The 64,111-nt window shown below is 38.1% G+C and overlaps 1 protein-coding gene across 4 annotated transcripts; it reads left to right on the top strand.

Annotated features, from left to right (window-relative positions):
- The first annotated feature begins 4,550 nt into the window (after positions 1-4,550).
- On the top strand, positions 4,551-48,413 carry LOC109428644 (protein spaetzle 5). 4 transcript variants are annotated; one of them, XM_062852247.1, is made up of 6 exons: positions 4,551-4,857; positions 23,872-24,104; positions 24,187-24,383; positions 34,665-35,380; positions 35,434-35,528; positions 47,867-48,413. In XM_062852247.1, exons 2-6 carry the CDS (start codon positions 24,066-24,068, stop codon positions 47,921-47,923), a joined length of 1,104 nt encoding a protein of 367 aa, XP_062708231.1. In that variant the 5' UTR covers positions 4,551-4,857; positions 23,872-24,065; the 3' UTR covers positions 47,924-48,413. The 4 variants fall into 4 exon arrangements, with proteins under 4 accessions (XP_062708231.1, XP_062708230.1, XP_062708228.1 ...); XM_062852246.1 differs by having other exon boundaries at positions 4,553-4,777; positions 23,965-24,104; positions 35,465-35,528; XM_062852244.1 differs by having other exon boundaries at positions 4,553-4,857; positions 35,465-35,528.
- Positions 48,414-64,111: the final 15,698 nt, after the last annotated feature.

The raw sequence follows: 64,111 nt of genomic DNA, 5'->3' as shown, positions 1-64,111 counted from the left end.
CTGGGTGCAGTTTTGAAAAATTGTGACAACTGCACAGTATAACCTGCTATGATCAGATTTTCTTAAACATAACTATGATCATCAATTCATCAGTGTGCAGTTTGATGCAAAAGTTTTGTTAAAAACTATCCTCAAGCGGTAATTTATGAACTTGCAAAAAATGTAGTACGCAACTCGGTGCAGAACTCGATTTTTACAGCACTCATCGTAATTATCCAACTCGGCAAGCCTCGTTGGATAAATATACGACTCGTGCTGTAAAAATCGTCATTCTGCACCTTGTTGCGTAAACTACTATTACAGTACAGTAGACGTTCGATAATTGCAACATGTTTGCGTTTCACTGAACGAATGAAATTCGATAACTGCAAAAACTGGCAGATGTCATAGAACTGTAAGTTGCTGCAGAATGCAGTCAATATGCATTTGAAAAACATTACATTGCAACAAAAGTGCATGAGAAAAACATCGCATCGCTGTTGACATTTCATTATGACGGATAGCGGTGCGATAACTGCAAAATTGTTGCACTTAGCGGACTTGCAGTTAAAGCTTTTGCACAGAGCGAACGTCTACTGTAGTCGTTCTTCTTTAGCAAGATCAAAATTATATTTTGCCTTGATATAGTCGATTACTTTTGTTGCATTGACTATTTGAGATTTTTTTAGATTTAAAGTAACACCACAGATAAACAGACGTCTTACTCTACGCAGTTCCCATCGTTTCCTTTTTAAACGCAATTAGCATTGGACGATTATAATATTATTATTATAATATTTATTTTCGTGATGATGATTTTTATCGCATTTTGTCCCAAGTGATACACCGACAAACTGACGTGGTGGCTAGTGCAATGCGTCGTGGAATGCGTCTCCAAAAGTTTAAATTAAAAACCGTTGAAACACTATCGCCATCTGTTGATTTTCGTTCAGAAGTATTTTGACCGAACAATATCGAGCACTCTTAAATAATACCGTACATACATGTGTTGAAATGGGCAGATTGTCCTACGTCGAACGATGCTTTTTAAAATGACTTTCATAACAAATACTCCTAATGTTTGTCGAAGACAAGCAAAATCAATTAATTCTATTCTAAATTTAGCTTTTTTGGAAGTGCTGAACACTAAATAATCACATATAAATTCATTCTTTTTTTGGATTTGTTTAAGAGTGCATGTTTACATTCCGGGCGTCGTCGGCGTCGCCCTCGTGAGCGCTGCCTTCGCCGTTTTGTTGCTATTCGGCTAATTTTATGTCAATACCAACATTATCATTACATCATAATATCCTCGATAATTCATCATAATATCCAAAGTAATTGTTCCTGATGCAATATTTTCTATTTGTTGAACAAATAAGGGCTCAATTTTGTGCGATTTTTTTTGTACAAAACATGAAATAGTGGACAGCCGAACATTCGATATCGAAGCGGCAACAAGAGCAGCAGCAACATTCGCAACGTACGTTGTCGTCGCGACGTCTGTTAAATCCGGTGGGTGAGAAGAGTAGAGCATGCAGATGGTAACAGCTACTAATAATGGTATCATTTAAACTACGACTGAACATAACTTTCTCTATTTTTATACTCAAATGCATTAGTAAACCTTAAAATGTTACCTTCTGAGTGCCGACCAAGCCGCAGACTCATATGACCAGCTACCACGTGTTCTTGTTTACAAATCATTGGAACCTATTCAAACGAGACGACGCGACGCCTGCATAAGCGTCGTCATTTTGTCAAATGTCACTTTCAGTTTGACATTTGCGATCACTGGCTTTTGAATTGATCGTTTCATTTTTTCGGTCATGTGCTGAGCTCGAGAGTCACGTCAGTTCGTCGGTGAGTGATATGTCTGTTTGTCTGTGGTAACACGATGCTCCTATGTTCCATATTACCACAAACAATTATTTTCAGATTTGTTTGCGTTGAATTAACTACTGTGCTATATTCACGTGCTAGCGTTGAGGTTGAAAACCAAATTATAAATTGAAAATATTATCCTAATCTTTTAAGTACAAGTTGGTTGTTTTTAGTAAAATTAATATATAAGATGTGGCGTTTCTTTCCCTGTTGCTAAATATGTATTGAAAATATAAACAAAATTTTCGTGAACAAAAGACGTATTTCAGTCCAGATGGGTCGATACAGTTTATGTATGGAACGATAATTTTCGATCAGTTTTTACCCATTTTTAACATAAAAGTAATTAAGTGTGTAACATTTTTAATACTTAATTTTACAATTAACTGTACCACCTTTGAAGCACTGTTTAATTTGAACGATTTTTTTTTTGTATGTGCTCGCATAATCAATAATCATAGTTAACAAAAAAATAATTAAAAAAATCAATTTTTCGGGCTTGGGCCAAAATGACGCTCATCCGCAGCTATCCGCAGCTGGATTCACGTTCCGGAGATACTATAGACCTCAAACTAAACTGTGGAGGCGGTCTCTTGAGACTGCTCGACCCTGCTTGTTAGATATAGACCAACTTAGGCAAAAAATGTTGTTTTTGTCAATAATTACTCATTTTTAACCTATTTCAATTAACCGTGTAACCCCAACAACACACCCATTTTAAAGTTCAGACAATAACATTTCCATCGGTGGATTCAAATCCAAAATTGAACCGTTTTTTCACTGAGAAAACTGCATTTGTTTAAAATGCATTTTTTCTACAATTTTCACTATTTTTCTAACTCTGATATCTGTGGCGCAATGAGTTTCCATCACAGAGGGCTGAAATTTTGGGAATCTAGGTTTGAACTATCTGGCTCTCAAATGGTATATAAGACACGTCATTCAAAGCAAGTCAATTTTTCGATTTTTGGCCACCACTTTCCCCATAGTGCATTTTGTCTATCCCCTGTACATGCTCCTCGGCATTGCGGACGATATTGATCTCATCGGCATCGATCGTAGGGCAGTAGAGGAAGCTTATGCTCCTCTGAAGAGAGAGATAGTGAGGATAGGCCTTACGATTAACTCTACCATCGTTTTGGTACATGATAGCAGGTAGAGACAGAGACAAACCTAGTGGTGTTAATGCTGAGGTAGTGATGGATGGAAATGTGCTTGAAGTTGTTGAAGAATTAGTTTGCATTGGAACACTTGTGACATGTGACAATGACGTTTCCCATGAAATGGAAAGGCGTATTGCGAAACTTGCAAATGCAAACGAAATTCGCTTTATTTAAAACGTTGATTCTTTCGATTGTCTTCTACGGTCACGAAACGTAGACGTTAAAGGAGGTAAACCGAAAGGCTTTCAGGGTTTTCGAGCGCAAATTCTTGCGGACAATTCTCAGCGGAAAACAAGAAAATAAAGAGTGGCGCAGATGCATATATTTAGATTTTGTAAGATCTAACCAATAGCAACGAGCTTTTCGTTTGACTTTGAAATATCAAATTTTGATGTTGTTCAGATGTTCCAGGAACATTTTTTTGATATCATTTTCAGATCTTTTATCTCTTATATCAATCAAATCAATATCACGTTTTGATCGTCAGTATTTTACCTCTACCCGGGTTAAGTATCAAGTATTATAGGAGATAGGGTTAAAATTCCAGTCTTTTCACTTTTCCCATTGAATCTTATGACACCACTTTACCTACAAATCAACTCTAAGCACCTGAAAGATTGACGTCAGTTCGGCTCTTTCCCAATGTGTCGCCTGAAGACAATTATTGTATCTTTAACCTCTTAAAAAATAGAGCATCGAAATCTATAACATCAGACACATGTCAATGACACTTCTTGAGTTGCGTTGAAGTGTTCTCACGCAAATGACATCAGTAGCTGAGTTAATCGATCAGCAGCCCGCACCAAACCGATCCGGTTCACCATGTGTATATGGAAGCAAATTGTTGAATACCTTTCAGCTGCTTGTCTTCTAACTTACTAGAGTAACCTCAAATTGTTCGACTGGAGTTCACCAAGGTATAGTTTGTAGCTTACATTCAAAATTAGTCAAGAGCAAACAAAATCTTGAGCAAATCGAATTGTGTCCGGAACCAGAGAGCCGCCTCGTCGACTCTCGTCGTCAAATTTCATTCATAAACGCCATCGCCATGGTAATGGGGATGAGTCATAGTGCAAAAACACTTGCTACAAATACCTACTTAATCCCATTTGGGGATATTGTCTCGTTCGAGCTAAAGAGAGTCTGCCGGATGTTTGCTCGGCGCAGGCAGCTTCGCAGCTCCTAGAAGTCTCGTGTTGGCGCGAGTGGTGTTCTGAACGCCCAAAACGGGAGAGATCGATCACCCGGCCGGCACGTTGTATCTGGCTTGTTTTCTATTTGGTCGATGATTGGCTAACTCAGGTGGGCTGGTGAGAAGGCTCGGTGAATGAGCTTTAGTTCGCGCCTCTTCGAGAAAAAGAGCTTCGGATGGTCGTCGTCCTGGGTCAGAAAACAGAGACTTGAGAGGCTACACTGACTGGCTCTGTGTGTAGCTCTAAGCTGGGTTGTAAATCTCTGAGAAAAAAAAATTACTGCAACTCAGCGGAGAAAAGTTGTTCGCGCGGCCCACAGAGGTAAAGTCGTTGAAGCTTGCGCCCATCGCGTGCAGTTGACGGTTGGCGGGATTCACGTGAAGACGTACCACGCAGTTTATTCGTTTGGCTTGATGGCAATCGTGTGTGATATTGTAACACTGTTCAGGAGAATTGTGTTAAAGTTGATGTGACATTCTAACCAGTTTATCGAACCAGAAATCTAGTATCTTAAAATGATGTGTTGTTTGTTTGACGAGAACGAAGAATCAGGTGCAGGTGATAAGAATAACAATCAACTATTTGCATTTATATCCAAGTGATATCGTTAAAAGTGCTCCATACAAGAAACACAGTTTGTAAGTATTAAAAGAATCCAAATAATCAGTATCAGTAGTAGCTCATGGTGCAATTTATCATAGCAAAGTTTTAACATTGTTTCGAATGAGTGATCTACACGAATATTTGAAACATCCGTCAAATAAAAATGTGAGCAATGGAAAGCAAGTGCAGTGTAAAGTTTGTCTCTCTGTTCAAGTTTTACAATTTTTTTTAAATGATTTCGTCAATTTCGATGGTAAGTTTCTCGACTTGAAACTCGCCTTTTGTAATGTTGTTGAAAGTTCCATTTGCCGACCTGGTTGCCGTCATCTTTTTGCTCATGTTACATCCGTTAAATGACCTGGAACCATCGAAGATTTTGAAGGTTAAGTTTCGATGTGTAATAAAAAATATCGTAATCAAGATTGCGATATTATCTTATTTATATATTTGAACGTCACATATCAACCTGAATGAAGTCCAGGTTTACACCTTCTCTGCACCAGGTCGGGCCACGGACATCAATTTAGTTCCTAAGGTTTCATGACGTGTGATCGCTGTCCGTTGGCAACATGGTGATGGTGTTTTGATAGCAGTCGTTTGTCTCCCAGGTACAGCTTAGATCATGTTGGTCCTTTCAACCTACCTTGCTTTTGCGTTAGTTAACCCGTAAACACCCGGGACGATCTACTTTTGGTAGAAATGCAATATCTTCTTTGTTTTAAAACATTTTACCCCGGAATTTTTTTTTATAGTCAAGGGGAATAGTTGTGCTAAGAAATGCATGGTACCTCCCCTCTTTGCACCCTCCCCCCTTTTGCGGGGAGCCGAAAATACGTGGCTTTTTTTGTATTTTTTATAAATTCTGCATGTTTTTGCTCAAATTTCATCGTTTTGCTAATCATCAATAGTTTTCACTGATCCTAGACATGTAATGTATTACTACCCATCATAGTCTGTTGAAGTTTTGATCCTAGAGCTATTCTAAGGCCTCCAAAATACTCCGAAGTTTGTGACACAAATGTAACATTCTCAACCAAATTTTATGCACGATGATTGATCACAGAACATAGTCTACGGTACTCAAAAAGCCTCAAAGCACCCCTAGAAAATTCACGGTACATGACTTGGGTGATCTAGGTCATCCAAACTACTCTGGAATTCATTTTATTAAGATCTGAAACATCTACCATCGTTTGTGTTCACTCTGTTCAAGAAATTTAGTCACGTTGATGTCCATTAGACCTCACTATGCTATGAGCAACTTGATATTGTGGTAGTTGGACATTCCGTGAAATACAAATGGCCTCCAATACACTTTGAAGTTTGGGTTACGATATCTACATACTTTATCATGCTTTAGTTGTGAAAAATATTCGTGGAATGTAGTCTATACTGATGATGGAACCTCAGTGCACATGTATAATGCTTTTGGTACACTCATGGGATGTTCCAGGCTTTCCAAACTATTCTGGAGTTAGGAACTTCAAGGCCTACAGGCTCTACTCTTGTTTTTCTTCACTCTAACGGCATAATTTTTTCACAATTATGTCTGTTTCACCTTATTATATTACGAGTATCTCTATTTGTTGTTATTTGGGTGTCTGCTGGCATACAAATGGACCCAATGTATTTTGAAGTATGGGTCGCAATATCTGTAAAACTTAGGACATTTTTTATTGTAGCGAATGCTCACGGAATATAATCTACGCTACTCTTAGAACCACAGAGTACAATTCTGATAACTTAGCAACATTCACTTGGTGATCTAGGTCATCCAAACTGTTCTGGAGTTAAGACCTTCTAGCTCTACAAGCTCTACTCTTGTATCTCTTTACTTTATAGATGTAATTCTTCCACGATTACCTCTGTTGTATCTCAAAATATGTTTAGTACTTCTTCGTGTTTTTTGTGCATCCAAATGATCTTTACGGTATTTGGAAGTGTCGGAAATTACCCAAGAACTCCTCTAGACGTTCCTCGGAAATTCCTCAGAAGTTCATCGTGATGTTCTCCAAGAATACTTCTACGAGTTTTTAGGGAATGTCTCAGGACTTCCCGTGAAATTCTTCAGGAGTTTCCCAGCAGTTTCTCGAAAATTTCATCAGGAGGTATTCTGGAATTCTTCTGAAAGTTCCTCAGAAATTCCTCCCAAAATCCCCCGAGGATTCCACGGAAGTACCCTAGAATTCTTCCAAGAATCCCTCCAAGAATTTCAAAAACTCTTACTGGACCTTCCCTAAGAATTTCACCAGAGAACCCTCTAAGATGTCTGCCAATAATCCCTTCAGGAATTTCGCCAGAAATTCCTCCAGGGATTTTTCAAGAAATTTCTTCAAAAAAAAATCATTTAAAAAATCTTCCAGAAATTCCTTTATGAATACCTCCTGGATTCTTCAGGAAACCTCCAGAAATTCCTCAAGAAAATACTCCCGGGGCAACTCCAGGGATTCCACCGAGAATAACTGCAAGGATTTCTCCGAGACTTCTTCCAAGAATTTCTCCAATATTTCTCAAGGGAATACTTCAAGAATTCCTCCAAAACATTCTCCAAAAAATCCTCCAGGAATTTCTCCAGATATTTCTTCAAGAATCCGTCCAGGATTTTTTTCCAGGAATTCTTTTAAGAAGTTCAACAGGAACTCTAATAAAAATTTCTCCAAGACCTTTCTCCAATATTTATGTCAAAATTCCTCCAAGAATCTGTCCCAAAACTTTGCCAGGGATTCCTTTACAAATATCTCTGGAAATTCCTCCAGGGATTTTCAATAAATACCTTCAGAAATTCCTGATGAAATGCCTACAGGAATTCCTCCAGGAATTCCTCCAAGAATTCCTTCGGGAAATCCTCCAAAAATTCGTCCAGGAATTTCTCCAAGACATCCACCAAGAATTCCTCCAACAATCCCTTCTAGAATTCCATGAATTTCTTCAGCAATACCTCTAAGAAATCTTTCAAGAATTCCTCCAAGAACCTCACCAGGAATTTCTCCAGGAATTCCTTGAGATTTTTTTCAGAAATTCCTCCAAGAATTCCAACAAGAATACTTCCAGGAATTCCTTCAAGAATTTCTTGAAGAAATGTCGGGAGAATACCCTGAAGGAATTCCTGGAGTACTTTCTGCAAGAATTCATGCAGTAATTTGTGAAGGAATTTTTAAAGAATTTCCCATGGAAATTCTTGGAGGAATTCCTAACAATTTCCTTGAACTGCGAGAAAATTTTGAAGTTATGTTTTTCAACCTTTTTTATCGATGAATTCCTGGAGTATTTCATGACGTATTTCCTGTAAGACTTCATGGAGTAATTCCGAATTCACGTTAGGTTTTTCCCGCAAGAACTGGTTTTGAAGGAATTTCTGTAGGAATTCCTGCAGTTATTCCTGGAGGAATTCCTAGAATATTTTATGAACAAATTCCTGAAGTGTTTCCCGGAACAATTCCTAGATGATTTCTTGTTGTAATTCGTGGAGTAATTCTTGAAGGAACTCCTGGAGTATTTGCTGGAGGAATTTCGGAAATATATCCTGGAGTATATCCAGGAAGAATTCCTGGTGGAATGACTGATAGAATTCTTGAAAGACTTTGAGGAGGAATTCCGGGAAGAACCCCTGTTGGAATTGCTGGAGGTATACTGGGATAATTTTGTGGGAGAATTCCTGGAAGTATTCCTGGAGGAACTCCTGGAAATATTTCTGGAGGACACCGTGGAGGAATTTCTAAAGGAATTCCTTTGATGAATTCATAGATAAATCAGCAGTTATTCCAAAAGAAATTCCTGGAGGCATTCCTGGAGGAATTTCTGGAGAAATTAACCGGGAAACCCGGAAAAATTCCCTGGAGAAATTCCTGAAGTATTCCCTGGAAAAGCTTCTGGAGGAAACTCTGGAGAAATCCCTGGAAGAATTTCCGGAAGAACCCCTTGAATACTGAAGAAATCCCTGGATTAGTTGTTGGTGGAAAACTTGAATGAATTACTGAAGGAGCGGATAGGGATTCCTGGAGGAATATTTGAATGAATTCCTTGATGAATCCATGGAGGAATTGACGAAGGAATCTCTGGAGATATTCCTGATGGAATCCATGAAGGAATCCCTAGAAGAATTTCTAGAGAAATCGCTGGAGCAATCCCTGGAGAAATTCCTAGGAAAATTCCTGGAGGAATCCCTGGAAAACTTCCTGGAGGAATCCCAGGAGAAATTTCTGGAGGAACTCTTGAGAAAATTTCCTTGAGAAGTTTTAAAGGAATGCCTGGCGACATCTTTGGGAGACTCCCGTGGATTCCTCGGGGAATTTCTGGAGGAATCCCCGAGGAACTCCTGCAGGATTTTTCGAAAAGTTTTTGAAGTAATTCCTGAGGAACTCCTGAAGGAATTCAGCATAGCTCCTGATGAAATTTTCGAGAAACTGCTGGGAAACTCCTGAAGAATTTCACGGGAAGTCCTGAGGCATTCCCTAGGAACTCGTAGATGTTCTCGGAGAACATCACGATGAACTTCTGAGGGACTTCTGGAGGAATTTCAGAGGAACGCCTAGAGGAATTCTTGGGTAATTTCCGACACTTCCAAATACCATAAAGATCATTTGTATGTCAGTGAATGCACAAGGAACACAAAGAAATACTCAACATATTATGAGATAAAGTAAAGAGATACAAGAGTAGAGCTTGTAGAGCTAGAAGGTCTTAACTCCAGAACAGTTTGGATGACCTAGATCACCAAGTGAATGTTGTTTAGTTATCAGCATTGTACTCTGTGGTTCTAAGAGTAGCGTAGATTATATTCCGCGAGCATTCGCTACAATAAAAATGTCCTAAGTTTTACAGATATACGCCCCATACTTCAAAATACATTGGGTCCATTTATATGCCAGGAAACACCCAAATATCAACAAATAGAGATACTCGTAACATAATAAGGTGCAACAGACACAATCGTGAAAGAACTATGCCGTTAGAGTGAAGAAAAACAAGAGTAGAGCCTGTAGGCCTTGAAGTTCCTAACTCCAGAATAGTTTGGAAAGCCTGGAACATCCCATGAGTGTATCAAAAGCATTATACATGTGCACTGAGGTTCCATCATCAGTATAGACTACATTCCACGAATATTTTTCACAACTAAAGCATGATACAGTATGTAGATATCGTAACCCAAACTTCAAAGTGTATTGGAGGCCATTTGTATTTCACGGAATGTCCAACTACCACAATATCAAGTTGCTCATAGCATAGTGAGGTCTAATGGACATCAACGTGACTAAATTTCTTGAACAGAGTGAACACAAACGATGGTAGATGTTTCAGATCTTAATAAAATGAATTCCAGAGTAGTTTGGATGACCTAGATCACCCAAGTCATGTACCGTGAATTTTCTAGGGGTGCTTTGAGGCTTTTTGAGTACCGTAGACTATGTTCTGTGATCAATCATCGTGCATAAAATTTGGTTGAGAATGTTACATTTGTGTCACAAACTTCGGAGTATTTTGGAGGCCTTAGAATAGCTCTAGGATCAAAACTTCAACAGACTATGATGGGTAGTAATACATTACATGTCTAGGATCAGTGAAAACTATTGATGATTAGCAAAACGATGAAATTTGAGCAAAAACATGCAGAATTTATAAAAAATACAAAAAAAGCCACGTATTTTCGGCTCCCCGCAAAAGGGGGGAGGGTGCAAAGGGGAGAGGTACCATGCATTTCTTAGCACAACTATTCCCCTTGACTATAAAAAAAATTCCGGGGTAAAATGTTTTAAAACAAAGAAGATTTTGCATTTCTACCAAAAGTAGATCGTCCCGGGTGTTTACGGGTTAAACAATAACAGAATAGTTAATAAACTTGAAAATAAAATAATGATGAGCAGGTCTTGTTTGACATTCGAGGTCAACCTTGACGTAACGAAAGTGAAACGGCGGGTTGCAAAAGACACCACATTGGCTCACTTTTGACAATAAATGTTCCTGTTTGACATACACGGTAAACAAAATTTACCCAAAATTTAGTGCTAAACAAGGAGTGTTGCAAAAATTATTAAAATTTTTGAAAATATATTTTATGGGCTTTACCTAATAGGAATACTCAAAAAATGAGTAAACATGTCGTTTTAATCAATGCCTGATCGAATTATGCAGAAATTGAGATAGGCCTTTAGGAGCCTATTGGCAAAAAAGATATTTAACAAACTCTCACTCGGATGCGCATCTTCATATACGATGTCTTGCAAGATGTGCAAGAAGGTAACACGCATACTATGATTGCGTGTCAAGCGTGTCGGCCGAGCTGTGGTCTTCTATTCAAGCATGTATGGATCAATATTGATTAATAACTTCTTTTTCGTGAGTCGAAATGAGTTGCGGTCTTCGGCAACATTCATCATTGAGATCTGAAGAATTCAATTTGACTTTGACCCTATGACATTATCAATGTGTGAATGCTCTACAGCGTGGAGAACCTTTTTCAAAAATTCTCCATAGTAATTCCCATATAAACCTATTTTGCTTTTGGGCCACCATTAAATCACCACCGAAATGGCTGAAAATTTGACAGGAATCTAGTTTTGCACCAAGGATTGCAATGAACATATGGGAGCTTTGAATTTTTAACATATTTGAAGTCTGAACTGCCCTAATGTATATGTATAGAAGAGAGCAAGTAGATAGAAAGATACAAAGTAGGATGAAAGGGACGAGCCATGGGTTGAACCCAAAATCTTCTGCATATGAATCAGAAGCGGTAGCCACTAGACCACCAAGCTCATCATCGCGTAAAGTTGTACAAAAACACCAATGGATATGGTCAATCCTTAGCTAATTTATGCCCTTATTGTAGAAAACATGAACATGATATGATTTACTGGCGACGATCTATGAGCAATTTTGGACATGTTTGCGGGATAATCTTCGGCGAAATACGCATTAGGGTCTGGAACCATTTGGGCAGGGGAACCTATTTTGTGTACTTGCTGCTATAAAGGGCGAACACAATGAAATTGCCACACAGAAAATATTGTATAACTTTTGATTGCGTTCGTCAAAATAGCTAATTTTTTTACCATGAATAGTATATTATGTGTAGCTTATACCATAAAATTTTCATTAAAATCGGTTGAGTATTGGCGCCTATATTGTCGATATCATAAAATGAGATTTTAGAAAACTTCTACACTCATTTCAAAAAATTATTTAGGCTATAACTTTTTTGTTACCTCATCAAAACGTTTGAAAATTTCACTCGATATTCTTAACATAGTATCAATTAAATGGTAAAAATTTGATCGAAATCGGTTCAGTACTTTTTCTAGTAAATATCCAAAGCTCAAATCGCTTCAAGGTAAATTTTAGGTACTTTTTGACCATTTTTAGTTCCGCGTGCACTATTTTGACTGTAGAACTGGTAACACTGTCCCGATTTTTATAAAACTTTGACAGTGTAAAATTGTTGTGTTAAACTGTTTACAGTGAAAATTTCAGCCATTTTTGTTGAGTACTTTCAAAGTAAGAGCAGTTTGAATTTCACTATACCAAAAACCACATCTGCTTATTGTGACATAGTGCGACATATATGGATATAACTTTTTAACGGTATGATCAAATTGAATGAAAATTTGACAAACTACTTCTACATACATACTTTACGAACAAAAAAAATTTCATTGAAATCGGTTCAGTATTTTTGGCGCAAGCGCTGAAACGGCAAAAAAGTGATATTTTCCAAAATGTTTGTTTGTAAAAGATGCTCAAGTAGCAATTTTCTTGTTTCAACGATATCTCCGCCATTACTCAACCGATTTTAATGAAAATTTTATGGTATCAGCTACACATAATATACTATTCATGGTAAAAAAATTAGCTATTTAGGCGAACGCAATCAAAAGTTATACAATATTTTCTGTGTGGCAATTTTATCGTGTTCGCCCTTTAACTCAGTCAACTTTGTCATCAAAAATAAAGAGTTATAGTTATATCAGATCTGGATCAAGTAGATGGTTTCACAACAGTGTGAAACAAATATACGATCACATGTATATTGGAAAAAGCTGGTTTGATTTTATTTTTTACATTTCTGTGATCAAAATGTGTAATACATAATATAAAATATAAATTATGATGTAGATGCCGTATATCAATGCTAACCAGCGCGTAAAATTTTCGAGCAGGCGAGCTGAAGTTCACCGTGCGGCAATTTTCATTCACTTGCCTGCATATTCATATTCAGCTGCTCGATACTCGTTTGTCAACTGAATGAAAGTCAATGAATATTTGTAAACATCTTACAAAATGTTAAATTGCTGATAAAATATCAACGTTTCGATTACATTTAACGGTGCTTTACACAGATCATTTCCCATTTGAATGTTGTGGAGTGTTTTTGGAAGGAATCGTAGCCATAAACGTAGGTAATTATGAAGATGTTTCTCGAGCGGCTTCATATTCAATGACTACGAAGTGACTGAATGTGTGAAGAGGAAGAGCGAAAATGAATTGGTTTGTTTTGAATATTCAGTGCAAAATCATTCAAATTCGTGCTGTTTTCAGTCAATGACTATGAACATTTTGCGCCCTTTTGTTAACTCAAAAATAACAAGAATTCATATGGGACTGTTATGCAACTACAGGCAGTATAATAGCAATGACATGTTTCTACTGCTTAATACTATTATGCAACTTATGCAACTCTCATTTTACTCTCTTCAGCATATACACCAATACTGAATAAAAACTTGTCACACAAACTAAAATCAGTAGGCCATCCAAAATAAGCATACTTAAGTCAGTGTCTAGGTCAGTTTAGTCAGTTAACTGAGCTAATTTAGTAGTAAATATTTATAATTTTAGTAACGTTAATAAATACAAACCGGTTGAACCACTTTCTGGACATTTTTGTAGGTATTTTGGAAATATTGTTTTATCCTAAAATGGATTATTATGAAATTTCTCAGCAAAAAACATCAAGTCTATATTTCTCGAGATTCCTCTTAGGGATTATTTTAAAAAATTGACCAGAGGTGCAGTATGGACCCAGGATTCGAGCCCTGAACTTAGTTTTGATGGACATTTTTATTTAATAATGATCGTCTGTGAGGGCACCGTGTAATTGTCACATACGGTTCTACATTCTGTTGCAACACAAAGGAGCTGACGGCCTCCGAAACATCACCGATTATGTTTCAAAAATCACTGTTTTCATATTTCTTAGTCTGTTTTCAGTTCTTATTCCAGCTGGGACTGAGCTCGCTTCTCAGTTCCAATGAGTGTTCTATGAGCACTTCACAGTTATTAACTGAAAGGTTCCTCTGTTAATGACCATTTTGCATCTGCATATCATGTGGCATTCGTGGGACTTAGATATTGATTAGGCTGTGATTGAAACATTTTTCTGAGCGGTTTAGTTGACCCAGTGACATTTTTCAAAAAGTGAAATTACTTGATAATTTTCAGACAAGTCCGTGATTACATTCAATACGAATAGATTATATTTCAGCGTTGAAAACAGAACTGGTTCGAAAGAAGAGTGCTCAATCATATCGCAAGAAACAAACTTCAGTCCTACGCAAATTATCGCCTTGAATTAAAACAACTAAAGTATGTACAACTTTGTCAAGTGTCACATCTTAGCAGGTGTCGTACGAGTCAGTTGAGCAACTAAATGCAGTTGATCTCAGAGACCACAACGTTCCAATGTTTGCTCAACAATTAGCACGCAGCATTGCTGCATGCAAAAGTCGCCACAACCGACAGTTCTCAAGGTTTGCAGCTTCCCCGGTGATGCTCGCGGTCATTGATTCGTCCACCATTGGGGTCTCTTTAGGCTGGGCATACACAAAAAATGAGCACCGAAGTAGATTACTCTTAATCGATTCAATTTGTTTGCCCACCACACCATAGTACAACGCGCCTTACAATCTAATCCAGTAGTTTAATCGATCTCTATCGTCGGAACGTGACGTCAATCAGCGTTTTCCATTCATCGTAGATATTGGCTGGCAACGGAACGTCTAGACATAAGGCACCTGAATGTACAAAATCGCAACCAGTGACGTCATCGATTTGTGCTGGTTAGTGCTGAATGGACCTTGGACTTGGACGTTTTTGTTTTGCTTTATTTTGGGCGGCCAAGAAGCGACCCCAATTATTCGGTAATTATTCCCTCCTTCTCCGTGTGCGCCCACACTCCGTAACGAAGATCTTGATAACAAGAATGAATGCAAGCTGTACAGGTAGACTTTGATGGGTGATGAGTTACCGTTCACTGATCTCGACGTTCGGAATCTATTAGCCTGGTCATGGCAATTTTTGATCGACTACGGTCTGGCTCGTTGTGACTACGAGCGGAAAGGATCGCACATGCCGTTCTATTCGGCGGGGTCTTGTTGCAAATACCTACGCAATGACGCAAATCCGGTGCTTTGATTTTCCAGAGTGATTACCCACAGGAGCCGAAGCATAAACAGATAAATTTGTTCAAAGTCTCGTTGCTAGTCAGTTCAATATTATAACAGAGTATGACGAGGGTGGAATTTTATTCGTAGTGTGTAGTAAGACAACTGATTCGAAATTTGCTCGGAATATATTTATGTGCGTAGTGTGTACAGTGCATAATTAAAAATGATTATTGGTTCAAAATTCGAAAAACTGGGATTTTTTGACAAATCATTCATAAATAAGAATTCGGCGAAAAAGTTTGTATGGAAATTTGAATTGAGGTACCCCGGGGCAAGTGGGAGCTAAAAAAATGCAAATTTGGTTTTGTCATGCCAAAAGTTTCAGAACACAAATTCTTTAATAATTCCAATGGACCCAAAAGACGTTGTTGGTATATTTGTACTTATTAACGTGCATTAAAACTGTTTCAAAAATTTTTACATTCCATTTATTTTGCATATAATGAAAAGTGTAGCAGATCTCCATTTACTGCGTTTCACGGGGCAAGTGGGACCTATGCAGAGTTTTTGTTAAAAGGGCTTAATAAAAGTTGCAACAAATAAGGTAACATAAATCATAAAAGCGCCGTAAAATGAAGAGACAAAAGATTTCGAAACTTGGTCTCTATATTATATAGTTAATGATTCTCACCTATAGTAAATCTGAGGTTTCGAGATTTTCAGTAATATCTTCCCCCTTACATAATCTTACGATCATTAAATAATAGGGGGATTCACGTAACAGCGTAAACTGATTAAACTGATTGAACTGATTAAACGTCGCGATCACCAAAGCAATCTTTGATTATTTCATTCGCAAAATCATGAAACATTTCAAATAGGCAGAAAATCATGGCTTACGCAGCAATTTAATCTGTTTAGTGAGTACCCCTAATGTTTTTTTAATCATGAATTTTGAAAAGGCCATTTCCCTATTTTAATTTTTATGGACGGTTCTCGAATGCATTATGGAGCGTTAAGTGAAAAAATGGAAGATATTTTAAAAAAACATAAAAAATACATGCTTTTGATTTTTGTATGTTTTACCAAAGGTTTTACAATTTTTAACAAGAATTTCATCATCTAAATAGAAGTAATAAAGTATAATTCAACAGTAGATTACTTAACGCGTCATTTTTTATTGACTTTCGTGCTAATTTCATCTTAGGTTGGACAAGGCGAGATGAACCCATAAAATTGTCTTTGTTTATTCTCATAGGTCCCACTTTCCCCAGATAGCGAAATGCACTGGGGCAAGTGAGAGCAGTAAACTCAAGGTAATAAATAAAAATAAAATACAGTTTTTTCGCTTGAAATCATTTGCATGAACTCCAAATACTATCCTGAAACCGAAAAAGTATTTGTAGAATGACAAATCTATTTTTAAACGACGAATGAAGTAGAGCACGTCAATCTTACCTAGTGAATTAAAAATTACATATAAACAACAATAACGTATATGGTCTCTTTATGGTTGAAACAATAACATTTTTTGTATTCAAAGTATCCGTAGGTGTGATACCTATGTTTTCCATGAAGAATGTTAGTCTTAAACATAAATAATAAAAAAATACTAGCTATAGATCTCACTTGCCCCCGATTCTCACTTGCCCCGGGGTACCTTACGTGAAAATTTAATGCTTTGGATTTCAGTGCAGAAATTATGCGCAATAGGCTGTCTCTGCATAGAATAGCTGCACCTGCGGCCCCATACCGAGTACCCGCGGAACGACATCCTGATGACGTCATCCACCTACCGTAGCCTCCCGATTTTCGCGGTGTGGACGGTGGTTGGTTCTCTCAGCAGCAGATGCAGCTCGTGATTCATTCACCTTCTCCAAGTCCCATCGTCCATCTGCACTTCGCCGTAGATGTTACGCAACACCTTCCGTTCGAAAACTCCAAGGGCGCGTTGGTCCTCTGCACGTAGGGTCCATGCCTGGTGTCCATAGAGGTCTACCGGTCAAATCAGCGTTTTGGAGACGCTTAACTTAGTGTTACGGCGAACATTATTCGTTCGTAGAGTTCTGCGGAGTTCAAAGTAAGCTCGATTTCCTGCCACAATGCGTCTATGGATTTTTCTGCTGGTGCCATTGTCGGTGGTCACCAGTGAGCACAAGTATGTGAATTCTTCAACCGCCTCGATTTCATCACCGTCGATAGAAATTCGGGGTGGAACCCTTTTCCATCATGTTCATTGTCTTCGACACATTAATGACTATTCCGATTCGCCTAGCTTCACTCTTTAGTCGAACTTACGTTTCCGCCATCGTCTCAAATTTGCGAGCTACAATATCAATATCATCAGCGAAACCAAACAGCTGAACGGACTTCGTGAAAATAGTTCCACTCGTGATTATCACCGCTCTCCTAATTACGCCTTCTAACGCAATGTTGAACAGCAAGCACGAAGGACCATCACCTTGTCGTAACCCTCTGCGAGATTCGAAGGGACTCGAGAGTGTCCCTGATACTCGAACTACGCACATCACTCGATCCATCATCGCCTTGATCAATCGTATCCCGGGTAGAGTTCAAGTACTGACGATCAAAATATGATATTGGTTTGTTTGAGATAAGAGGTAAAAGTACTGAAAATAATAGCAAAAATTTGTTCTCGAACCATCTAACCAATAGCAAAATATGATATTTGAAGATCAATCAAATAGCTCACTGCTATTGGTTAGATCAGTGTTTCCCAAACTTTTAGGAGGTTTCGCTCCCTTGGAGCTTGCGAAAAACATTTTCGCCCCCCTAAGTGAGATTTATTTTTCCATTATAAAAGGCTGAAAATTTGCTAAGCGCAAGCCTTTGAAAGCCCACTTTTTGACGCTACTGTGGAAAATTGCTAATTAATGTATCTCAATTAGTATCGCTCTCATTTTCATTAAGTTATTTTCTGTATTTGAGAAAAAAAAACTATGATTGCATGTAAAAACGAACGCTCGTTTAGCCTTAACCAGATGTTTTACCAGTGTTCTAAAAGGCGTTTCAACACCCGAGATGTTTGGTCACAAGTACTCAAATTAGACTGGTGGGAAATTGAAAAAAAAACAATTGAGGGGTTTAGAAGCAAAGGGGTGTAAGTGTCAAAAACACACTTTCGTGTAAATTAGTTTTTGACCAATTTTTCATCATTTGTATGGAGTTTCAAAATCAACCCAGTTTTCGCTGATTTATTGTAATTTTTCCAAACATCATAGAAACAATCTCAAAAAAGTTCCCGAAAGCATGAAATCTGATGAGTTTTATGATATGATCAGCTTAAAATCAATAAAATGGTCACTTACACCCCTTTGATTTTGGGCCTCTCAATTACTAGAATATCTTTTATGCAAAAAGTGCAGCTCAAGAACGTATTGGTGTATTTTTGAATGTAGTGAGCTTTGCTCAGTAATATAAAATGAAATGAATTGACAAGCTTCCTATAAATTGGAGAACTTTTTAATGGCAATTAAGCAGACATGCATTACATGGCTTTGTAGGAATTCAACACTGAATTTGAGAAAAAGAAATGAAAATAGCTTCTAGCAATAAGTTACGTTAGGAATTCCTTCGGGCAGCTTCTCTGAAATATTTCTAAACAATGTGTGACGACTTTCATCCGAAAAGTGTTCTAAGATTTATCTTAAACTTCATGTTTTTGGTTGAAATTTCATGAAAACAAACCGCATATAAATTTGAAAAAAATCTTTTTTATCAAGTAAAAATAAACCCTGTTCCTTTCATATTTTTTACATATTTTTGCCATAAAAGTTTCTTATTGATTGGTTCTCCAGAATCACTAGAAATTCTTTCGGAAATTCGTGTGGCAATCGTCTATTTTTCTTAGAATTTTGCCAAAAAGTCCACATAAACATCGAAAATTCTGTTCATTCAATCGATTTCGAAACAGACATTTTTCAAGAATCCTAGCAACAAAAAATCTTGAAATGTTAGGGAGTTTTAATGATTCAGTTGACATTCAATCCAATACATTTCAAAACTTTTGATATTCCTCAATTAATAAAAAAAATCTCCCCCCTTTTTAGTATTTTCGCCCCCCAATTTAAGTTTTTCAAATTTTCGCCCCCTTCGACCTGATTTTCGCCCCCTAGGGGGCGATTTCGCCCACTTTGGGAATCACCGGGTTAGATCTTACCAAGAGCTTAATGTGCTGTGATGATGATGTTCCAGGAGTAAATTTGAGATATTATTTCCAGTACTTTTACCTCTTATCTCAAACAAACAAATATCACTTTTTGTTCTCCATATCAAAATATGCTATTATTAAGCTTTTTTCCTCTGCTCGGGATCAGTTTATCCGGGAATCCGTACTCGTGCATAACCTGCCAGAGCTGGTCTCGATCGCTTGTATCATACGCCAATTTAAAATCCATGTGTGGGCACGTTGTGTTCGCGGCATTACTGCAACACCTGGCGGATGGCGAACAACTGGTCCGTTGTAGCGCGTTCATCCATGAATCCAGCCTGATAGGGTAGCGAACCACTTGGGCAGCGGCCGGTATTTTGGGCACTCTTCGCTATGACTGTGTTCCAAACCAATTGACTTGAAATTAGGTATTCGGCTAGATACTATACGTATCTCATCGCGTTCCAAAAATTGTGTCAATTGGTTCAGAATTGGCTGAGTTATAGCATAATAGTGCCCAAACTAGGACCCCTGCCGAGATGGTTCCACTTCCCTATTGCCCCCACGAACTCTCTTGCAATCGGTGATAGACGGCGGCATAAAATTTGAGAGAGTATCTTGTAGGCAGCGCTCAGTAGTGTGATCGCGCGGTAGTTCCCGCACTCCAACTTGTCGCCCTTTTTGTAGATGGGACATATGATTCCTTCCATCCATTCCTCCGGTAATACTTCCTCCTTCCAAATCTTGGTAATCACCAGTGCTTATCCATCGTATTTTAGAAGTTCGCTTGGTAGTTGAAGTGTTCCAGCAGCTTTGTTGTTCTTCAGCCGGCCAACCTTCTTGGGCTGGAAATGTTTCGTCCTACGCACGTACTCCTAGATCTGTAACCTCGCCACCTTCGGTGCTTGCAACGTCGCCATTGAAGTGCTCATCGTAATGCTGCCGCCACCTCTCGACTACCTCACGCTCGCTCGTGAGAATATTCCCGTGATTATCTCGGCACATGTCGGCTTTTGGCACAAGGCCTCTGCGCGAGCGGTTCAGCTTCTCGTAGAACTTTCGTGTGTCCTTAGCGCGGTACAGCTCTTCCATCGCTTCGCGATCTCATTCTTCCTGCTGGCGCTTTTTCATCCGGAAGACTGAGTTCTGCCTGTTTCGCGCCTGTTTGTAACGTGCCTCATTCGCTCTCGTACGGTGTTGCAGCATTCTCGTCCATGCTGCATTCGTCTCGTTTTTAAACTGTTCACATTCGCCGTTGTACCATTCGTTTCTGTGATTCGGAGTCGCGAAACCTAGTTCTGTAGCCGAAGTACTACCTATGGCGGATCGGATGTCCCTCCAGCCATCTTCAAGTGTAGCTGCGCCAAGCTGCTCTTCCGTTGGTATTGCCATTGCTAGCTGCTGCGCATAGTCTTGAACCACTTCTACGTTACGCAGCCGCTCGATGTTGAGCCGCGGCGTTTGACTTCGACGCGTGGTAATAACCGTCGAAAGTTTTGAGCGCATGCATACAGCGACTAAGTAGTGATCCGAATCTATATTCGCACTTCGGTACGTGTGAACATTGGTTATATCAGAGAAGATTTTACCGTCGATTGTAACGTGGTCGATTTGGTTTCTGTTTGATGGTCGGGTGATCTCCAGGTGGCTTTGTGGATGTCTTTGCGGGGGAAGTAGGTGCTTCGGACTACCATACCACGGGAGGCTGCAAAGTTTACGCATTGCTGGATGTTGTCATTCGATACAGCGTGCAGGCTGTTTCGCCTAAACACCGGTCTGTACATTTCCTCCCTTCCTGCCAGGTAGGAAAAGACGATTTTCACGTCACGCGGTGAGCAACCAACGTATGTTTTCTGTAACTGAGCGTAGAACGCTTCTTTCTCGTCATCAGGTCTCCCTTCGTGTGACCAGTGCACGTTCATGATGTTATAGTTGAAGAAACGGCCCTTAACTCTCAACATGTACATCCTTGCGTTGATCGGCTGCCACCCGATCACACGTTGTCGCATCTTGCCCAACACTATAAATCCTGTTCCCAGTTCATTGGTGGTACCACAGTTTTGGTAGAAGGCAGCCGCTCGATGCCCGCTTTTCCACACTTTCTGCCCAGTCCAACAAAGTTCCTGCAACGCCACGATGTCGAAGTGGCGGGGATGTAGTTCGTCGTAAATTATCCTGTCACATCCTGCGAAACCAAGTGACTTGCAATTCCATGTTGCCTGTTTCCAATCGTAGTCCTTATTTCGTCGCGTGGGTCTTTTCCGATTGTATCGAGCTGCATTTTGATTACGGGTGGCTTATTGGGCCTACGCCAACACTCCTGTCTCGCCGGAGGGCCATCATGCCAGTTCTGTCCCGTCCCGACCAACACTGGGACGACTACGCTGATGGGACTACCACCTTGGATCTAGCTGGGTGTGGTGCAGCGTTTCTTACTCAGCCGTTGGATGCCAGAACAGACGCTGTTTGAGCCGCACCTATTTGGTGAACAGACGCTCGGATCGTACCTCCTTCTAGCTCGAATCAGAAGGACAACAGTGCCCAGGCTGCACTACTAGCTAAGCACGCAACTGTTAGCTGGCGATCTTTGTCATCGCTTGACCCGTGGAAGCATGAGATAGGAACTTGTGAGGACCAGAGCTATGTTGGACGCTCTCCTTATCGACGCACCGTTTTGCAGCCCCCTCCCCAGATCTCCCCCTCATTACTCAGATAAGAAATAAGGATATACTGAGGTTTGTTAAGCTCCACTGCGAACCTGTGAACCCGTCATCCTGATGGTGGTCAAAGCTGATTGAATGCGCTGGGCTGGGCAGGGCATGTAATAAGCCAAAAAATATCATTTTCCATAGCTAATGGAATCAGGAAAATCTTTCAAATTTAGAACAAAACAAATCGGTTGGCCAAAATGATCACGAAATCATTTTTGCTACTTGAACGAAGACTATGGATTTGCATAGCGTGTAAGATCTCTGACATTGCTTCGTATGGCGTGAGAGCTCATTCATAATTTGAACGCGTTACACTCACGCTCGCGGGATTGATGACTCTGGTAGCCGTTGTCTAATAGATGTCCGCAAAGTACAAGTCCAGAATGGTTAATGAAGTGCGTCGGCTTGCTACAATAAGGCTGCCGTGCCATCATGCTTACGTATGCCATAAATATCCAGCAATAAGACAGCTGTACAAGATTGGATAACACTGAGCACTGGAACATTTTCTTTGCTCGCCAATTTATTGACACCCCTCGTAATCCATAACTCAAGGTCGGTTTACATACTTTGAAAGGTATCCGAATGTAGGCGACGCTGAAATCGGCTTCAATTTTAATTGGCTATTGGGATGAAGTGTCGGTGCAAGCAACGAGTCATTAAGTGTGTGAGATAAGGTTTGATGCAAAAAACTTACACACTGTATTGTTGTGCGTTGTCTAGCCACTAGTCTTGCCGCAATTGCAGTAAGGTAGTAGCGACGATCGAGCGTTGCGAGGTTTGAATTCCGCGAGTAGCATGTGAGTAAAAAGTGAAACCTACTGATTAAAGCTCGATTATTGTGGCACCTGGCGCAAGAGATAAAAATCCGGAAACCGCTTCTTCTGTGTCCAATAAATCGTGAGAGGTTAATTCTGATTCACCTTTCTTTGCGCGTGGTGTTTCGTTGTCGTCGTCGTTGGAGTCGTTCATACATATAAGGTTAAACGGGAAAGGTTTTGTTTTCATCTATAATTGCGGGAGTTTACAAGAAGCGAATATTCGAATGAACATGAAAGGCATGGTTTGCGGGATCGTTGCACTCTCACTCTCTGGCATGAATCGATCGTTTGTTTTTATATTTTTTGTGTGTTGAAGGCGGTTGATCGTGACCGTGATCATCGATTTGTTTACCTTACGTGGAGCTGATACATGTGGTCTTGAAAGTTAGACCGAGCAATGGCTTTAGGGATATTTGAAACAGTAGCTTAGCAGGAACTGTTATTTTACTGGAAATATCACCAAGTCTGAAGCTATATTGAGAAAACTGTAGCCGGTGGCGTCGGACAGAGTTGAAGCGGCAAACACGTGAATATTAGAACTATAGATTTACCGTACAAAGTATGGTAAAGACACAATTGAAAACTGTAAAAAGTAACGTTTTTACAATAACGTTTATAGTTTGCAGTGAATGGTGAATGAGGTTTTTATAATTAACCTTCCGCAACTCGCGCGGTTGAGCTCCTCCGTCAGCACCGCGCTAATGCTGAATACAAAAAGCGCGATTTTTTCAGCGTGTTGTACAAAATACAACAACGCGATCGCTCGAGGGTTAAGTGTAGTTTGACATATATTCAATTTCCTAACCATTCAAGTATGATATGTTCTGTAGTAGCTGATAAACTCTATGGCAAATATTATTGGTTTTCACCGAATATCGTATTATTTGTTTAGTTCTCATGGAACTTAGAAACATGATCTGTTTCTGTCTATTTTATTCTTAAAATCGCAACTACTTCTCCTTTACAGATACACAAACAACATTTGTTTCAAGCCAAACGAATATCATCGATTGCAAATTATATGCATTCCACCTCAACCTATCATCAATCATTGCTTTAGATTGCATACACTGATATCAATCCAACCGATCAAGAACTCATCCACATCAACATCCTCCCGGGTCTCGCTATATCTCGTGACTAGCACGCGAGTACATCGAAATGATCACCGACAGCAGCAGTATAACAGCGGCCGCAGTTGTAAGTTGGTGGATCCTCTTTGCTGATTGACAGCTGAATGCAAACAGCACATTTTATTAATATGAATATTCACCAAAAACAGCTATGTGTGCTCCAGCTGATATCAGCATCACCTCCCCAACAACAACAACAACAACAGCCGCCACAACCCCAGTTCCAGAAAAACTGCGGACTCTACGGCCAGATGCCGTGCACTTTTGTTCCGGCTCCACCCGGAATTACGCCGAAGTGTGCTTCACCGGGAAAGACGTTTTGCGAGCAGAATCCCGAATATCCCACGTAAGTAATTGATTTTTTCTTCTTCAGATATTCTGCCCCGTCATGGTCCCCATTCAGCGATGTTGACGAAATTTCGATGATTCATTGACTAAAAAAAGCGCCATAACTACTCTCCACGCCGCGGTGGTGTCGTAAATGACCCAGTCCGGCAGCTTCAAGAGGAGATAGATAGTTGTGGTTGCCCGAAATATTGCTGACTGTGATTTTCATTCATCGTTATAGGCAGTAGGGTCGTGGATGCATTTTAGGCTCTCAAGCAAATTTTCAAGATCTATTAGGATTTGTTTTTTTTTTTTTTCTGTTGTGGTTTTATTACACTAGCAATCCTTCTTCAAGTGGATGACACTGATGAAGACGCAAAGGATAGTAGAAATACTTGTAAAGGAACTGAGGACATAACGCCCCGGGCGAAAAAAAGCCTTCACTCGATTTCATTATACACTTAAACCTTTTATGTGATTCTAATGTTGTGTTGTGTGCTTAGCTGGTTGTGCAGCCTGGGCACTGTTGTCCTTCTGCCTTCAGCTAGATTGAGAAGGTACTCCCTGAGCGTATGTTCACAAAGGAGGTGCGGCTCAAACCAAGTCTGTTGTGATATCCAGCGGCTGAAATGCTCTTCCACCGGAAGTTATACCTAAGGTGGCAGCCCCACCACGGTGGATAAGGTACCTTAGGCCAACAACCTACTGTTTCCGGAACCAACAAAAAAAAAACTTAAGTGAAACCGAAAATGAAAGATTACGAACTGATGAAAACCTTGATTGCGTTCGACCATCATCTCATATTCGATGAGATCCGGCTACGCATTTCCAGGATCCATCGACAGGAAGAAAAAATCGGGCGTTGGTTCAACACCCGCTGACTGGAAGATGCTGCAGTTAAAAGATCCTTAGAAGATTTCTTAGAATGAAACTTAAAACCTGGGAAATGTCTATGGTAGAATCTAATTGGAATGCCACGGATACTTGTAGACAAGCTAAAAGATTTATAAGACCCAGTGCAGCAAAAGCCAAGGCCATATTAAATCTGAACAAAAAATATCTTAGGGTAATAACCGGTCTGATGACTGGGCACTGCCCAAGCAGATATCACTTAAATAAGATTGGTAAAAGTCAATCTTCTGAATGTCGTTTTTGTCAAACGGAAAACGAAACTGCTGAACACATTCTATGCAAATGTGGAGTACTATATAATTTAAGGTCGTCAATATTAGGGAAAGGGTTATTAGAGCCCTTGGAAATTTGGCAATTTAATCCGAACAGGGTAATCGACTTCATAAAACGAGTTGAGCCTAGTTGGGATCAAGTGCTACATCAACCAATGTCCATCGCATCTCAATTGTGACAGGATATTTGATAGCACTAAAGCAAACATGGGTCATGCCACAATATTCCTACATAATGGAAGCAGTGGCTCAAAGGCTCTACAGATAAGGGATAAGGGATAAAAGATCCTTCGTCGAAAAGTTGGAGAATCGTGCTGCGAATATTCCGGAAGATGGAAGCGTAGAAGATCAATGAGGCGCCATCAAGAACGCCTTCATCGCCACCAGCCAGAATAATTGGGTGAGCTACGCACCCAGCGAAAGCAAGCAGTGCACAGTGGAAAAAATGGACCCAAAAAACGGATGTTTTAACGCCGCTGGTTTCGGTACGTGAAGATGACCATTTCTGACGTAAAAAAATACGAGAAATCGATTGGTGCTAAATTCATTCACCGCACGGCACGGGAAGTGGTTCATTTTGCCCCATTTTGCCTTTTTTCATACATGAAGAGAATCAAAATGTATTTTCAAACAACATGCACGACTGTGAAGCTTGTCCAGTTTACAGTAATACGCATGCCGCGGCTCTGAATGTTTACGATCCACCTTGTTCTACTGAGACAGCTTCACCCACGCACAGCAGTCTCCAGATGGAATCTTCCGTCCTGCTACTCTCCAATCAACGCTCGCCGGGATGCACCTGCGAAAGCCTCATGGAGGACCCTGAACCGCCCGAAACAGACGCGCCGCTCAACGTTTACTGTCAAACATCTGCCATTCAACACTCTACGAGCTCCGGCCATCAGAGTCATCCCGGCCCTGTTTTCGTGGCAAGGGAAAGGGTCTTCCAAACTCCACACGCAGGCACCCTAAATGCCCCAAAACCTGCTGAATAATAACATATTTTGTATGGTTTTGTAATGTCACTGATTGCAAAACATGAATGAGATAATTTTGTGTATATACAAATGCGGTTTATCGTTCAATACTAGAATCATTCCGTGAATGGTACAAACAGCTGTCCATTTTACCCCAATTTGCTCTGATTTTTTTGTTATGTAATGAATTTATTATTAATTAAATTATTATCCCTTATTTTCATTGGTGCTGAAACCAGTGTAATCAAAAATACAGTCATATATACATATATGACTTTTTCTATAACTTCAGCTTTTCATGGGGAATTAAGGGTAATATAGGCATTTGATAAAATGTGTCAAATATGAACAAAACCGATTGAATAGGCCGTTTTAAAGTACCAATATGTAAATATTAAAGATGCTACATTTAATCAGTTTGGTGCATGTTTGACACATATTAAGATTAAGATTAATGCTTATTATGCCCTCAATTCCCCACCAAAAGCAAGAATTAGAAAAAAGTAAAATAGTTTACCTGTCCTTTTGATTACATTGGTTTCAGTATCAGTAGTCGATTAATTCGGACATAAGCAAACACGAGAAATCAATTTATTCATGAGACAAAAAATCAGGACAAATTGGGGTAAAATGGACATCTGTTTGTACCTTCCCGTGAATGATTCTATAGCTAATCGATAAACTGTATTTGTATGTATAAAAAATGATCAATGACTTCATGTTGCAACCATGATGTAGGGTGATGTTACAAAACAATACAAAAAATGTGATCATCCAGCAGTAGGGTAAAATAGGGAAAATATCTTTCATATATGCGCGTGATAGCTGTTAGCTTCCAATTAGACCTAAAACTAATTTCAACGTTCTTTAGCAGTATCTGTTTCTTATAGGTGCATTTTAAATCGCCTTTTTCTATGAAAATAGGGCAAAATGGGGCAAATTGGACAACTCCTGAAGATGATTCTAGTAATAATAGATTTAGTGCATTTTGTTTATGCCAAAAAAATAAACTTCAAATTAGTAACATTAAATATCCATTCATAATTAGGTAAAAGTGTGAATTTTCAGCAGTTGTTGGGGCATATGGGGCAAACCTAGGGGCGGGACAGCTCCTAATACCTGTGCTAATACTCGCTAATAAATATTAGATTCCTAATCCTCAACCAAAATTAGAACGAAATTTTTGTAGTATGTCATGACTTTTGCAAAAACCAAATTGACAGCCATGAATGTTGGTACTTGAGGCTCCAGTGATACCAGTACCTGAGACCAGTAGTAGTTGCCTTTTATTCAAATGCGATTTTTTATTCAGCATTTCTATGATATAGAAATCCTATAAAGGATGACTACGGGCTCAGAGAAGTGTTCTACAGTGAGTGTATGCATTTCAAGAGCCCTTACCCGAGCAAAGTCTAATAACAAAATGATAGCAAATCGAAAACACGATTTGTAATCAGCAACAAATTGATATCATATTTTGATATCAGATTGTCTTGATTAATTTCGATTTCAAATTTAGATATCGTTTTGCTGTCATTTAAAATAATTACAAATTTTTAAGTTTTTAAGTCATTTCAAAACTTCTAGGCGACCTTGTATAAAGCATCTAATGATATACCATCAGTGCAATTAACGTATTGCATTTAGGTTTCCATATTGTTTGAAAAAAGCTCTAAATTTAACGATTTTTCCATTTTTTCGCACTGATAGCAAAAACAGTATTCAATTTGCCATCACTGATAGCAGGAATTGTTTTCAACTTGCTCTCACAGGAACGTTTTTCTGCTCTCATTTTTGATGTTTTAACCGTTAAAACGACCAAAACGACATCAAACTGAGTTATCAAAATTTGCAATATCACAACATCAAAATTTGTTTTCAATTTGCTGTCAGACTTTGCTCGGGTATCTTGCTACGATAGGCTACAGGCAAGCCTTCTACAGTAGGTACATCACCAAGTGCTTTACACAACCTCCACCCGATTCAGAAGTTCGAAGAATGACTTTTCCGTTCTAGTGCCAGATTTCTGGAGCACAATAAGAATGCAAAATCCCTCATCTGGCTACAATGATTCCTTAAAAACTACCGAGTGGGTTGGAAACAAAATCTCGATCCACATGTGAAATTGCGGTGCAACCACAGCGAATCTCAGACCCTTGTAGGCATCCCCATTTACTCATGCAAGCTTGTCTAGTAATAAAGAGTCAGCTCTATCTGTTGATTGAAAAAGACTTGATGAATAACTGTAAACACGCCTAGATGGGACGATAAAGCCGAATCTCACAACCGCCGCACCGCACCCTTGACTTGGTGGTCTAGTAATGCCCCATCCAGTCTTGTCATGCACGTATTTACTTGAACATTTTTAATTTACAATTTATTCTATCAAATCATAATTTCTGCCATTTGTTTGTGATTCGGACACTTATCACAACATTTGTCAGAATTTTATTCTCATGGCTTGCTTGTTAAAAATTTTCTGCAAGGCAATATATTTCGGGATTAATGTTTCCTAATACCGCTAATACTACTAATTTTTATCGAAGCTGTCCCGCCCCTAGGGGCAAACTAAGTAATTTAAAGGATCTTCCATGTATTTTAATGATTGCTATGAACCTCTAATTACACCTGCAGCTTTTTTCAACGATCTACAGTCGTGCTTGCTGTTTAAAAGTACATTTTGATTCTCTTATTGTATGAAAAAAGGGAAAAATGGGGCAAAATGGACCACATCCCGTGCCGTGCGGTGAATGAATTTAGCACCAATCGATTTCTCGTATTTTTTTACGTCAGAAATGGTTATCTTCATGTACCGAAACCAGCGGCGTTAAAAGATCCGTTTTTTGGGTCAATTTTTCCCACTGTGCAGTGCATCAAAGATGCCACCTGGAGGAAGATAGAGGAGCGAAGGAACGCCAAATCCGCGATAGAGCGAGCGAAAACATGAGGAGCCAAAGTTGTAGCCCATCAGCGGTATTCGACTCTCGAGAAGTAAGTGAAACGCTCCTGTAGACAGGACAAAAGAGCGTGAGTGGACTTCTTAGCCGACGAACTACTATTATTGAAAAAAAGATTTTTAAACTATTGAAAAATTGTTCCTCGAAAATAAAAAAAATCTATTGGAAATGGAGTTATGGGCCGCCATGTTTTTTTTTCGCCCCTTCAATATTTTGAGATTTTTGAAAGGGGGTGGAACAAAACAAATTAAATATTTCCATCGGCCTTCAACTTTAAGCAGAGATTTTGACGTTATCCTTGTTTCGACGTTGTGCCAAAAAGAAAAAAGGACATACAGTACACTGTACTGTATACATGCTTCTAGCACGTAAGTACCTATACGTTTAAAGTAAGCCACAGTAACTGTAAAAGAACAGTAACAAGATATATTCCTGAAAGAACCGCAGGTCTAATTTCTGGATAAACCCCTTTGCAGGATGAACTCCTTACATATTTCCCGGAGATAATTGTGAAGAACTTCCTGGATGACTTCTTGGAGAATTTCCTGATTCCTGTAACCCTCTTAAATTATCTTAAAGAATTCGAATTAAAATCGCTGGAGGAATTCCTCCAGATTTCCTTCAAGTATTTAACAAAAACTTCAGGTCATTTTGGAAAAAATCTTGGTTGAATTTCAATCCCTGGAAAAGATGATTAACGGATTTCCTGAAATTTCTGACCGAGCCTCTGAATATTTTTTTTTAAAAGATCCCAAGAGGAATTTCTGAAGAAACCACAACAGGATTTCCTAGAGCAATCCCCAAAGGAGTTCCTGGAAAAATTCCTAGAGGAATTCTTGGAGAAATCCCTGACGCAATTCCTAGAGGAATCTTTAAAGGAAATCTTGCAGGAACTTGTGGACAAATTTCTGGCGGAATCCCTGGAGGAATTCCTGGAGAAATCGCTAGAGGAATTCTTGGAGGAATCCTGCAGGTATGCCTGGAGTTATTCCTGTAGGAATCAATGGACGAATTTCTGAAACTATAATTGGAGGAATCCCTGGATGAATTCCTGAAGGAATCTTTAGAGCAATTATGGGAGGAATCCTTGAAGAAATTTCTGAAAAAAAAATCGCTTGAAGAATCCCGAGAGGAATTCTTAAAAAAAATCTAAGGAAATCCTTGGAAGAGTTTTTGGACGAATTCCTAGAGCAATCCCCAGAGGAATTCTTGGAGAAATCTCTGAAGCAATTTCTAGAGGAATCTCTGGAGGAAATTCTGGGAGAACTTCTGGACAAATTCCTGGTAAAATTCCTGAACAGGCTTGTCATTTGCTCCCACAATGTTGAGGCACACGTTTTTGTTCTCTTTATCTTGTACGCTCCACCGATATCGTTACCGATATCCACAGCGAGGCGCACAGAGAAAGCATGCGAAAAACAAAGAGAAACGTCAAGCCACAAGAATCAGCACAAAGAGAAACATTTTTGTGCATCATTTTTGAGGCTCCCGAAATGTTGTTCGACAATCACACTGGCACTTTTCGCAGTATAATCGCACCGTTCGCATGGCATGACAGAAATGCATACATAAACACTTTTACGCTTCTTAATAATTGATTTATAAACATTAGCATGTTTATGTAACTCCTGGTGTGCACAAAGTGCCTCAATTTTGAGCAAACGCACTTTTTTGTGCAATCAAATCCGCACATGTTTCGGAGTCACCAACTGCACGCAGGAAGGTGCAAGAAAGCGAGAAAAGGTGCTCTAGCTTTGGATACGGGAGCGTGGTGCAGATTTTTTGTTCTCTTGTTTTGCTCTGAGGAGGATTCCATCTCTGTTCCTGAAGAAATTCCTTGCGGAATCCCTGGAGAAATCAATAGAGCAATTCTTGGAGGAATTACTGGAGTAATTTTTATATGAATAATAGGAGGACTTCCTGGAGAAATTCTTGGTCGAATTCTTGGAGCAATCCCCGGATAAATTCCTAAATGAAGTCCTGTTAGAATCTCTACAGGAATTCTGGGAGGGACCTCTGTAAGAATTCCGGAGCAATCCCTAGATGAATTCCTTCAGGATTCCAGGGATGGGTCCCAGAATGCCTGGAGGTCTTCTCCTCTTCTTGGCGTAACGTCCTCACTGGGACAAAGCCTGCATCTCAGCTTAGTGTTCTATGAGCACTTCTACAGTTTTTAATTGAGAGCTTCCTCTGCCAATGACCATTTTGCATGTGTATATCGTGTGGCAGGCACGAAGATACTATGCCCAAGGAAGTCAAGGAAATTTCCTTTACGAAAAGATCCTGGACCGACCGGGAATCGAACCCGTCACCCTCAGCATGGTCATGCTGAATACCCGTGCATTTACCGCCTCGGCTATATGCCTGGAGGTATACATGGAATAATACATGGATAAATTCCTGGAGGAATTCCTTGGAAAATTTCTGAAGGAATCCTTGGAGGATTTTCTGAAGTATTCCTGAAGAAATCCTTGAAGGAATTCCTAGAGGAATTTAAGGAGGAATTCACGCAAAAATTCTTGGAATAATACTTGGAAAAACTCCGGGAGGAATTCCAGGTGGAATTTCTGAAAAAAAAATCCCTGGAGGATTTCCTTTAGAAATAGCCGTAGTAATTCTTCCTGGATCTGACGAACCAGCCAAGGGCTGAAAGCCTCTTAAATAAAGACAATCAATCATTCTTCCTGGATCTATTCCTGGTGGGATTCCTTAAGGAACTCCAGGGATGAATCCTGGTGCAATTCTTGAAGGTTTACCTGGAGGAATCCCTGAATGAACTGTTAGAGGAATTCCTGGATGAATCCCTGGAGGAATCGCTACTGAAATCCCTGGAAGAACCCCCTGAAGAATGCCTAAAGGTATTCCTACAAGAATTTCTGCAGGAATTCTTAGAGCAATCCCTAGAGGATTCCCTGGGGGAATTTCTGAATGAATTTCTCGACGAACCCCTGGAGAAATTCCTGGAGACATGCTTGTAAGAAATCCTGAAGGAATCTCTAGAGAAATTCCCTGAGAAATTTCGGAAGCAATCGCAACAGGAATTCCCAAGGGAATCAGTTCCTGGAGGAAGACTTGGTTTAATTTCTGGAGATGTTTCTGAAAGAATACCAAAAAGAATTCCTAAAGGAGCCCCAAGAAGAGTTCTTGGAGGCATTTTTATAAAAATCTCGGAAATTGTTCCTGAAAGAATCACAGAAAGAATTCCTGGGTGAATCCCTGGAGGAATTCTTGGAAGAATTTCAGAAGAAATCCTGAGGCAATCCCATGAGGTATTCCTTAGGGAATCTCAAAAGGTTTTTCTTAGCGAATTCCTGGAATTTCTGTATGAATCCCTGGATAAAAAAATTCAGTAATTTACAGACGAATTTTTGAAGGAACCATTGTATGAAATCCTAATGGATTGTTGACAAAATTTTAAAACAGTTCCTGGATTATTTTTTGAATAATCTCCAGTATTTTTTGCATTTATGGAAGACATTCCTGCAGGAATACTTCAAATAATTTCAGATGGCAGCAATGTCTAGCGGAATTCTGGAAGAAATATATAGAGAAATCCCTGATGAATTTTCTAAGGGATTACCTGACGAAATACCTTAAAGGATCTCTGGAGATATTGCTGAAGGAAACCGCGAAAACAGCACTGGAGTAATCACTGGAGGAACCTCTAAAGATATCCCAGGATAAATCTCCGAAGAAATGTCTGGTGGAATCCCTATATGAATTCTAGAAGGAATCTCTGGAGTAATCCACTGCTACAAACTATCGAAAAAAATCCTGGAGGAATTGCTTTAACTAATATAGTTTACGGAACTCGGGACAAATCTAAAATAGGCGCTGTCCATAAACTACGTAGACTTTTTTTTGGCCATCTCAGACCCCCCCCCCCTCCTCCCTCGTAGACTTTTGTTCATACTAAATTTTCGAAATTTGTATGGAGCGTAGACTTTGGCCAGACTCCCCCGTCCCCCCCTAATAGTCTACGTAGTTTATGGACAGACCCATAGTCATTTTGACTCATCAAAACTGCAATGCCGATTTTCATATTCATATATCAGGTGACCATGCCGCTTAAGAGTCATCTCAATTCAGGCCAACCCCCTAGAACAACATTTTTGTGATAGTGGCAGATGTTTGAGCATCCATATTTATAGTACCCCAATAAAAATAAGAAATGGTAACCATTGGACAACTATGCTAACCAGTTTTCCATGTGAAGGACTTGCGGGAGTCATATCTCATTGCAATGTATGGAATTCAAACATTTCTATTCACTGGGTATTATTCTAAAAAACCGTGATGGCCCTTCTTACCCCTCTGATGGGCCGTCTTACCCCTCGTTAAAAATTTAAGTGCTTTTTAATCACATTTTCAAATGGTTCAAAATCATACAAGTTTCAACAGCAGAAATCGGAAGATAATTTTCTTGCATGCCTTACACTTTGGAAAAAGATATGCTGTGATAAAATTTAAAATAATTCATTGTTAGTTTTAAGTTATGATTTTTTTTGGATTAGGGTGGCGGTCTTACCCCGCCTTCTCCTATAGATATCTGCGGTATATAATTCATGCATGGTGGCCTCACAATTGAATCTCTGACATGTAGCTCCATCGTCGATGTTATCTAAAGCCGATAGCAACAGAAATTCGGTAGCGAAAATGGAGATGGGTCAGATGCTCTACACAGCTGGAGATTGAAGCAATGGCAGGCCGAGAGGCTCATGGTTGCGCTGCTACCACAAAGAAATAAAGGAAGTCGACAGAATCTTGACCTGGCCACAGGTAAAGTCGATGGTGGGCAATCATCCAGGATGGAAATCTTTCAATTTGGCCCTCTGCCCTACCATGGGTGCTCAGTATTGAAAATAAATGATAGTTTTATGTCGAGCTATACGCCATCAATGACAAAGCTTGAAACCTACGACCTGATGCCTTTTGAGGCACTTCAGGATGTCTATGTCGGAACCCTCTAAGGGCTCCTAAACACCCGGGAACACTCCTGAAACCCATAGGCTACCCCTTTCTTTTTGGATCTCTGGGATCTGCAGGAACAAGAGTAAGACCTGTTTAACACCAACTGGGCATTCATATATTACTTCACTTTTTACTCACGTCTGGCTCTAACAATTGAAAATCGCTGAGCTTAAACATACATTTTTGCTATTTTTTTCATTAAACCTAATAGCCACTTAATCCAGCGCCTGGTTGAGCAATTGGGCTATCAACGCATCCTCGCCAACGAAGATCGTGTGGACTTTAACATGAATCGCGAATGGGAGGAAGAGCACCATCACCATCATTATCACCATTTTTATGGTCCCTCAATGGCAATCAGCGCCAGCTACGGTCCCCAACCTCATAAAGTCCCGTATCAAGGCTACAACTATGACCTACCCAAACAGCAGCAGCAGCACTACCAGCAGAACGACAACACCGTGGCCTATGACCAGAAACCACCGCCGATGCCCGTACCTCAGCCCATCTACATCCCAAAGCCCCAGCACTCGTTCAATTATCACACATACGTGAGACCTCCAGCGAACCAAAGCACCCAAAAGTCCAGTTCACCCGGGGCCGGTGGCTACTTCTATCCTCAACCCTCAACCCCATTCAGTCCAGCCGAATGGCTGAGACGATTCGCACGTGACCTTACTGAAAAGCAGACCCCTGCGAGGGGTTTTAGCTACCATCGTGTGGCTGGACCAAGTCCTTCGCCATCCCCCTTCAAGCTACCGCCAGAGCTTGAAGTAAGACCATCTCCCTTTCGGTTGGTGAACGAATCGGTGTATCATGACACGGTCGCACGATCACGTCAGAAGCGCCAGGTCACCGACGGCCGGACAGAGCTTTGCCAGACGCGCGAGATGTACGTTACGCCGCAGGCTGCCCTAAACACCAAGGGTAAGTAAAGATGGCTTATCTTTCGCGTTGTTTGATTCATGTGACTGAAATAGTTTCGTATCTTCGTTTACTGTGTGCTACTAGGCAACTGGATGTACATCGTAAATCACGAGGAATCGCGGCAGCTGGTGAAAGCGGAGATATGCACGTAAGTAAAGGGCATATGGGCAATGTTAGGTATCGACTTTTTTTTTTAAGTTTATCTGTTCTTCAAGAAGACAAATATTGAATGCTCGATAGAAGCTCAACTGAATGTGCTTAAGGTCCACATATCACGCGCAGAATACCGAATCATAGTATAATTTTAAACATGACCTATGAAAACCAGGAACAATAAAGTTCTCTCTGATTTTCAAGTCCAACTCCATACTTGAAGTCACTGGTCAAAGTTTCAGTTAAATTCATGGAAATTAACTTAACTAGACGCAAACGTATCGGGGAATATTTGTTTAAGCTCAAATCATAATATATATTCGCAAAGGCTACATTTTTGATACATTTTTTTTCTGCATAACACCCGAATAAGTATTTGATTCTTTTTAAATAAATAGAAACAACTTGTTTTTTTTTCTAGGTTTGATCACCGTATGACTTTATGATAATTAACTTAATAACTTAATACTACTCAAAGAATAAGGGAGATTCCTTCATTACTTGCGCTTCTCCCTCCTACGTTGAGTAGAATTAAGTTCACCGAGAAAATCCAATAAATATTTAGTTGTTTATGCTACAAGTTGAAAAAAATGATGATTTTTTCAGCACGAGTCGTACAATAACCGGCACAAAAAAGATCAATCATATAGTGATTGCAGTTTCTCATACAAACTACATGCAAAAATGACAAAGTATACCTTTCAATGAATGCACTTCACCCATTTTACATTGTTTTAGCAATCTGTGTTGAAAAATGTTTGGTTTTTGAAAAATATAGTGATTTCTGATGATATTGGGAGTGAGAAGCGCAAAAAAAAACATCCTTTATGGCTAGATTCAAGTTAGCATGTACCATTTTGACGCAATCAAAATACGCTAAAACCGCGTAACAAAAAATTGCGTCGATTTAATCTGATTTAACTCTTTTTGTAAATATTTAGCGATTCAGTAATTTGGATAATATGTAATTTTCCATGGTTTTCGAATCTACATTGGAATCATCACATGTATGGTTGCATCTCATTTTTTTTTCAAGATATTTTGAAGAGAATCCAGTCACGAAGATCAACTACAGTGCCAGGCATTTGAAAGCCTTGACATCTGCAATCATAAGCGCCAACTTGTGACGTGGTTGAGGGGCAAAGCTCTCCAAAATTGAATCAAATTTTTTTTTCAGCCAAATGCACTAATTTTCACGTGAATATGCCCAACTGCGTCGATAATTTCAGTAGAATAACTAGCCACAGAAGTCCAATGTCGCGACTGTTCGTGTGACTAACATCTAGTTTGCCACGCCCTTACAGCGTCAGTAGCGGTACTAAAAGTGTCAAATAAATTTTGTTTACCAAAACAAAAGATTCTCTTCAAGCTGGACACTTAAAAACAATCAATAATTACAATAAAAGTTATAAATTTAATTAAATAGGAAAAGTGACTACAGCGCCATTGGAGTTCTAGTGTATTTCTATTATAATTTCCGATTTTTTTTATGAGGCCTTTGTCACATATCACTCTACTGAAACTTCCATTTAAGTCGATGCATGACTGATCGAAAATAATTTTTACCGTGCCGGCAATGACTACACTATACAGTTTTATATTTTTTGACAAATCTCCTTTGTCATGCGAAGTGTTAAAAAATATAAAAGTCTATAGTTTTGTCATTACTTGCACGGTAAAAAATATTTTCCATCAACCATGCATCGACTTAAAAATGGAGGTTTCAGTATAGTTGATAAAACTCTTGTTTAGGGCTCCCATCTACACAAAATAAAAAATCAGGATATTTCATTGCTACAGCACGTCGCATTTTTGCGCTACGGTATTTTAACCAATAGTGGACCCCTTAGTAGCTGAAATTTGAAATGATCGTAAATGCATTATGATTCTTCTTCTTCTTTTTTAGTAGTTATTAATTGAAGGTCTTTCTTTGCCTGCCATTGCATGAATTTGTATATTGTGAGGCAAGCACAATGATACACTAAGTATGCCCAGGGAGTCGAGAAATTTTCCCGATCGGAACAGGAATCGAACCCGCCGCCTCACTATGGGGGATTCCCATACAAGCAGGCAGACAAAAATATTTTCGTCATATTTTCGAGGATTTATTAGTATTTTGTAGTTGGTTCGACTAAAATATATTGTTTATGAACATTTTTAAACATCACAACCAAGTTTTGAAAAGGGCGTATTTTCAATATGCTAAAATAACTGATAAAATATAAAAAGTTTGAATTTGTTTTATTTTTTAAATTTTATTTTTTTTTTGTGCTTAGATTGATCAACACTATTGCGTAGTTACTTTCAAATTCAGGCTTGGCATTGGTCATGAACTTCACAAGCATGCTACGGTTTGACTCGAATCATGCGTCGCTATTGAACGCGAAGTAAGCAAACAAAGATCACATAGGCAAAGCACATTTTCGCGATTTAGAAACCATGGGCAACCGTCATGATTTGCTTTATTACTCGACCTTCAATCAATTTGACCATCGGCTGTTTGACCATCGATGAAGGAGACTGCAATGGCAGTACCTTTTTGATTTATTGAATTAAAATGGGCTTATTCAAAGGTTTGTTCCTCAATATTATTAGCTAGCCAGTCTGCATATTTATACAAGTTATCTTGCTCTTTCAGATGAAGGACGAATTTGGATGGCACTAGTGCTTGAAGACTTTTTTTTCCTGAGTTATGCATTTCATCAGCAGGAGAGGATAATCCAACTTACGAAGAGTCTTTTAGTACACAGATCCAGCTGGTACCGCATTCCTTGGATAGTATAAGAGGAAAGAGCGATGCGTTCCGCCGATAACATACGCTCTCTGGAGTTTGAACGATGGTTGAGTAGCTTTGCATACTCACCACCTGCATTGAAGCCGCGTTTTTCAAACGATTCGTTTTTGCCATGTAAATAAAAGAGGATTTTTACCACATTCTAATTCAATAAATTTCGCTCGACTTTTGAACCGACTTCATCGTACATCAATTAAGCAACATTTAACCTATTTCTTCCACTGATGTCAATTTTTGGGATTGACTTTATAACAAACAGGCGTCCTCCAATTTCAACCATACTCCTGCTTGTCCCATAAAGGGCTAAGTTTTTACCACCTACTGGGCGACCATTTAAAAAAATTGCACTCCCGGAACTGGTGCTTGACTGTGCTTGATTAGCTTCTGCCCAGCTAATTAGTTACTGTATCTAAATACTTATTCTGAGGATACGCCGATGCAGAAGGTGTCTCGTATCAAAAAATGACCTTTGGCGGGCGTCGACTTAGTTTTGCTAGAGCCCAGGCTAGAGTCCGCGAGTACCCAAGAAAACGTAGTCCACTCAAATAAAACCATACGAACGAAATTCATCTATACTGGATGGTAAGCATATACCATCCACAGTATAATGTGGCAACCTCTCACGACCGTCGTTTCACTGTCAGTGAAGGTCGTTTTTCCTAAAACGTTCAGTCGTTTTCTCTATGGTAACTGAACGTCGTCGTCCAATGCATGCTCGCTACATAACAAGCTGTCGAGCAACGTACTTGATGATTTCATGAGCCTATTGCGATTGCACGATACTGAAGACGCTAAACTGGTATTCGTTATTTGAACATGACCACTAAAGGTCCCATTAGACATGACAAATATTTGGCCAAACAAGCCCAACAAATGACCAACACAACGTGAATCATAGCAACCTTGGATGAATGTTGGGTTTCAATGGCAAATATTTGTCATATCGACAAACAGTCTAATGGCCCCTTAACGGTGATCAATCCCAAGCCTGCTTTCAATAATGAATTGGAATTTGCTTAGAATATTTGAGAATCGTCGTTTAATCTCAAGGGGTGCGCCCGGGTGGTCTTGTGCGTAAAAAACGCTGAATCTCCCAAGACCGCAACTTACCGCAGCATTTCGCATACAAAATCATTGGAGTAGACCTAAAGCTTGACCATAAACTGATGTTGAGCCTGGGAATGTTTGGGAAAAAAAGATGCCGATTATGGAAATTTAAATCTCATGCCTTTTTCAACTTCTTCTTCTTCTTGTACCTTTTTCATACAATGGTTCAATTATTTCACAAAACCACGTGTTTGTTGGAAAGCTTGCTTCATTATCTTACCAATGATGTATTGAAACCAATAGATAATGATGATAATAATTAGAAAATATCGATTTGAAATTATGTGTTGTTTTTTGAGAAAATTACATTTTTTTGCTTTACTCAACTTTGATACTTAATATCTTTGTAACTACATCAGCTAGAAACTTGAAATTCTAGATTTATATGTTTAATATCGATAGAAAATTTCAGAACAAGCATTAGTGGAAGTCACTTTTCTGATTTTTGTCCGCCTGATATCCTATAGTGCGTCTCCGGATTGGCGATCCATAGCCTTAACCACTAGACTAACTGGAGCATTATGATATCCTAATTGAATTGTCTTTACCAATGATTGCATAACAAGTTCTATATCCCTTTCGTGACGAACCAGTACAATTGCGTTATTGAGCAATTCTTCATTACACCAACAAAGCTAGCCATGATAATGTTTGACAATTCTCAGGTTATTTTGACAGACTACGGTCCACTGCACGAATTTATTCTAGCCTGCTTACTCTCATGCGAAATTTGACGTTTGAGCGGTGTCGGCACCGCTCAAACGTCAAATTTCGCGTGAGAGTAAGCAGGCCAGCATAAATTCGTGCAGTGGACCACACACATGCACGAAAAAAACGGATCATATATTCTACTTTATCGACCTTGTTGCCGTCCTTCTCATGCTTATGTTACATCTGTCAAAATGACATGATAATTGTAAGTCATTTTGAGGTTAGGTTCGTTGGTGTAATGGAAGAATAACAGTTTTGGATATTTTTTCATCTGTTTAGTCTTTGTTATATGTAATGTAACCTGTTTTAATAATTGACCCATTAAGTATACTTGCATGTGTGCAAACAAACTTTTCTGTACCTACGGTGCACGTGAGGTTTACCACAAACAAGTTAAGAAAAAAATGGATAAAGTTCGTAAAATATGAATAAGTATCTGCTGCATTTTTTTTATTTCTGTTTTATTATGGTAGTCAAAGTTAAAAATCGAAAGTTGAAGAGTAGTTCTTGCAAATGAGGAACAACACTTGTTGTTTTGTTGGGAAATATAAAAGTTCTGGAGTACCAAAGTTGATCCATTTATATGGAAATTTCACTTTTTTGCGCTCCGTCCCGGAAGGGATATCTTTCCTACACATTGCACATAAAAACCGAACGAAAACACCTTATATTTTTCATAAAATAATCAATTGAAATCTTGATCAAACTATCCTATAGTGGACCCCGCGGGGTTAAGGTTAAGGTGAAACTTCAAAAAATGCCATTGCAGTTTTGCATACAAACTTTAGAGGCACAAATCTGTCGGACGAAGCATCGATCCAAGCCGGACTTGTTTATCTTGACTTTGCTCACTTGCAAAAAAAAGCAGCTTTTCCTAATCGAGAGCATTTGTTTACAAATTTTATAGATTGGTGCTCTTGAAAACGTGGGTATACTCTATAGGGGACTATTGTGTCAGCCATTTTCGTATTCTCAGATGTTTCTCCTTAAAGATCCACTATTTGCCAAAATACCCTATACCTGAAATTGAATCGTTACACAGCTTTCGAGAAATGTTTTGTCTTACTTAGATGTTTGTTCTCTGTGTTTTCAACTATCAAATTTGATTTGGTAAACGGACATATTTTGCATGAGTCGTTAGTTAAGACGTTATTCGACCAATTTATCCTTTATTTGCTTAAAAACTAGTTACCGTTCTTAATAGCTTGCAGTCAAAAAAGCCTGAAATCGCATATTTCGCTTTATAAATTGAGGAATAGCGAAAAATGTGACGTGCTGGAGCAATTCAGAATTCAGCTGACCAAATATGTTGAAGACCCATAAGTTTACCTTTGAGACAGTCAAGTTAATTTTTATGTGTATTTCTATGTAATCTTATTTTTGTGATGATTTTTTAGCTTTTTTCCTTTCCTTTTGGGAAAATTAAGCCTGTGCGTCGAATAAGTTAAACTTTTGTGCCATGTGTTTTTGCTTAAAACCCATGACTTATAATTTAATCGGTGACCCGGAAATTCAAAATGGTGGCTCAAAATTTTATATAGCGATATAAAATTCAAAGTAGCGGCTATCTTATGGAGGTAAATAAATAGACAGACTTGTTGCTACACCATGATGTAAGAAGAAACATTTTCGCACACTATTTAATCAGTTTCCGCCCAGGTAATAAGTTAAAATAAACATAAGGTTAAAAATTAAAAAAAAAATATTTGTGTTTGTATTTGTATTTATTAGATTTTACGTAAGCCTGGTAGTTATACATAATTTTTCATGTCAAGATCGAATAAAAAAAATTAAAACAAACACTGATATTATTTTTAGTAATTTTGTGTTCATTTTTTTCCACATGCTTAGGAAATTTTCAAATTGTGTTATAACGGAATTCACCATATTTGTAGTTCGTTGTTATATTTTCAGCTCAATTGATCATAGGAGCACAGAGAACAGACATTTAAGCTCGAACAAAAATACGTCTAAATCGTGTGTAAAGGATTTAAGTTTTCCTTCAACGCCATCACCGGAGACTGCCCCACTTATAAACTCGATTTGACCACACGATGGCAGTGTTCATCGTTAAAACACACTAGCCCACAAAGCGACACTAGCGTTTAAATTTTGAAAACGGCGAACGCTGGAACCAAAAATGACAACACAACAGCGTAAGTGATGGGATGCTAGCGCCACGCAACGGGAGCATAAGCACATACTCTGATGTGACCGTTACAAAGTTTTACACATGGCAGCAAGCAAAGATAGACGTCTGTTCGCTGTGATAGGAGAACAAAGTTACAGCATGTCAAAGTTGGTAATTTTGTATGGAAATCGGCTTTCACTGCTATTTTTATGAACCAACTGTATATAGACTGTTTCAGAAATTAACTGCCATTTCAATTTGAGCACAATATCTAAAAAAGCTTCTTCTAGCTCTTATAGTAAACATTCTAACGATGCAAATAATACCAATTTAGTTGATGTTTCTTGAAAAACTTGAAAACTAGGGCTCTGTAAGCTAGATGATTAAAATTTGAAATTGCACAAAGTGGTCAAAAAATGTAGCATAATAGAAAAGAAAAAAATCTCACAAATAAAATATTTCACTTCCAAATAAAATAAAAATTACTGTATTGATAAGAAAAGATATTTCTCGATTGGTAAGAGTATTTTTTATTGAAATATTTGATCAAGAACCACCATTACGGGCCTTTTCAATGCAAACAATTTTGTTTCAAATTTCTCAACAACAGCAGTAGCAACAAACGTTAAGCAAACGAATGTCTTGATTACTGCATACTGTTTTCGTTTTAATGATATGACCAGCTTTGCCATCTGAAGGATCGAATGAGCTGCAAAAAATAATTTTGTTTAATTTAAATGCGTTCAGGAAAGCTAAGAATCGGTATGGTTGTTCTTAAGTTTCGTAGAAAACCTTAAAAAATAAGAAACTTGATCTCAAAAAAATGCTTTGGAAATGCCTTTATTGATTTTTCCCAGATTTTGATCAAGGCATTCTTTAGACAACTTGTTGTAAAAGCGAAAGATGTTGCTGGCAGCACTGCCTGTCTTGCCATATAAATCAGTTGACAGTATCAATATACACGAACTGTAATATCAGCTTAGGACTGGTCATCCACAGTAATGACAAATGAAGAGTGTGAAGCTAGTAATGAATTAACTACATCGGCTGTTTTCCTACTCTCCGCATCGACCAATGTGGCGCCAGCTTCTATGCGCGAAAAATCGCTAAAAGTAAATCGCAAAAATATTGTATGGCGAATACCATCTAAAGGCAAATTCTTCAAAGTGGAACACATTGTTCGAAAAAATATTTGGTAGTAGTTGTGCACAATGGTGACCACTATTAAGCCTACCAAATATTTTTTCGGGAAAAGCTTTGTATTTCAAGTAATTCAAGTTTAGATGCATTTCGCCATACAAAATTAAATTGATTTACTCCTGCTGATCAACTGTGGCTGCGCGCAAAGCGGGTAGTCCATAGGCAGTTTGTGAAGAAGCTATAGCATTGAAGAGCGAGCATTCATATAGTTTAACTTTATTCTATAGTTACAGGGGATACTCAAAATAACTGGGATAGGTAAAATTTTCACTTTTCAAAAAATGTTCAACGCGCTGTAACTTTTCGAAAAGGGCATCAAATATTCTCAAATTTTTACTGTAAGTTCATCAACTAGTTGTGTATCAGTGGTCAAAATTTGGAAAAAATCGGGCTATTCTACATGAAGTTATGAAGATTCTAGAAAAACATATAATTATCCGATAGCCGACTTTTAGCTGTTATATCTCCGGATTCAATGAACCGAATGCAATGAAATTTTGATCATTTATAACTTATTTAATGAACTTTGAAAAACAGTTGACTTAATTTGAAATTATTAATAAGAAAAAAAGTTATAGCGAATTTATTTATTTTATGTTTTTTTTTAGTAAATTTATCAATTTTTCAAATGCATCCCACTACTTTTTCAATTTAATGCCGGCTACTACGTTGCTTTCCTTTGAAACATAAATATATTCAAGTCAATTAGAGGGAATTTAAATGAACTATAATTACTATCTTGAATTTTGAAACGATGATGAAGTTTTGGATAAATTGGTGTTATATTAGAAAAAATATCTAATCGTTATAATTTTCTTTCGTGTAAAAAAAATTAAGTTTAGTCAAAAGTTTTTAATAGCTCATTATATAAGTCATAAATGAACAAAATTTCATTGCATTCGGTTCATTGAATCCGGAGATATAAAAGCTAAAAGTTGGCTATCGGATAATTATACGTTTTTCTAGAATCTTTATAACTTCGTGTAGAATAGCCCGATCTTTTCCAAATTTTGACCACTGATACACAACTAGTTGATGGACTTACAGTAAAAATTTGAGAATATTTGATGCCCTTTTCGAAAAGTTACAGCACGTTGAACATTTTTTGAAAAGTGAAAATTTTACCTGTCCCAGTTATTTTGAGTATCCCCTGTACATTGTCCATTAGTTGGTAACAAGAGGGATGAAGTTTCATTGAACTAAACCTAGATGCTATCACAGTAATTTACTAAACATTATCACAGTTGTTTTCTTAACCTAATGCATTTAATCTAATGTGAACTTTCTAGAAGAATAGTGAGACACACAGCAAGAACATAGAGGACAAATCATGTACTCAAACATGCGGTTAACCGAATTTTGTAAGTAATGTCTATAAATGTTATACCTTAAACTAATGCAAATAAATTATCCACAGCTTAAAGCTGATTCGCACCCACAACTTGGAGTTTGCGAGCTGCTAGAAAGAATTCGACCCTAACCTCCTCTGTGTTCCCGAAACAGTGATAAAAATTTAGATAATATTTGGTATTCAGTTATAAATAATGTTAAAATCGTTGAAAATCACCTTTGTGCAAATGGAAATTTGAAGAACGAAATTAATTGTTAGAGAACTCGACTGTTATTCAAAATATCAAGACAATGGACTACCCGCTTGGCGCACACCCACAGTTGATCAGCAGGAGTAAATCAATTTTATTGTGTATGGTGAAGAGCATCTAAACTTGAATTACTTGAAATAGAAAGCTTTTACTGAAAAAATATTTGGTAGGCTTAATAGTAGTCACCATTGTGCACAACCACTACCAAATATTTTTTCGAATAATGTATTCCACTTCGATAAATTTGCCTTTAGATGATATACGCCATATAATATTTTTGCGATTTACTTTTAGCGATTTTTCGCGCATAGAAGCTAGCGCCACATTGGTCGATGCGGAGAGTAGGAAAACAGCCGATGTAGTTAATTCATTGAAAGGAAATACAAAAATATGGAGTATAATATGCTACATTCTGAAAGAATTTGGCAAAAATCATTAGAACAGTTCATTTTATTTAATAAACAAAATGTGTTTATAATTTTTGAAATAGTCTATAAATCGGGTAAACATTTGTTCCAACCTTTGATTATTGCTACTTTTGCCACTTACTTTTTGTTAATTTACCACACGGTTTCAATTCTCAAGTTTCAATCTGAGAGTTTCAGTAAAGAAAATTTAAACACGGTTGATTATCAAAAGCTTAAGTTCTGCATCTGGAGGTACTAGTAAAAATGAAACCGACTGGAAGAATAAGCTTCCTTCGAAAGACTTCTAGCGGAGAGTAGCATAAGCTTATTTCACATACACACAAACACTACACTGCACGCTATCGAAAGCTCCAAATAACTTACGCCGCACTTTTCGCAATACATACCTATTCACATCACGATGAAATCCTTCGTTGTTTAAAAGCGAGCAGCCTCCTGATGAACTATTGAAATATCTCTCATTGGTGCACTTTTAGTAATTCATATTAATTATATTCTCCCTTAATATGAGTTATGCTTACCTATGTTATACGATTTTGAAGGAATTCCTAGCGAGTTCATTTGTGTTATTTCCATATAAGAACACGGGTGGACACATTTAGGGGATAGAGCATGTTTGATGTGACCAAATAATGTAAGGTTTTCAAATATTTTTTATTCAAAAGTGAAAAAGAAAGGTTTGACTTGCCTTGTTCATTTCAATTATTTACATAAATTAAAAGAAAAAACATTATATAGAGTAACATGGTTCATAATGCACTAATGGAGAAAAAATGGTCCAACACACAAAAACATGCCTAAAAAGGCCCTGATCATTATTGTTGGGTGACGGGGCCAAGATATGTTAACATCAGACACCATTTAACCCTCTTTGTGCACTAGGGTCATTTATGACCCAAACCGTACACAACGTTAACGAGCTGTTCCCAACGTAATGCATTAGGAATGTTAAAAGAAAAAGATGCATTAGGAAGGTTAATCAAACATGTGTTTTCAATAAGATTGAGAAACCATGGAGGCGCAGGGTTGTTGATGCCTGTGCAATGCACAATGAAAAAGTGTGCATCCCATGTTCAGTGGAATCTCATCCCATTTCACATGACCCTTAAATTCCTTACACAGTTTTGGAACTACACATGATGTCTGTTCTCGGTCCTTCTATCGCTACCGCTTTTTACGCCCATGTACATTCCCCATTTCGCTATGAAGCTGTTCACGCATGTAAGTCTGTGCTAGGCCTACATCCCTAGTTTTTAATTTCTTGCTGGTGTATACAAACAGTAACAACAGTACTAGGGGAATGGCAGCCTTGCAATTTTGTTGCACCGGACATGCATTTGCATGCGAAGAATATTGTGCATCAAAATAGGGGACATAAGCGCATTTTCTTATTAAATGTTACGTTCTTTGTAGGTTGACCCTTCCAATCTCAAGTTTTAAAATTTGTTCCATGTTACGCCTACTTTGATTTTCACACAAAACACATGTTCCTCAAATGAACGGCACTATGAACGTTAATTAGAATGCTTCTCTTTTTTGGTACTGTTTCTGAATTTCATAGATATTGAATTCATAAATTCTAATGAGAATATTGAAGCACAATTCAAACGATAAAACATTTTAAATATTTCGTTATATTTATTGAATTAATCTTAAGAAATTTCAATTATATTTTTCCATTTATCTATGACATTAATTTCTTAATAAGTTGCCAAAGGGAATTTTTAAACGCAGTCTTTAAAGGGTCACCTAAGGTATGAATGTTGTGCTTCCGCATTCATCAAAACTCTTTTACAACATAAAAATGCCTTCCATGAGTCCCACCTCAAACAAGTACGAGCAGATACATTTAACCATGTGCATCAGAATTAAGGGCAAATTTTCAGGTTCATCGGAATTGCGAATCGCATAAGAAAACCGCATCTGCTACAGCTAGGGGAACGTGATTATGCAATAGCAATAGGGTGCTTTCATCAATGAGTGTTCAAGGAACATCAGGTGTTCTCCCCTCAGCGTTTGTTCAGATATTGCGAGTTCTAGTTGTCACCTCAGTACCTGCAAGCGATTGAGGCTCTTCCGTAGCAGAGGGGTTCCCGGACTGAAATAGATCCTAGTGACACACTCCCGCCGTCCGTCGTGGTTGAGGCGAACCCCTTCGATATGCTTTCACAGTAAAGTCCATTGAAGTTCCAAAGACCGAATTTTTCCACCTGAGTTGCGTAACCCTTTGTTCGACCGTGCGGGTATTCAGTCTCCCCTCGTGGTAATTTAAATGTTTAAATGTTATGAACACGAGTGAAATTGTAACAAGCATATGAAATAATGATGCATCGTCGTTTGCATTTTTCTCCCCTCAACTAGGTCAAGCGAGTGCTCCAATCTGTGCAGCCTCCCGAATGGGTACAACTCCCGGTGTGAGCAAAAGTTCTCTCAGAAGCGGCTCTTGACGCTGGACGCCGATGGGCAGAGTTTGTACGTCGACACCTATTGGTTCCCGAGCTGCTGCGTGTGCACCTTGGCGATGAACACCTGAGAGGCTGGATTGTGGGCGTGGTGACACTTTTGGTCTGGAAACATTGCATGGATGCAGCAAATGCGGCATAACAACTTTGTTGTTTAATAATTGTGAGTATGAGATTATTGTATAAAGTGTGGAAAATATAATATGACAGAGAGTAGTGCGGTTGTTGAATGGAGCAACAAACTAGCTGAGCAGAAGCAAATGTGATTTTTGATTTTTAGGATCATCATTTTTTTAGTATTCAAGTAGCATTAAAAGTCGCTTAGCATTGTTGCTTACCCAGAAATTAATATACATCCATAATATACACAAAATTATTATACCTAATTTATTGCATAATATTATATAAATAAAGTAGGACTACTGAAGTTACCTTATTTATAAAAACATATTAAAGAATTCTTTCTACCCGCGAAAGTTCTAATTTTTGATACTTATTTTTGGATGAGATATCACAATATATGGAATGGATCCAATTAAACGTTTACCACTTATAATGTACGACACGGTTAAGGCTAAGTAACGCGTAATACAGGCCCCATTGTGGTCATTGTCTGTTGCCAGCAGTTCCTATCCCTACATTTTCGTGGCACAAGCCGGAATGCGAACAACCTTAAGGAAGATCAGTTTACTTCTGTAAGCCTAACCGTCTTTTCTTCAGGATAGGAGCGAATCACAACAGCGTCTGTTTCCCGTGTTTATTTATTTATTTATTTCGTCAATCATAACGTAGACTACAAAAATACTTAAGGCTGTATCTATATCCTATTGTATCTTAAAGAGTTGAAATATTTCCTTAAATTTGTTCGTGACATGGTCAAATCAATTGATACACAGTGCTGGTTGTAAAGAGACATCATTCGAGCGGCCGTTACGAGTGGCCGTTCAACGTCCGAGTGCGAGTGAAGGACTCCAAACTCAACTGTGTACCATGGTCCTCCGAAAAGTTGGAATGTTATGAAGTTTCCGGCAGGCCCTGTTGAAAAGAATCAATATAAGTGTACAATCCAGATCAAATGGTAATGACCCTAGCGATGAAACAGAACTTCCTTTTGGAAGCTTGGTACACTCCAGCTCAAAAGTTTGGGGTCACCCCCTCGAAAACATGTCATATCGTTAGACCCATAAATCCGACAGTTGGCGTCCGATTTCAAAACCCTAGGTCTCTTTCAAAAGATAATAAGTCAAAGAAACTTCGAACATGATTAAGGTGAAACTTGTAACGTGCTAGCTCATAGGGTGGGATGTCAGGGTCGTTCAAAGTTTACTTTCCCTCATACTCAAGCCTCGGAGCCGTATTAATACGAATAGGAACTGTTGGTTCCAACCAGAGCCGGATTTAGGGGGGGGGGGGGAGTTGGTTGAGGGCCTCGGGCCCCCACAATTTTGAAATTTTAAGGAAATATCGTGAAACTGCCAGACGGTAGTGGGATTCAGGAAATACAGGGGCTATAAAACCGGTAAAATAGTACAATGTCGGAAAGTGAATGAACGTCGAATTTTGGTTTGGTTAAACATTTCTTATGCAATCTTTCAATGCGTCCCTCCCTCATTGTAATCCCCCTCCTCTCATCGAGGTTGCAACTTTAAATGAGGATATTGTGGTGGCTAAAATAGCGATACAACATACAAACGTTATTTTATCAAATTTCAACATTTTTTCGATTGTATTAGCCCTTTCAAAATAACATAAGTTTCTTTAGTCATGGTTATATTGTTTTTAAGTAGGTTTACTAGATATGATCAATAAAATTAACTTATATTCTTAGTTAGGCGATTTCGAATACTTTGACCCATTCTCACCCCATCTAAGGGATGATATTGGGTCAATTTTCAATCATTTGTAGTTTTGCAAGCAATTCATATAATGTAATACTTTCTTGCAAAACTATCAATGCCACATAGAAGAGTATGCCCAACTAACAATCACTCATTTAACAGGCATCATTATGACGAATTAATTCAGCATAATGTTGAATAACATTTGAATTATTTTCACGTACAACCTATGTTCGGGTTTTGTTCACACAAATTTGGAGAAGTTATAAAGCATCATGTTGTACACCAACTTATTTTTTTGTTGTTCAAAGCGTTTTACAAATGTACTGGAAAGTTCTTATTAAGCTTTGGCAAAAATGACTAAAAATAAATAAAATGCAAAAATGTTGTCTCACGAGAGTAATTATTTGCTCTCATGTTATGAACACTTATTATGAAATAAGAATTGTTTATAAAATTACCTAAATCCAGATTAGAACTCGAGACCTGTCGATTGTCAGCCGCATGCCTTCCTATCTGCGCCATCCTAGAGATGGTGAGCTGCAGCACCCAAAGCAAAACATAATCTTCCCATGACTGAACAATGATCACTCCTGAACTTGTGTTTAGCAGTGGTGAATTAGCACAGCACGTGGTAATCAACTGAACAACGCCTTATACTTCAAAAGCTGTTCAGCCCAAAACACGTGTTTTCCATTCTGATTTCGCTGTCAGTATTTTTATCGCACGGTGAGAAAACTTTTATCGAATGCGGCCAAAAAGTTTTGCTCCTTTTTGGAGATATTGTTTCCAGACAAACTAATTGCGATATGAATATGTTTTAATATTTATTATCGATCTTTAAAAATGTATGACAAGATGTGGTGCGGTATGGTCTTGGACATGGTGCATTCACAGCATCTGTTCGGGTAATCTACTCATGCTCAGTCGATTTCTGAATGCTGTTTGGTTATCTAGGTGACTGTGGGAACAATATTCAGTAAACACGACAGCACTGAAACGTCAAATGCATCGATCCAAGCGTTTTGTACAATCGAACTGCTGCGGCAGATAAAAAATATAATAATCAAGGTACAAGATATCTTGTTACAGACTAATAATAATAAGTAAATGCCTCATTTTTACGTTGATTACGTCTCTTGGCACTCAATGTTGAACCACATAATTCTATTCTGTTTTATTTTATGTGATTCGTTTAAAATTTTGGTTTTTAATAACTTGGTTGGCTAAACAGTTTAAGCCATGATTTATCCCATAATCCGAACAAAGTTCCGAGTCAAACTATGACGGGCTGAAGGCGTTTATTTGACAAGTGAAAAACACGTTGTTCAGGAGCATATGCTTGTCGATACATCAGCTTAATAAGATGCAGATAAATGTTTTGTTAAGCTCCTTTGTTAAGGAATCAATGCTTGTCGAATAAATTTCTTGTTAAACTTTTGAAAAGTGTTTTAATTTATCATTGTTGATACCGATGAGGAAAGTCGAACATTGGCTATTTTCTCAATTGAAAAATCATTTAAACAGTTATGTGTAGAGCATAATTTTAGTTCAGCTACCATTGCCATTATTAAGCAACAATTCAGCAAGCTTGCTTGTTTGCGACTTGCAATTGTTAGTTGGGTGCATACAAAAATAAAAAGTTATTCCGACTTCAATTGCATTTGTTATTTAACAAACAATCTTTGAGTATCCTTTTTTGACCCATTCTCACCCCCAACGACGGTACAAAAAAATCAGCGGCGTGTAGAGTTATGGAAGTATACCCATTGAAAACGACTAATTTAGGGTAAATTGGGGCAAAATGAACCCCTTCCCGAGGTCTGCACAGGATGAAACCATCACCATTCGATTTATTGGGCCATTTTCCATGGAAAATGCATCAGTTTGAGTTTCAAAACCAGCGGTTTCTGAATAAGTCCAGTTACGGGCCCGTTTCTGCCCACTGTGCAATTTAGTGGCTATAAATGTACACAAATGAACTTCTAAACAGCGAGGGATAAAAGTAACAAAGTGAACGGAAACGAATAAAGAATTTTGAAATTTACATTCCCCAGGGCGACTTTCATAAATAACCTAACTACCGTTGATGCTAATTACTTTTTAAAAATACATAATTTATTCTAATCTATGACGTCACTTTAGCTAGGGTGATAATACTTGCGGAATTTTGTAGGTGTTTATGGTCGATCAGGATCTTTCGCGGCTTGTGGACGGTACGCTGCGGTCTCTGACCAGCCTTTGCTGGTGGAATAATTGAGGTTAGGATCAGATGAAACTCCAGCGGGTTGCCAACGGAAGCGAGGAAGGGTTCCCAACTGCCAAACGGATGATTTTTGGCAGTGTTTTGACAAATGACGGGCTTCTGCGGACGTCAGCAGGGATTTCAAGATGGCGGTCGATGCACTGATGTGCGCTGCCGCTATGCCCTGGGAATAGTCGATGTCAGTGCAGACGGAAGTTCCGTCCGATGCACCTCGAGATTTGCAGAAATACACAAAAAGAAAAAAGCCCTTTTCGTTGGACCTGACCACACTACATTAATCACCTTGGCACCTTCACATTTTGGCATAGCTTTACAATAGTAATTTACCTTTTGTGTGACTCAGATTATTGCAACCAAGCGGGTGCTCCCGGCAGATGACTTGTGCGTCCACTTTGACGTAAGCGACGGTCTGATGTGAAGACCGTTTGCTATGCCTACTGGATCGCATGATGTGCAACCAGTGCATTACAACGCCAGTGAAGCCGAGTGATATAATAATGTGGATTGTATACCACACACCTTTTTCTTGCGTTTTTACTTGTATTTGTAATCTGTTCTTTCGATGTTCTTTGTCTAACTGTTTCACAGCTATAAGTTTTACACACTTTGTTTTAGGTTATAATTTGGTTTTTATTTGCTCGCACTAACCATTTTAACACTAACCCATTTTACTAACACAGTTTTTGCCTTTCTCGTACACTAAGTGTACTGGAAAGGCTATACATATGTTTACTCCAAAAATGACTTTTTGATAGAAGCCTCGGAGGGTCGAGACACATATACCAATCGACTCAGCTCGACGAATTGAGGTGATGTATGTGTGTGTGCGTGTGTGTATGCGTGAGTGTGTACAAAAACTCACATCACTTTTTGGTAGCAAACCTCAACCGATTTTTATGACCAACGGTTTATTCGACGCGGAATCTGGTCCCGTTGTTTCCTATTGAAAATGGTTCGGATCGGTCCAGCCGTTCCGGAGTTATCGCCATTTAGGTACCCCAGGAAGGGGCCAAATATGGAAATGCTACAAACCCATGTATGCGACACATCAAACCGCGGCATTTTCCAAATTGCGGCTTTTTCGGTAACCTGATGAACGGTAAGCAGGAAAATAGTCTCCGACCATATCTGAACCGGTGGTGTTCTGTAACCGGTTCCGGGTGTCCCGTTGGAAGTGACCAAATATACAAGTGAACCAAACCCAAGCAAGCGACACATCAAACCGTGGCATTTTCGATAACCTGATGAACGGTAAGCAGGAAAATAGTATCAGTCTATATCTGAGCTAGTAGTGTTTCGGAGCCGGTTCCGGGTGTCCCACCCGAAGTGGCTAAATATAAAAGTAAACCAAACCCATGCATGCGACACATCAAATAGAGGCTTTTTCGATAACCTTATTAATAGTAAGCAAGAAAGTAGTCTCAGACCATATTTGGGATAGCCGGTAGTGTTCCCGAACCGATTCAGGTTAACCCGCCTGAAGCGGGACAATAGCATCTGACCAAACCCATGCATGCGACACATTAAATCAAGGCTTTTTGACAACCTGATGACCAGTTATCAAGAAAATAGGCTCAGACCCCATTAGAGACTACCGGTTGTGTTCTGGAATCGGTTCCGATTATCTTGATGAACGTGGTCGAATATAAAAATACACCAAACCCATGCATACCCCGATGAACAATTAGTCAGAAATTAGCCTCAGAACATATTTGGGAGATCTGGAAGTGCTCCGGCCTCGGTTTAGGTGTCCCGTCTGAAGTGGTAAAATGTAGAAGCGAACCATACCATGCGGCACATTGAATAGCGCCTTTTTTGATAGTCCGATGCAAGAAAATAGTTTCAGGAAGTGGTCAAATCTAAAAGCGAACCTAACTCATTCATTCGACACATCAAATCGCGGGGTTTTTTATTAACCTGCCGAACGGTTTACAAGAAAAAAAAAATCTCAGATCACATTAGAAACAACCGACAGTGATCCGGTACTGGTTCCGAATGTCCCGCCAGAATTAGACAAATCTAGACCAACACTTGAAAAGGACGGATCAACCATTTCAAACGTCAGCTTCTTCCGTCTCTCTTTTGCATATTGTTATACAGGGTGTCAAGTTCCTGAGTGCAAACTTTTTAAAGGGTGATAGAGGACCGTAAATGGTGAAAAAAATTGTTCTACGCATATGGTCAAATCTCAACCGTTACGTAGTTATTGAACTCCCCATGTTTTTGACTCTTATTGCCTTAACTGGCTATAACTTGAAAATGGTCAAACTTATCGAAGTTTTTTTTCCCCTAATTCAAAAGATTATTGAATTCTCTATCAAATGGCATCTTTGAACCGATTGGTTTAGTTAAACAACTAAGTTTTCTAGAGCAAATAGCTTAAAAGTTGTGTGTTTTAATATGTTTTTCTCAATTATCTTTGAAAAATGCGTAATAATTTAAAATTCTTTCTTTGGCAAAGTTGTGGCCCTTGTTCTACTCTACAATTCGTTCTTTGACATTAAACTTCTATCTCTTATCGTTTTCTTGCAATTTCGATTTTAACATCGCATTTCAGATCATAAATTAGCAACTGTCATGGAAAGCACTTTTTGCGCATTGTGCCGCACATTTAAATCAAAATTGCAAGAAAACGATAAGAGCTAGAAGTTTGGTGTCAAAGAACGAATTGTAGATTGTAATAGGGGCCACAACTTTGCCAAAGAAAGAATTTTAATTTATTACGCATGTTTCAAAGATAATTGACAAAAACCAATAAAAATACACTATTTTTAGCTATTTTGCGCTAGAAAACTTAGCTATTTAACTAAATCAATCGATTCAAAGATGCCATTTGATAGAAAATTCAATAATCTTTCTAATAAGGGTAAAAAAACTTCGATAAGTTTAACCATTTTCAAGTTATTGCCAGTTAAGGCAATAAGAGTCAAAAACATGGGAAGTTCAATAACTACGTAACGGTTGAGATTTCACCATATGCGTAGAACAATTTTTTTTTCACCATTTATGGTCCTCTATCACCCTTTAAAAAGTTTGCACTCAGGAACCTAACACCCTGTATATTTACAAAATGTTTATCCCGTTAACAGATATAGGGGAGTTAGATCTAACTGTTTCTGGTAAAAGATTACATAAATCACAGGGGGGTAACTCTCGCTGAGACCGTCCCACTATTTACACCATGTCTTCAGAAATGTTTAAGGTGGCGATTTTACCAAAAAATCTAGAAAATATTACAAATGCAATTCTTTTGAATTTGCTTGGAGAATGCTCTCATATAATGGTTTCTAGTAGTAAACTAAGCTAAAGGGGCTTTGAGTTCAGATGTAATGGGTGAAAGAAGAAGGACACATGTGAAAAGATTGCACTTTTCTCGTAGTCTCAAAGGAACAACTACGACAATCAAAAACATACACAAAAGTGGCAAATCTCGTGTAGTTTCAATCTACCTACTTTTTAACGCTCATCTGAACTAGATTCTTAACATCCCGATAAAAAACAAACATGTGCACACAAAAAACCAACTGCATCGAGCAATGACAAAAAACGAACAATTTATCTGTCTGGTGCAATACCTGAGTGAATAGACCCCACCAGAAGAACGACATCAAGGAAGTTTGAAACACCACACCACCGAGCGGTATCGAAGGAGCAAGCAAAACCAAGGATGAAAACACACGAAAAAGGTGTCCTTTTAAATTGGCAAATGTGTGGCAGCTGCAGTCCTACAGTTCTACGGCCAGCTATTGTTTCGGCGATTTTCTTTTTCGAATTCTCGTTGTGCAGCAGCAGCAGCAGGTAAAATTTGTTCGTTTTATTTATACTGTGATAAAAAACGGATTCGCACGGTTGGTCGACTTGGGAACATGTCCTGGTTTGTATGACGAACGGAAAAATTCTATTGTAATGTTTCAAAACAGCAGTCAGCTGGTTGCAGATTTTATCGTTGCATAAATAAATTCTTCTAGATAGCAAACGAAAGGACCAAGGAGCTCGCATTGTCCTGTTCGTGGTAAGTCTAATTCATTTGTGCATAAGTGCAGGCAGGCATGAATCCGCTAATTTTATTGGAGTCACTTTCGAAAGTACTTGATATAGGTACTTAAGAGAGTTCGACTGATATGTGTGATCTAGCTACTTTATCGGCGCTGCAGTCTTGGGGAATTAAAAAGACTGTTTTAGATTTGTCCCGATTTGTCCCGACGTTTCGTACTTGATATACTTATGCATTGCAACGACCATATGCACTCGTTTGTAAACTACTTGAATGAGAAAAAAAAATCTATTGTGGTGTGGTGTGGATTAATATGATAGTTATTTATGTAACAAGTTGTAAAATCTCGGATACTTTTTCAAAATGACGTTAATACACGCAAATCCTATGTAGATACGCCGTTTTGAAAAAGTATCCGAGAAATGATGATTTTTTCGACACGAGTCATCCAATTTGTCCGATAAAGCTTTCCAAGTTGGATTAGCAGACAAGTTTGTTTTTTTATTCTTCGACCACTTAACCTAATTTACAGCGCTTGTGTTCACTAGGGCACTGTGTGAGCGATTCCAATTGGCACCTGCCCTTACACTTTGTACAGCGCCTAAATGTATTCTACTATCGTTAGAGCATATTCTTATATGCACAGAAGAGGGTCAGGTGTCAGCCGCTCTCGGAGGGGAGAGCAACTGACGAAAAATTGCAAGTGTCGGGGCTGGGATCGAACCCATGACCATCCACTTATGATGTGAACATGTAGCCACTACGCCACAGCACAGTGGCCGGAAGCCGGACAAAACCTCAAAAATCGACTTCAATATTTTATTTTTCTAATATTTTTCTTCCATTATAGATACTTCAACTAAGAAAACCCCAAATTTTCAAGTCATTTGGTCGAAAATTGAGTCTTGTAGATTTGTTCAAAGTTGAAGTTTTATGTGCTACAATATTAGTATTTATTGTCTTTATTTTATGAGCTTCCTTCATGAGTTCGTTGTAAAAGTTAGGAAGACTTGAATAATGTGACAATATTTTTTGTGTTTTTGGGTATGAATAACCATTACATTTCAGGGACTGTTTGGAATTCAATCACAAAATTATTATGTTTTTACAATATGCAAACATATTGACTTTTATGAAATTTTGGAGAAAAACTTCGTATTAAAGAGATCCAGTACTTGTTTAGGAAACATCAGAAAACAACGCCGTATTCCGGATCTGACGTGCAATTTTGTCTAGTTTTTGGCTATATAGGTCATTGTTTGCGCATTTTTGCGCTAAGCGCGAAAAAATTTTTTTTTTCTATCATGTCACAATGGAGCCGCATGGTTGTGGAGGAAGTGATATTGTTTGAAGTTTTAATTTAATCTTAACATAGTTCAAATTGACTTCAGAATACTAACAATTAAGTGTAATTTTCATTCTTGTAATAGACTTTCACCATGTCAGATGGTCCTTAGAGGGGGGGGGGGGGGGGGTTGGGGGTTTGGGGTCTGATAATGTAATGGCCACAGCTTTAACATTTTTTTAATTATTTTTTTTTAATATTATTATATTTTTAGATAGAAAAATACAAGAAGGTGGGTGCTCCAGTTAAAAACAGTAAGCTGGAGAGGAAAGGAGTGATGATTAAGTATGAATAAGACTTTATTTTCTTAGACACTACCCACATGTTGCTTCACCAGATACAACTAACTCTTTTAATCTTCAAAATAAAAGGAAGATAAAAACAATCGTGAAAAACAAGAAAAAATAACTACAAACCGTTGCTAATTGATTTTCTTAAACTGGTCGTTTCTCCGATTCATCTTAATCGTTAGAACTGCTCAACAACCTTGGAAACAATCTCTTCACGAACTTCTATCGAAGTTTCAATATATAGTGACACAAATTCGTCGACATCTACGTGTTTCTTTTCTACACGCACATCGCTACAGTTCAAAGCAACAATCATCTATAAAATATAAAAGGAATTCACTAAACGGCGTTAAACGCTCCGTTAAATATTTTTTCTGCGTAAACGTCGCGATCAAAAAGGCAATCTTTGAATATTTTAATCGCAATTTTATGAAACAAACATTTTACGCTCTTTAGTGAAACCCTTTATATTGTTTTTTTTTTAACTTGAAGATTTATTGTATGTTATTCATGCAGTTTCGTTAAACACATTTCTACTGAACGACACACAGAGTGATAAAGATTTTGAAAATATTTGCTGGAACTGTACTGTTCATAAATATGATAACCGATCTCTGATGATGGTTTATCAAAAACTCCCTTCAATATTGCGAATATGAATTGCCAATTCTTTGTAGATACCCGACCAGAAGCTCCTAACAAAATTATAACAAAATTATTACAACCGTTGTTAGAAATAACACAATTTCATATAATTTTGTTGTAAGGGTTCGTATATGTGAATAACCATACCAAAATTGTAACAAAATTTGTTATTATTTTAAAAACAAAATTATAACAAAACTTGTATTATTTATTTAAACAGATAAATAACAGCATTTGTTACACTGTGCATATTAAAATAATTGCCAATAACAAAATTCGTAACAAATTTATTGTTGTATTTGCAACATTTTTTGTAACAAAATTATTTCAAAATTTGTTGGGTTGTTGCACTGACGCGAAATAGTTTCATCATTTTTGTAATATTGAACACTCGAGCCAAAAGCCATGATACAAAACTTATAGCATTTATTTAGAACGCAACGCTAAAATCGTCATGTTTTAACACCCCTCCTCTTCCGTTTTTGTATAAAAGTCCTAAAATTTTTGTATGGACCGTAGCGCTCGGTTGTACTTTCCCCTCTCCCTTGAGCGAAGCGTAATTTGGGGACTTCGTCATATTTGTTTAAAAAAAAAATGCAACAGAACTTGTTATCGTTTATTTATAATCTGCCAAATTCTTCCCACACCAGCAGTTCTTTGAAGCTACTATCGTTATGCGATATCATTACAGCTGGAAGTGTAATAAAAAAACTGTTGGGATATCACCATGGCTTGTCGGATGTAAACATTATTATCAATTCAAACTGTAAGCTGTAATCAAATACTTTATAGCTATATTTTTTCTATTTTTTGGGGCTCTTTTATTGCACTCTAATCCAAAACCGGAATAGTTCCCGGATGATGTGCCAATCGAATAAGAATCCTTACCAACAAAACAGCTGCTTTATTTCTGCTGGAAGCTGTGGCGAAGAACCTGTTGACGCAACAGCACAGTATTTTCTAGATGATGTTGGGTTAGTTTTGTGGCACAATTGTAATGTCTTGTCTGATGTGAAACAAAACAAGTAAACATTGACAAACTTCCCCTTCGTCAGATCATTAGGTTTTCTTCCTTCTCTATTTACCTTAGTTTTGCAATCTTACGCGATAGATAGTCGGGTAAACAACGTGAAAAAAGGTTAGAAACTTTTTATCAGACCGTTTTCAAATTTCAGAAGGATATCAAAGATACAGTAGACGATAAATGCAAAATGTTTATGTTTCACTTAGCGAACAAAAATTCGATAAATGGAACGCCTGACAATATCAACAAACCATCAACTGACGTTAAATGAACGTGAACTTCATCCGTCTGTTCATTTGGGCAAACATGGCGCACCATTTTGACATTTGGCGGTGCGATAACTGTAAATTTGTTGCACATACCGGACTTGCAGTTCAAAAGCATTGCAGGTGAACTGCTTGCACTGACCGAACGTCCACTGTAATAACCTTTCTGAAAGCAACCGTTTCCGAGATATTCGGAATTTAACTTCATGAGTCTCTCAATATGTAAGAAAATGCGCAATTTTCATAAGTTATTCGATAGCATATGCTCCATCAACAACATTATGTTATTTCCAACACATTTGTATATCCCAAAAACAACCCGACTAGAAGCTCCTAACAAGATTATAACAAAATTATTACAACCGTTGTTAGAAATAACACAATTTGATATAATTTTGTTGTAAGGATTTGTATATGTGAAAAACCATAACAAAATTATAACAAAATTTGTTATCATTTTAAAAACAAAGCTATAACAAAACTTGTATTAAATATTCAAACAGATATATAACAGCATTTGTTACATTATGCATATTAAAATAATTACCTATAACAAAATTTCGTTACACATTTATTGTAGTATTTGCTACATTTTTTGTAACAAAATAATTTCAAAATGTGTGGGGTTTTTTGTATTGACGTGAAATAGTTTGATCATTTTTGTAATATTGACCACTTGAGCCAAAAGCCATAAAACAAAACTTATAGCATTCATTTAGAACGCAACGCTAAAATCGTCATGTTAACCCCCCCCCCTCCTCTTCCATTACGCTTTTTTGTATGAAAGTCCTCAAAATTTTGTATGAACCGTAACGCAAGATTGTCCGTTCCCCTCTTCCTAGAGCGACGCGTAATTTGGGGACGGCGTCATATTTGTTAAAAAAATGTATTGTGCATCCATCCTAGCTTAATCACTCAGATCTTGCTGATCTGAGTCAGCCGCCATAAGATTGCGCCCGTTTGATTTGTACACGGCGGCTGACAACTACACCCGGCGGCTGCAAAACAGTTTTAGCCAAGCTGCACACCGTGCACAAATCATACGCGCGCGGTCTGGCGCGATCTGAGGCTGCGCGTTTCGAACGCAGCTTGCTGAGAATCTAAGATAAGCGCGGCAATAACAGAACAACTTGTTATCATTTAGTTATAATCCGCTAAATTCTTCCCAAACCAGCAGTGCTTTGAAGATACTATCGTTATGCGATAGCATTACAGCTGTAAGTATAATAAAAAAAAACTGTTGGGATATCACCACCAGCTGAAAATCAAATATTTCACAGCTATATTTTTTCTATTTTTTTTTGGTTCTTTTATTGCACTCTAATCTAAAACCGGAAGAGTTCCCGGATGATGGGCCAATCGAATAAGAATCCTCGCCAACAAAACAGTTGCTTTAATAAAGTACGTTTTGGTACTGTTACAGTGCTTTGCAGCTTTTTAAAGAACATTCTTTCTGCTGGAAGCTGTGGCAAAGAACCTGTTGACGCAACAGCACAGTATTTTCAAACATTGAAAACTTCCCCTTTTGTCAGATCATTAGCTTTTCTTTCTTCTCTGTTAACCTTAGTTTAGTATTCTTACGCGATACACAGTCGGGTAAACAACGTGAAAAAAGGTTTGGAAATTTTTTCAGACCGTTTTCAAAGTTATGTAGGATGTCAAAGATACAGTAGACGCTCGATAGCTGCAAAATGTTTACGTTTCACTTAGTGAACAAAAATCCGATAACTGGAACGCCTGACAGTGTCAACAAACCATCAACTGACGTTAAATGAACGTGAACTTCATCCGTCTGCTCATTTAGGCAAACATGGCGCACCATTTTGACATTTCGCGGTGCGATAACTGCAAATTTGTCGAACTTACCGGACTTGCAGTTAAAAAGCATTGCAGTTCAACCGCTTGCTTTTCTGAAAGTAACCGTTTCCGAGATATTCGAAATTTAACTTCATGAGTCTCTCCATATGTAAGAAAATGCGCTATTTGCATAAGTTATTCGATGCTCCATTAACAACGTTATGCTATTTCCAACACATTTGTATATCCCATAAACAATCATTCACTTGATTGGACGAACAGTTTGAAAGTTATAGAAAGATTGTGAACTTCATTTTGTAGAAACAAATAAAGTTTCTAACGTGAAATGATGATAATGGGTTATTTTTATCGATAAACTCTAAGTAAGAACGAAGAAATACAACTTTGGTAAAAGTAAATTCTCAGTTTGTTCATTGTTTTAAACAAGCGTCATATCTGCGTAAGCATCCGTATCAACCAGATTCGGATTTCCTTAATAGTGCTTTATCTGACGATAGCGATCGACATCGAACGATATCGAAAATCTCTCACTGTTTGACCAGGATGTTTCAGGCATTTGGCCGATAAAACCCTCAAGACGAAGAGAAAAAAACCTGTCGATAATACCCAAAGTCTTCTTAAACAACGGATATTGCATGTGCTACAATTTGTGACCGGACAAACAATGTTTCCGTTACATGGAACTACGTTTTGTATGCCTTCCAATACTTTTGAGTTGAATTTTACACAAATATCATTACACGCGAAAACATTAGATCGATTACAATAAATACCGAAACAGTACTGCTGTTCTTTTTTCGCTACAAAGATAGATTCCATTCCACTGCTTAAAATTAAAAAAAAATGTGAAATATAACTAAATTATATCTGCATATGATATAATTGTGATAGATTAAAACAAAATCCCTAACGACAAATCAAGTCTATTATACGTCAACGAGTTCAATGTGACGTCATACTACCCCGCTCGTGTGCGTTTGACAAACAAGGATTTGAATGAGGCAACTGGCAATACGTAGAACCAGTACACGGTGTTCAATAAGTTCGGATACACCATATAACTTGAATTAATTTCACATCTGTAATTCACATTTTCAAAGTAAATGTATTTATTGAAAGGTCATATAACACTGATCAAATATAGCATATGGTTTTGAATAAAGTCTTTTTCTACTTTTTTTTATAAGCCTTAGATGTATCTAAAGTTTGTTAGCTCCGGCACGCTGGAATAATTTTCGATAAGTTGCTCAAGCTACAGAAGTCTAAAACGTTGACTTTTGAGTTTACATCTCACTATACTAAATTAGAATAACTTAATTAATAGACAAAAGCTTTACACTGCTATTTCAGTGATGATATGGTGATAAATTTGCAAGTTTAGTCAAAATGTGCTTAAATCTATGAAAAAGGCATAAATACATTATATAAAGCCAATTTTAGTTAAAATTTGTCACAAAAGGGATATTATCAAGTTTTGGAAAAGATAATGATGGATTAAACTGAGATATAACGCAGCCTTGCTTTCTGACAAAACAAAAATCATTAAAACAGGTACAGCGGCAATTTTAGCAATTTTAAAGATCAAAACAAAATGAGTCCGTACTTCACCCAATCTTAATTTTATAGATTATTTCGTATGGCCATAGTTGCTACTACTAATGCTGAGGACAACAACCTAATTTGATTTAACTTAACACCATTACTCAATAAAAACTAGACGAAATACCAATGACAGACGTGCGTGCCGGTTGAAAGGATCTTGAGACACATTAGCAATTATTACAAAAGGATAAAGGACAGCTTGTTTCGAAACATATACTGTATTTGATCAGTATTATGTGAGCTTTCAATTAATACATTCACTTTGCAAATCTGAATTACAGATGGGAAATAAATTCAATTTTACTGTGTATCCGAACTTATTGAACACCGTGTAAAGCTTCTATCACCACTCTCTTCAAGTGTTGTGATGGCCTCATTGGCAGAGGCGTCAGATTGCTACCGATGGTAGGTGTCTTGGTTCAATTCCCGTTCAGATCCGAAAATTTTATAACGTACTGGAAACTTTTTTTATGTCACCTATTTTATCTAAAAATAGAATAACACACTTAAAAATATTTACTTCAAAAATGAGTATAACATTTAGTTTTTACCCTAAAAGGTGGCCAAGGAATTATAACACACTTTGTTATAATTTTGTTAAATTCTATCATATTTCACGGAACAAGTTTTGTAATATTTTTGTTATGATCATAACAAAAGTTAGTACATTTTTGTTCTTTTCATATGGCAACTTTGTTAGAATTTCTGTTATTTTAACTACTAACGGTACATGTTTTATAACAACCCTTGTTATAAAAAATTATTGTAACAAAATAACACAGCTTGTTATAATTTTGTAATGTCCGTCTAGTCGGGAATCACTCACTTGATTGGAAGAACAGTTTGAAAGTTACAGGAAGATTGTGAACTTCATTTTGCAGAAACAAATGAAGTTTCTAACGCTAAATGATGATAATGGGTTGCTTTTTATCGATAAACTCTAAGTATGAACAAAGAAATACAACTTTGGAAAAAGTAAATTCTCAGTTTGTTGTAACGGATATCGTGCTGCTAATTCAGCCGATTGTGTGGATATCCCCAATATGGATGAGCACG

This window comes from Aedes albopictus, chromosome 2 (assembly GCF_035046485.1).
Source record: "Aedes albopictus strain Foshan chromosome 2, AalbF5, whole genome shotgun sequence".
Taxonomy (NCBI): Eukaryota; Metazoa; Arthropoda; class Insecta; order Diptera; family Culicidae; genus Aedes; species Aedes albopictus.
Note: the sequence above shows the minus strand (reverse complement) of the source record. Positions and strands in the feature narration are given on the sequence as shown.

Excerpts from the sequence above, each read along its gene's own strand:
- LOC109428644 (XM_062852246.1), top strand. The coding sequence starts at position 24,066 with ATGATCACCGACAGCAGCAGTATAACAGCGGCCGCAGTT. Across the intron at positions 24,384-34,664 it reads CAGAATCCCGAATATCCCAC|CCACTTAATCCAGCGCCTGG; the intron begins GTAAGTAATTGA and ends TAAACCTAATAG. Across the intron at positions 35,381-35,464 it reads GGCTGCCCTAAACACCAAGG|GCAACTGGATGTACATCGTA; the intron begins GTAAGTAAAGAT and ends GTGTGCTACTAG.